The sequence below is a fragment of the Megalops cyprinoides genome, chromosome 16 (genome assembly GCF_013368585.1).
Source record: "Megalops cyprinoides isolate fMegCyp1 chromosome 16, fMegCyp1.pri, whole genome shotgun sequence".
Taxonomy (NCBI): Eukaryota; Metazoa; Chordata; class Actinopteri; order Elopiformes; family Megalopidae; genus Megalops; species Megalops cyprinoides.
In genome coordinates this window covers 6,557,665-6,617,607 of record NC_050598.1, presented here as the reverse complement: position 1 = coordinate 6,617,607, position 59,943 = coordinate 6,557,665, and the positions used below count along the sequence as shown (strand labels likewise).

Genomic DNA, 59,943 nt, shown 5'->3' with positions numbered 1-59,943 from the left:
AAGTTTCTCGACATCGTTTTTTTCCACAGCATTTCTGGAAAAAATCGATGTCGAGAAACTTGTTAAGGCGGAACCTTCAACAAGCTATTTAGGGGGTTTCGTAGAGAGACCGTGAGAGGTGCTCGGATCAACAGTGGCATCTGATGCCCGCGTGTGAGAAGGAAGTGGAGCATTTGAAGATGTTTTTGTGTGTTTCGGGCTCGTCCCTGCCCCCCATACACAGCGCACAGCAACAGATAAGGAACCCCATCTGAAAATGTGTCATTCAACAGTATGAAAGCAGGTGCGGGATGGGGGATGGGTAGGAAGTTTAGATTTTAGATTTAGAGTTCTTTGTAGGCACAGAAACTAGCTTTGCATCAAAGTTGCTCCTCCATAAAGTAAGTCTCACACAATTAAAACATACAAGAAGCTACACATTAAAATATATGGGAATACAAGCAGACATCATTATATGAAAATATGTTATATGTGAAATGTATGAAAAGAGATTTCCAGTGAACATTCAATTAAAATATTGCACATCACATAGCCAACAAAATCATGGCATATGCAGACATGGTTCTACACAACTCCCATGTGTTTTTTAAAGCGCATTACCATTAGTTGGGCGTGGTGGATGAGGGGGTGTGGTGTGGTGGGTGAGTGGGAGAGGGGCCTGCCTTACCGATCTCGCTTCCCAGCCCAGAATGCTTCAGTGACCCCGCTGACGACACGACGGCACAAGTCTTGAAAAGCCCCAGGTCAGTGGTAAGAGCTTGTGGAGGCAGCAGGAAGCCCCAGGGGAGCTCTGAGAAGGGCGCAAGGTCAGAGGTCAGGGTGCTGACCCTCACTCTCCCTTTGAGTCGGCACAGGAGCTCTGGGCCGCTCAGCTTACGGTGACCCGATCCTGCATCCCCGTTTCCCTGGAACTGCACCCCGTACTTGTTCATGGCCTGGTCACCGGGGGGGGAGGGGAGCAACAGAGATATGCAGAGATGCCAGGACAGAAGGAGGCAAAGGAGGACAGAGTGGAGAAGAAGGGAAGGAAAGAGAGACAGGCACAGTCTGATATGTGAAATATGAAAAAAGAATAGCCAACCCATGAGAAGCTCATGCGTTTCTTTAAAAGCCTCTCTGGACAGCTACACATATGGGACAAAGCCTCTCTACGCAGCTATGTGTATGTGAGTGGGTTTTGCTGTTCACAATTTTACAAATGTGGACTGTGTTCAAATGGTGAATAGCTGAGGATCCACTATTCTTTCCTTCCCTTCCTTTGGCTGTATTCCTTTATTCATTCATCTCTCTTTACCCAAATATCCATCAGTCAGTTATTGTCTACATCTCTCCCACATCCCCCTCGATAACCTCTTCCCCCATCGATAACATCTTCCTTCGTCTATCCCTCCCTGTCCCTGCATCTTTCTCTTTCTCCTGATCCTCCCCTATAAACAGACTGTCCTCTGTCAGCCATCTCTCCCTAAATTCCTCTCCTTCTCATATTCTCTCCTGATGCTCCCCTTTATAGTCCAGTCTCTTCTCAGCCACCTGTCTTTCCCCCTCTCCCTTTCCCACTGCCATCCCTCTCTTCCTCCTTTGCCCTTTTCCTCACCTGGTAGTTCTGAAAAACCTTCTTCAGTCTCTCTCCCAGCATGGACTTCGACATGTCCTCATTCCACACCTGCCCCTCCATGGAGCGCTGTCCAAAAACATTGTAGTTGGAGTCGCCTCTGCCTCTGTCCTGTCTTGGCTGTCCATGGAGCAGCTTCCCCACCATCTGACTGACAGGCCAGGGCACCAATCGGGAGAGAAGTCCCTCCCCCTTCTGCCTCCCGAGCCTGCTGCCCCTTTCCAATGTGGCATTGGGGGAGGAGTCAAGGGGGACATGGTGGTGCTGACCCGCTGGGGGGCTCTGGGGGTGCCTGGAGATGGGTGTCCCAGGAGTCCTTGTGATTGCACCACCTGGCAGTTGGGTCCTGGACCGCTGGCGGGTATGGGCCTGGACCCCCCAGAAAGAATGGGTGATGGGGACCCTCTTCTCGGCGTAGAGGGAGTACAGGAGCCCTGTGACCAAGCCAAAGAGCCCCATGCAGATCGCCCAGCGCAGAGCACAACGTCGCAGAAGGAACCGCCGGCCAACTGGGTCCATTGCTGCCCCTGTGTCCTGGGGGGGGTAACTAGAAAGCCAGACCAGAGAAGGTGGAATTAAGAGGGGAGGAGAGTGGGAAGGAGATGGGTAAGGCGCCAGAAAAAGCAGCGTCAGTCTGAACTGAAGAGCAAGACTGTGATATGGAACAGGGTGAACCCAAATGCAGAGATTATTTGAGACACAGAAGGTCTGGTTCAAAGAAAAGAAAGTTACAGCATGAGCATGGCAACTGAAGAGAGACATGAGCAGAGACATGAAAAGAGCTAGGCTTAAATAACAGGTGTAAACAGTAGAACATAGGTGTAAAAATGATTAATTAACACAGGTGAAAGACATCAACTAAATAAGACATAGAGGATTATCTGGCCATCTGGTGGCCAACCCGGGAAGCAGCAGGTACATTTCTGACAGAGACTTGAATGTGCCCTGAAACAAACCGTAAGAGGACAACAGTGAAAGCCAAAACCACAGGAAGTGGATGTAATTTGATGACATAACAGCTCATTTTGAGTCAAAGGGGGCTTGACATGATCTGTGTGATGACAAAGGGGTAAAATTTGTGTGACAGTGAGAGACAGTATGGTGGTAATCTTAAAAACCATTGGAACACTGAATGCCAAAAAAACAACTCACGGCTTTTAAAGGAGCAAAACATTCCAACTCCCATTAATCCTTCTGCTCATTTGGCAATGTAACAATTTAAGTTGTGTCAGTATTGTTTATGACTGAAATGTGTGGGCCGTCACAGTAAATCCTGCATTATTACAAAAAAAAAATAGGGCTTCTTTTTCTACCTCTTACCAATTGCTGCATGACAAACAGATACAGGTCATTCTGTTTCGCTTAGGCCTCTGAAAGCCACAAAGTTGTTTGACATAAAATTCTGTTCATTTCTAAAAGGGAGCATGCACAACCGAAGGGGATAACCGAAACTTCCTATTCCGGACTGGGGCTTTCTCCGACCGTGTGATTCTGCACCACTGCGAGGGCATTTTCAGGGTAAGCGAGCACGAGTTGCTTCACACGCTTCTCGCTTGTGCTTCATCTCAGCGTGTGGTCATCGCTCTCAGCGGGTTCGGCGGCCTCAGACACCTCATGTGCACCACGCAAACAGGAAACGCCTGCTCTGCATCTTAAACACGCAGTCTGTGCAGACCGAGCATGCACGATCCCCCGGAAAGCCACGGGACACCCCGGCAGACTGTGGGAAAAGGGTGTGGCCACTGGGTGGGACTGCGCTTAGCTTGATGACAGCACGATCAGCATTGTTCAGTTTCCGTACAACATCCTTTGGCTCCTGTTACTCTTGTACTTTCACATCCTGGTTGCTTTTTCTCTGCTTCCTTTTGGTAACTAGATACTGTCAGATTTGAATCTTCTGCAATGCTTCTGCCAGTATTCTTCCTGTTGTGGATACTCATTCTCTTACTTCCTATCTCCCAGAACAGTCTAACCCATGTGTGACGGAGTGCCGTCACTACGGTTGAGTAGGCGCTCTGACTGCCATACCAACGAGCCTGGCTCTTTGGCGTCACGGTCAAAGTTGCATGTTTGGTACCCCGTAGACCCGGGTTCAAGGCCGGGCGGGGCGACTGCTCTTGCCCTTTGCCACAAATGGTGTCAGAAGTGGGATGGCTGGCTGCGAGGCCATCGGAGGTGTGCCTGGTGTGTGAGCTGTACGAGGGACCCCCAGGTTAGGTTGACCCCGGTGTGAAGGACCCCAGAGATGGGTGAAGCACAGTGTGAGGGACCCCAGAGATGGGTGAAGCACTGGTGAGTGGGGCACCCTGGGATGGGAGAAGTATGGCAAAAGAATGCATAAGGGATGCCATGGTGCGTGAAGCGCATGGACGCGCTTCCCGAAGGGGAGGGCAGTGTGACGGAGTGCCGTCACTACGGTTGAGTAGGCGCTCTGACTGCCATACCAATGAGCCTGGCTCTTTGGCGTCGCGGTCAAAGTTGCATGTTTGGTACCCCATAGACCCGGGTTCAAGGCCGGGCGGGGTGACTGCTCTCGCCCTTCGCTACACCATGTCTGTATTTCTAATGTGTAAAACGTGTCATTTGGTTAGGTTAAAACTGATTTGCCAGCTACCTTCCTGTTTCTGAAGCTAGTAGAAATTACCAGTGGAAACACACCCTTTGCTTGTTTTATTGACATCAGTGACACTCATAACACAGCAGCTGTTGAGTGTGTCTGCAGCTGCAATGTGCTCCTTGCCTTAAAGCAACAGCCCCTCCCTAATTTTAATGCACTGAAGCCACTCCCCTCATTGTGCCTGATTGCTTTGACGTTCTTTTATGCCACAGTAAATGCTTCATTTCAAAGGAAGTGCTTCAGTTTCTTTCTTTGGAACCCCAACCACGCACTTGTGCCTTTGACATATTTTTTTTTTTCCAATTACAACATGTTCCTTCTGAAATGTCTTTCTTATATGGATACATTTTTTAAAAGTCTGTATTCCTTCAACTGTTTCTTCCATTATAAACTGTTTTTTTAAAGATGTGTTTATCTACAAGGAGCCCTTCTGCTCAATATACTTTCTGCTACTTAAGGCATGGTGTGTGCTGTATACTAAAATTAAAACATCATGTCTTATTCAAAGCTCATTTGTAACAGCAGTTCACAGTTCACAGTCACTCCCTTTTTTCCCTCTCATATTTTTAAAATGAGCCTATTTAAAATTAAAATCATACAGTCACGTGAAGTGGCTTTCACCTCCCAAAATACAATTTAAATATGAACACTGATCAAAATACTTTGTATCGTTTCTGCTTCAGCACAGACCTTTTTTGATGTGGTCATAGAAATAAGTATTAGGCCTGAAATGACTTTTTGACCTCCAACAATAAATCTCATCCCCTTTCCCCCTTTCATACAGGTGTCCAAACAAGGACTATCTCCAATCATTTAATCCTCCTCTGTCTCCCTTTTCCTACAGGAATCGGTTTCCCGAATGCCTCCAAACAATAATGTCATTGTGACATACGCATTGCGAGGGAAACGTATCAACTGTACGGTGGAACACTGAACTTGGCCTATGAACTGTGAAATCGAAAGACACTCTAGAATATCCGCCTGAGCTAGCTGCCAAATGTTCGGAAAAAAAACATGATAAAAACCAAACCGTAGTTTCTAATTTCACCTCTGAGAATCACAAAGAATGAGTCACATTTCACACTGCAAGGATCGACATAATAACTGCTGTTACAGTAATAATTAAATAAAATAATATTAGGCCTATTGCTTCTCAAAGAACAGAACAATGAACAGGAATGTCTATTGTTCCGTTCCTTGAGAAGTAACAGGTCTAATATGGAAAGTAGAGACTGATGTTATCCAACCCGTCCAAATGATCATTTTGGATATTTAATCTTATTTAGGGAGCCTGGCTCTCCCATAACTCAAACGATGGAAAACAATTGTAGGAAACAGCTGAAAGGAAATAAAATATGGCACAACAGGAGGAAAGGAAATTAAAGATGATCAACAACGAAATCTGACAACTCATCTCATGACTAGGCATGCTCGTGACTGGTCAGTTGGGTATCTACGTCCTTTGGAAACAGAATCAAGAATACAAACAGTGAAAAGATTATACACGTCTGATATATTTGTCTGTGTAAGCTTAATTTTGAGCTTACCGGTCTCGAGAATCAGAAGCATGCAGAAATCATTTGATTTTGCAGTGAATTAAACGTGTGAGTCGTGAAACTGTCTGCAGTCGGTGTTCATAAACTTAAATTACTCTACAAATATATTAATCTGCTCAGTAAAAACAAACATGCACTCTGTCGCTGCAATTTTACAAAAAATACAACAGATGTCGCACTTGTGACACAACAGCAATGATTACGTTTGGGTTAACCCAAGACTGGTACCTGCACAGGGAAACAGTTGAACACAGATGTCCCTGTATAGGCAAATAGCTATAGCCTGCCCAGAAACTCAGTATCAGCTCAGATCTCTCAGGGCAAAAGAAAAAACGGAACTGAAACTGGTATGATTGTGCTATGATTTACATGAAATCGTAACACAATCCAACTGCCATTTTAACAATGGGATTCACTAAGGGCTGTCTCCCTACACGTACAGTGAGATGTACAGTTTATTGACACAGTTGTTTTTTCTTCTTATTAAGAAGTGTGCTTATTCATGATCTGCTTTCTTTTCCGCACGTTGTCTGTTTGATCTAAATCTGTCTGTCTTTTTCGTTCACATGCATTACTCCCAATCCGATTCTAACCTGTGGCTAGAAATTAAAACGATTTAAACGCATAAATTCCTGCCATTTACATTTTAAAATATATGACAGATACGGCACAGTGCGCATGTTAAAATGCACAGATGCCAAGCAATGTGTTAAGCAGACACATTCCAGTTTGATATCCATGTAGACACACCACTAAAGGAGTGAAAGACACTGAAGCAATAATTTCTCACCCAGCACTGGGTGAGCAACATTGCCCTAAAATATGTTTATTTACTGCTGGGTTTATAGAGTTAAAATGCCACTTATCCAGCTGCTGTATGCGGAAGGACACACCATTTGCAAGACCAATGGTTTTAGCCTGGCCCAACATCTTCGACAAAATAAGGATTAAAAATAACAAACACGCCAATTTGTTAGACACATATGCATAACATATCGTGTAGATAATTATAGTTTTATCTGACAGATGCTATTAGCCATATCAACTTTGATTAAAATAAATCTGGTTTAGAAAGATTTATTGATATAAAGGACCCAGAAGTACAATAAAAACTTATAAAATCACAGTGAAAAAAGATTTCAGATGTATTTATTGTTCTTTTTTGTATTGGTTTTTTTTGTGAAATAAAAACCAAATATTGTTTTATATTTGAAATAGAAAACAGAACAGTAATGTGTGGCAATTATGTTCACAAACAAACAATACTTTCATCACCTTTAAGTTAAGCTAGAAGCTGACGAGGATCTGTTAGTACAACATCACTTTAAATTACAGGCCTTATATTATTTATACAGAGTTCACCCTGGAAGGGAGAGAGATTCTGCATGCTAGGCATGCGACAGGTCTAAATTAGGGCACAAATCTGAATTCTGAACTGGTGTGGTTTTTAATCTTCACTTGCAGCTGGTATTTTCACAGGAGCATCTGTTGCACACAGACACATAGCTCATTGGTTTTCACACCTGACTCACCCAAGCCATTTTGGCAGAGATAAGACAGTCACGTGGCTCCCTGACTTTCACACCTGACTTGACCAGTCAATGTTTGTAATGGACAAGACCTGTTTAACCATCCATATCTGCACATATAACTGATAAATTTGAATATGTGCCAAATCTGACCCCTATTTTGACAGTGAAAATCATGTTATGCCAAGCTAAAACATTAGTCCAACAGATGGTTTATGTCTGTTCTTACAACAGCCAGGAAATATTTGTCGCAAAGCCATTATTTAGTGGCTCACCATGTCATCTTTACTAATATAGCGAGTACTGGATTCAAATTAAAGGAGAAAGGGGGAGTGGTAGTGTCCACATAAATGCTGAGTAGTCAGCGGCTTACTTATCTAACTTATCGGTGGTGAAATCACAGACCGTGGCCTGTTTGATTTCCAAGTTCTCAAGAAAGGCTGTCACTTGAAGGTTAAAATGACAACCAATCATGCTAAATTCAGTGCACATTTACACAGACCTTCCACATATTCATGTATGAACACCAGTCAGTGGACCAAAACCATTTATCACTTTAAACAGCACAAAATATGCATGGATAAAATTAAATCTGGAGCACGAGGGCACACCCCTGCTAATACAGTGGTTGAGAAAAAAGTGGCCCCTGTTGCTGAAACCCATGTTTGGCTGTGATAAATTCAGTTTATATTTACACTGAGCAGGGATTAGCAGTGTGAAAGTCAGAGCACAGGTGTCACTGGTCTTTAAACCATTACACACTGCTTAAAATTAGAACATTTCTAGAACATTCTTTCACTTATTGTCTATTCTATTTCTATAAAAAACAATTACCCACACTCATGGAAAATAACATAGAATTCCAAAATGAACGGAGATGCAGACAAAAACACAAGTGGTAAATATGACGTGAGCCGGTGCCTGAAAATGAAACCGAATGAGATGCAGTCTAACGAGCCCAAGGCATGATAACTGACAGAGAATTGTTAAAGGACTGTTCACCTGCTCTACACAGTTTGCATACCTAGGTAGGTTACATCTATACAAATTTTTATCAAGGCTAAATGCATTTGAATCCTAAACTTGTGAATGTGACAAATTGAACACCCGTAAAGAGGCTTAAGGCCCTCAGCGTTTTTCGGTTAGTGTAATTTTGCTCACGTCTGGCATATGCTTGCTTTTATACTGTGTCAGGTTGTATAGCAGTACCTTGGGAGTGGGAAGTACAAGCCATGTAAATGTTTTTATTGGGGTCAGAAAGGTTTTTCTGACTGAAGTTAGGTAGCTGTGTTTCTGGGGAAAACATGAGGCAGCGCTGTCCAGAAATGTATTTTTTTCCCCAAAACTGCAGAAAAACAAGCATATATACCATATTTGAATTGACAGGAAAGGCTATGCAAACATTGGGTATCAGGCCCCCAAAATACTCTATCAGGGAAGGCCAACTTGCAGATTTTGAGATGACTTAATCATATTTGTTGTTTTAGATCAAAATCCTGAAAGTAACAATCCTGGCTTCATATCTACCATGGTGTTTTGAAGCAGTTTTGTTTCATACGTGATTTAACTCAATTTGCAGACTGTTTAGCAAACAGCTAATCAGCAGTCACAGTTAGCAAAGCGCTTCAAAAAAAGTGTTTTCAAGTAACTGAGTGAAACAGGCAGCTGTACAGACAAAAGAGGGAGATTTGTATGCAGGTTGGATGGGGCTGAGATGGGAGAGGCAGAAAAGGAACAGAGAGACACTCGCCCTGAATTTAAGTGGAACTGAGACCGAAGGAGCACTCCGGCAGGGAGGAACACTGACTCACCCAACAAGAGCCAGAGCACTCAAAGTCTCCAATAATAAGCAGAGAGGAGTAACCCAGAGATGATTTTTACTCTACACTGTTTAGTTCCTTTAGCTACGACCACAACCTGCTGCAATGACAAAATTACCCTTTTGGTCAAAGTGAAGAAGGGAGGAAGGAAGTACTAAAGAGGGAGATGGAGAGAAAGGCAAAATCAACTGCACATTGGTTAGATAGAGAAAGATACACTCAAGATGCACCAGATGCATGCTTGCATGGGTATGTTTGTGTATGAGTGACTGTGTGCATGCGTGTTTATGTGTATCTGCTCTTTGGCAGATCAAAGTAATAAAAAGGATGTCAGCTACGCAGACACTACGCAGATTGGTTGTTTTTTTTTTTTAACTGTGACAAACGGAACAACGACAAGAAACCTTCACATCCTTAATCTTTAAATATGAACTGCGTGCACAACGGATTTTGCTTTGCAAGCTTTTCAGATAATGTGCAGTATGCATCACATCCATAAACTTAAACACATTATATCAAAAAAAAACAACATGAACATCACAATTCCCATGAATTTCAGTACTCCAGTTCATGTAGCTGATAACTTTTCAAAATCAACAGGGTCTGGAAATATGAAAACTGTATTTTAGTTATTCATCTGAGCTGACATAAACTGTGAGTTTATTTTCGATTCTTGCAAAGACTCATGAGACTGTTGCTGGGATAAGGGCCCACCAGCCCAGCAACCTTTGTCTGTCACATAAATATACATACATATGTACATATGTAGCTTGCTCGTGCTTGGATGAGTAAAGGTTTTGTGCATTGGTGTAGTACTGAAGGTTGGACTCATGACTGTGCTCAGACAGGTTGTGAATTGTTCACGGTTGTTTGACGGATCTGGACAGCTGTAAAAGTGTCTCAGTATCACATGCAGCAAGTAACTCCATTGTACTGGCTTTATCCCGTACACAGAGCAGTCATGGTTCGTGACTGGGAGGCAGTGCGATTTTCCTGCTGAAACTGGACACTTCAGTTGTATTTATTTATCTATTTATTTTGTATCTTATGGAACATATGGCCTTGAGCTGGGCTGGCATTCAGTCCAGGAGGCATACTTGTATGATAAGCTTCTTCACGGCACAGAAGCAAGAAAATTGGGATAAGCTTTGACCCCATGACCACCAATAAGGCTTGGGCATGGATTCCATTACATTAAGGGCTGTTTAACAGTAGGAACACACAGAAAGACACATAGCCAATAACAGTAAGTAAAATAGTCACTCACAGTCAGCCAAAAAGCCACTTACAGTTAGCCAAGAAGCCACTTACAAACTACCTCTGAAACTACCAAAGAGCATGCAGGACAGGCACGTATACCAACAGCTATAGGAAAATATTTTCTGTTGTCAAAAATGGCCCTTTTTCATGTTCGCCCTTTACTGCCATATAATGCATCACCCCCAGCCTCTCAAAGAGCACTATAAATGTCACAGTCCTAATTTAAGTAAAGCATGACCACGGCAGATTTAATCACAGTCCAGGTTCATTTCGAGCAGAGAGATAAAACCATTAAACATTAGAATGAAATGTTGATGAAATGCATCTGATACATCAAAATCAATATACAATTCTAATGAATACATCGAATACATTTCTAATCAATAAGTACACGTAACGGTGCTGGTGAAGACCTCCGTACAAATGCATACAATTATCATTATATGGACACACAGTGTTAAAAAAACAAACCAAAACAAATAATAATAATAATAATAGAGCTGTAGCTGTGCTTCGGTTTTCCGGAATTATTCCTTCGTCGATCTATGACATGGTATATAGATGTCTTATTCGGTGTGTATAAAGTAGCCCCATGCCGTTCGGTTTCGATTGCCTTCTTTCTAATTTTAATTTTTCACATTTGGTCCAAGCGTGCTTGGAATACAACGGCGGTAAATGCAGCAAAGTGGAGGCGGATGTGCTTTCAACTTTAAAGCGGCAATGTACCCAACACAAATACCTTAGCCGATGTTATTTGTATTTCTGTTTGCACGACGCCCTTTCCCACGACAACTTTTCTAAAGACGTATTCAAAAATCCATCACCACAACCGAGGTACCGTAGCTTGAACGAGGGTACAACGGCAATACAGTAGCACGCTGTCACTACGCAAAATTTATTTCAGTTAAAGGAACCGGTACTCTTTCCGCGCAGAAATGTAGAGTAGCACACAGACTTACCTTGCCTTATATCCTTACGTGCGCTTTTTTTATCGGTATTATGTCTGCAGTGGTGCTACCGTTCATGCACAACATTTGCGACAGGATCCACGCTTTCGACTCTGTGGCTTTCTCATACAAGAAATAACTGTTGATTACCATATCCGCCGCATCTGTAGGTGAACGATTTAACGCACCACTGCTTCTATGCCAGCTGCGCGGCACTGCAGATAAACTGCACACGGAGCATAGCGGGAGAAGACCGTCGTTTCTGATGGACGCATCAAAATTTCTCACTGCAGCCATAAATACGACATACAGGATTAAGTTCATTGGCTGCCAAGTGCGACAAAATCACATCAATTTCAGCACGCGCTTTAATACAAGGCAAATGTCACCAATGATGCCGTATGTAACTACAACAACAAAAATATACCTGCAAAGCTGCAGTAACCGAGGAACAAGAACAAAATGGCTGCTAGCATTCGTGACAGGTGTCAGAAGTTTAATGAGCAAAACGTATTTCGCATTTGCCATGATTTAAACGCAGCTAATATAGTTCATTTCATCACTTAAAATATCTTAAGAGGAAAAATCCAACATCGCACCCTATGACCAATAATCCCCAAATTAAGAAATGTGCCACATCCCATACATCTGAAAACGTGTCATCAAATCTAACCATGATTTATTCATAATTCTACAATCAAATCAATTCTTCCACCCGATTTGCTGATTGACCGTGTTCTTATATGCATCAGCTTTTGCCTCACAGCTTAGTATAGATGGGATGCAGCATGCCACTTACTGTATATCTTTCAAAATGTAGAAATTTGTATTTTTTATTTATTTTGAAAGGTTTGCTCCCCGGTTGTGACCTCTTGGCATTCCATTGAGTGCTCTTCAACTGGCCAGGAAACGTATGAGAGGCACAATGGTTGTAGTGTAACCCCAGTTCCCTGAGTTCTCTCCACCCAGATAGTTATTCCATGTGTACCGAGTGGTTAGAACACTTGTGGCATATACAGTGCATGCTTTGCAAGTTGCAGAAAATCAACAACACATGCCAGAGGCACACTGCGTGCGTATGTTAGGACATGTTACTAACTGTATTTAAGCCAGCAACATACTCAAAGCTTACTCCATTTGGGAGGCTGCCAAAGTTAACACCCCCCCCCCCGGCTTCAATTTACCTGAGTCACACGAGACACACAGGTTATTGCAGGGTGGTGCATATATATATATATTGATATTGTCCTCATGTTCCTGCCAATGATGGGCTGTTCATAGCCCATGGGATACTGTTACCCAGTGTGTCTCAGGGCCCAGAACCAGGAGGTGATGCTGGACAGGGCGCACAGCTAGGAGACCCGGGGGGTCATATCACCTGCTCTGCCACCATCATGGGATTGTGGGTGTGCACGCACATCTGGCACTAAACCTCGAAGGTGAGTGGCGCAAGCAGGAAAAGCAGGTTTTTAGACCATAGCAGCTGGGGGTTCCCCAAGAGCTGCTCTTTCTAGCAAGATGTGGTTTGCAAGCTCTCAGTTCCAGGTAATAGGTTTTTAGAAAACTACTGTGAACTATAAAGCTTTTATTTACATCAATGTTGCCTTTCTTCTGCACAAACTCATGATACGTGGTCTTGACACTGGTTGCTTTATTATGAATATCAACAGCAACACCTCTAAAACAAGTAGACTAGGACATATGCTTTGTCCATTTTTGGCAACAACAAGCAAACTGTGGTAAATTCACAGGCTTTTTGATGACTGAATATAGAGATAGAAGTTTTAAGGGCTTCACATCTGAGTGCAATGCACACTACTGTGTAGTTCCAGTAGAATTGATTGATATCAATCCCCTAAGACCTTGCAGAAAAGTGAAAAGTGAAGGGTATTTTCAAGTGGTCATAAGTGTCAATTACAAACATTTATTCTGGCGAGACAGCTTCCAGGAGTGGATTGAGGTTTTAAGAGGTCCTAAGATACATTTTTGATTTGTTAGACATTCCATTTCATTAACTCACTGCTTGTGCAGCAAGTTATTCAACTGGCAGTTGAAAACAGTGAGGCAACTGGCATATGTATTTGGGTGGACAGAGAGGCTTAATATGGTAAAGATTTACAAATAGGTGAAATGTAACTAACGGTTAAAGTAATTCATGAACAAAAAACAAAGAATGTTTGTGATTATGTTGGAGATCACACAGATTGATGTGAAGGTCTTCATCTGTTCCCATCACATTGCATATTGTGTAAATGCCTGTGTGTGAATAAGGATCCTGTGTTAATTTTCCATTTATAGCTTTATCAATGTTTGAGCTCGGTCAAATAAGTTCATTGCATGTTTGCTCATAAGGGTCAAATTCTAATTGTGGTGACTGTTTGTCTGTTTGCGCACTTTCTCTCGCTGGTTTCTGTGGGTTTTTTTTTTGTTTGGGGGGGGGGGGGGGGGGGTTCTGCTTCATAAATTATTTTTTGTAAAATTTTGTCCCTTTGTTATGAGAGACGCATTGGTCAGCTTCTTCACAATTCAATTGAGCAATGAGATTATAAATGTGGAGAAACTACAAAATTTAATCAAAGAGTAGTTTTTACAGACTTTGACTATGTGCTTAAAATGTAATCCTGTAGCATTTTACTTGCCTATAGATGGCAGCAATAAGTTGAATTTGCCACATGTTAAATGTGTTTATGAAAAAGTGCACCCAGCCCAGGACATAAAGAAGAGGAGACAAGCCAACAAGCTGGTTTGGATGCATTTACCAATGAAATGTAACTGTTTGAGCTTCATTCTCAGCAGTGTTTCCAGGTATAACAATGTAATAAACCTTAAATTCAGAGGGAATTTTCAGGTCAGTTTTCACTGGGGTATTAAGGTATTAAGTTCCTGAGGCAGGAAATGGGGGTTCTCTTAAAAAGTGCAGATCTGGTGAATTAAATAGCTTCTGGTGCACCTTCCCACTGATGGAAGTTTAATAAATGAAGATCAGGAGGACAGGAAATTCCTATATCCATACCTACTCTGTCCAAACCAATCCAAAACAGCAAATGATATATATAAACCTTCTTCCCCTTCAGCTGCATCAGCTGTCTGCGTCTGCCACCTCCACCCCTGTCTCTGCCTTTTGCTCCACTCCTCCAACCTGCAGCTGCATCCCAGGCAGTGTTCTAGGGTCTTCTACCTGGCTTTGACCCTTCCTCTGGCTGGAACCAAGGATCTTCTGTCCTGCCTTTGGCCAGGATCAGCCCCTTCTGCTCAAGAAAGTCAGGGGGGGGGGGGGGGGGGGGGCGCTCAGCGCTGTCCTATGGCCATGCTGATGTGATTGCCTGTGTGGACTAGACTTCAAGTTGTGCCAAAGCAGACCTGCTTCCCATTCCCATTATGCTGTACCTTTTCACTAATAAACACCCCTAAATTCATTTCAGTCGCCTTGGAATTTCTTGCCCCAATGAAGTGAGATATAGAGAAGATGTGTGGATACATTCAGATGAAATAAAAAAACAGCCATAAAATGATAAGCTATCCAGGCGATACACTCCATTTTGCCAGCTGCTCAGTCCTATTTAATTTTAATAAAGCAATATGTCACATTTACAAATCATTGCAAAAGCATTCTTTTGGCTGTATTGTTAACTTTATTGTAACCATTCATTGCAAGAAAGCACTAATTTTTGTGCGTGGGAGGAGCGTGGGTTTTGTCAAAGGGCGCCCCCTGGAGGGACAGGAACATTTAAATGCCCCGGCTTTCTTCAGGTCTGGAGCCTACACACACTACTGCTCTCACAGTCATTCAACATGGGCCAAAGCCTGTGTGATGAGTTTTTACTCTTTTTAAAAGAGTTTTGGAATTTGACAGGGGAAGAGTTTAAGGGTCATGATGGGTTGAATATTTAGGTTGTGCTTGTTGTTAACCTAAGCTCCGTTTTTTTCATTTTCTTTTTACATGAATCCATTAATGTGTATATTAAGACTTCAGAGTGAGGGCATGAGGCACTGTATCTGTGAACATCATGATAGTATGAGGACCAGCAAACCATATATATTATGACAGATCAGATTTAATGACTATGATGGAGCCATTGGCTTTGTCCAGACAGGTGGGGACCACTGGAAATTTGTGGTAAGTTGTGATGGTTACTGTGTGGACATTTTAAGTTGGTATAAAATTTATGTAAAGAGACCTGGGCCAAGATTAGTATCTGACAATTAGAAATATTTGGGTGTAGGCAGAAATTGTGCCACAGCTGGTGATATCCATTTTCTCATGCTGAATTGTGTACATAATCTTACTTTGTATTGGTCTCATATACTTGTGCATCAAAAAATATAATATATAAAACAGAGTAAATAAAATATGCTGAAAATACTGGCCCCAAAAATGCATTTTTGCTCTCATAGAGCACCCCACTGCTGCAAACTGAAGTTTTGATTGGAAGTGGAGAAGTAAAAAATAAATGACCTGGCAATCTAGATAGCGAGGCAGCTGGAAAATAGCTTGATAGCAGGCATGTTTTCCGTGCTCGTACGGTGCGCCAAACATAGTTTACACTTATCTGATTACCTTACTGTACTTGGTTCCCGTCGTTTGTTAAGCAGACTGCGTGCGATAAGGTCGCAACAAAGACTGCTGCTCCTATTTCACTTGACAACTTGTGTTTAGTGTGGGATAACAAGACAAGCTACCTGTAGGCAGGTTACGTTACATAACGTTATTTCTGTAGGTAACTATACCATTCAAACATAATAACTGGAAAAAAAAACTCAAATTTTGTGCCATTTACTTGTTCATATTCGTTACTTGTTCGTATACGTTTTCTCTTGATATTCATCCGTTTGTCTCTACACAAAGATATTAACACTAGACACTAATACTAGTGTCTCTAGTCCGCGTGCGAGTCACATAGCCAGCCAGCTACTTCACACTTCGCGCGTTTTCTCCTTTAATTTTACAAAACAATAACTGCACTCGCTTGTAACACTAGCTCAACCTAACACACTAGCTCACCAATAACCGCTAACTAGGTTAATAAAGCGTCTCTATTGCACATGACTTTACATTTAGAGAAAGGTAGCTAGTCCGCTGAATAGCTAACTTGCAATACAAGTCACACAACTTTTTTGAAAATTGAATATTTTAAGTTTAATTAAAACGTCTGTAACTGATATAGCTCGTATCAGTTTAGCTGGCTCGTTATTATTACCTGCCATTACAGTCTGAGCCGCTTGTACTGACGTCGACGGAAGTGTCGACATCAAACAAATAACGGATCACGCTGGTAGATACAAGGCGTATGGAACTGACTTGATTATTTAAGAACAAACATATAAATAGCAGTCTATCGTAGATGCTACTGCTATAATAAAATGTTCCGTCCACCTTCACTCGTAGACCTCGTGGCGCAACGGTAGCGCGTCTGACTCCAGATCAGAAGGTTGCGTGTTCAAATCACGTCGGGGTCAGTTCAGTTTTGTGTTTTTAAAATTTTATTAAATGATGATTACTGTACATCATGTACAGAAGAAAACTTCCGAATAGTTCAGATATTGTACACGTATAATATCTACAAGTACACGTTAAAATGTAAATATTAAAACAAATGTTTAAAAGTTACACAACCTGAAAGCATAAAATGAATAAAGTAAATATACAAATACAGTTACAAATATATTTTACACCTGAAATACAAATATACAGAAGCATTTTCACCACTTTGGCAATATATTCTAGAAATAAACAATACTATGGACTCTTTGGTGAAAAATATAAAGCAAGACAACAACACCAAGGAAAATAGGGTAAAGTTCAAGCCTAGTATCTTACAAAATCATCTTTGCAATCGAGGAGACATAACAGCCAAACATAACATGTGTTCTCCCAAGCATCACAGTCAACAAATTAATGTAGTCTATTATACTGCAATACACATTAAACATTTGTTCAAGAGAGAACTGTATTTTATCATGAATTATAATCCAGTTGGTTCTATCATAACAGTCACTGGGCACCTTGCCAGAGGTGCCAAAATGTCTCATGTTTTTCCAGCTAAAACAATTATATCTATTTTTGTTTTATTACATACCGTATAGGTAAAGGGCTTATAGGGCAGTCCTAAAGTCAGTGGGCTGGAGATTTGATACTCTGCAGAACCACCCCTTTCTGTGTGTCATGCTCCGGCCGAGCGACCTCAGTGGTGCCTTTGCCTGCCTGACGCCTGTGGCCCAGCCCCAGGGGCAGTCCCCGCATGCGGCTCCTGCTGGTTCGCTGCCCCCAGCGGAAGCTCTCAGAGGCCAGGCAGTACACAACGGGGTCCAAGCAGGAGTTGAGGCTGCAGAGGGCCATGGCGACGCGGCGCGCTGGATAGGTGAAGCGGATCAGCGGGCACTCAGCGAACACGCCCATCCTGCCCAAGGTGTGCACCAGCTGGTTGAGGTGGTAGGGGGCGAAGCAGAGCAGGAAGACCCCCAGAACCAGCAGGACCATCCGCAGGGCCCTCTTCCGCAGCCTCCCCGAGCCGTGCTGCGCGGAGAGCGGCGCCCCCGTCCCGCCCCCGTCCTCCACGCCCCGCCCCTGCTCCAGCAGCTTGCAAGCAATGAGTGGGTAGCAGGTGGCGATGGCCAGCAACGGCATGAAGAAGCCGATCACCGCCGCCAGGAGGCTGACGGAGGAGATCCGTCCGCGCCATGACTTAGAGGAGAAGTTCTCCATGCAGGCGATGTGGCCCGTCTCCGGGAAAGGGCGAGTGAGGGGGCCTCTCAGGGTGAGGTACAGAATCACTGAGGCCAGGATTGCCCACACCTGCATCAAGGAAGGCAGCAGGGAAGGGTGCTCAGGGTACATGGCACACAAACGCAATGGTACGGCCTGACATTCTATTACAACATTCAGCTCCTGCATTCCTTCTGTCCTCCATGTAGGAGGTCTTGGTTGGTATCAGGAGGTTCCAGTGCTGTTTGCATTCCTGTTCCATGAATGTTCTGTCTTAGACTACGCCTCTCTGAGAACGTTCATAATGAACCAGCAAATCAGAACACTTGGAGCTTCAACGACGGAGAATGTTCAGCATGGAATGCACCGAGCCAACTATCTGGTCCATATAACACCTGCGGCACAGCTCCGCAACCATCTCACTTATTCACCATAAACTGTTCATTTAATCACCCCTCAGTGACATCACAGTGGGTGGCATCAGAGGAGCTTGCTTGCATGTTATTTGAACCTATAACTGATCGAGATCCTCTGGTCCAGCACCAGAACAAGTATAGGTGACTGCATGCATGCCACAATCTCCCTTAGACTATTATTATATAATAATAAATAAATTAATAATTTACTGTTAATAGTGTAGATAGAATCTATGTAATAAGGGGGAACTGTGAAGCCAGATTAATGTGTGCCTGCTAATAAGATTATTACAGTAAGGAATATGGGATATAGGAGTGGGGAGTCTTACCATGCAGGACAGCAGGATGCGGTACTTGGGGCTGCGTAGTCGCAGAGCCCGCAGCGGATGCGACACGGCCAGGTAGCGGTCCAGCGAGATGAGCATGAGGAAGAGGGAGCTGCCGTACAGGTTGCCGAAGAAGAGGGCGCCGTTGACCTTGCACATGGCCTCTCCGAAGGGCCAGTCATTGTGGCGGGCGTGGTAGGCCACGTTGAAGGGTAAGGTGAGGGCGAAGAGGAGGTCGATGATGCACAGGTTGACCAGGAAGATGTGTGAGGGCTGCGTGACCGTCCGGGTGCGCAGGAAGTGCACCAGCGCAGTCAGATTCCCTGCCATCGCCAGCACAAAGACCAGGCTGTACACTATCGGCAAAAGCAGGTACTGGAAGTCTGCGCTCACCCCCTCGCACCCCTCTGTCACATTCGCATGTCCACCATCGGTCATGTTAAATGGATGAGTGCTGTTCTCATCACCTCCATCAGACATGATGGCAGACTGTCCCTTCAGCTGAGGCTATGGACCAGAAGGCTTGACGAGAATCAACTTCCCAATCTCCAGTATCTAAGGACTACAAGGAAGCAATGAGATTGGTTGGAAGGGTGTTGCACAAAATTTAAAGATAGATCTGTCACAGACCTTCATATTAAGCAAACACTGAAGCAGTTAATGTTGTTTATGGTGACACACATGCTTCACTTGTTGATTATATATGATATGATACTATGCTGGCCTGACTAATACAATTTCCTCAATCTGATCATTTCCCCAATAATTCTTCCAATAATCCATTGATGTAGTTTACTGCAAAACTGAAAATATAAAATAAGTTTGGGACATATGCATGTACATGAATTCCCTTTCAAGAAACAGAAGGAAACCATTAACAGATCAATCTTAAATAAATAATAATAAATGCATGCTGTAGATAATAGGAAAAAACACAACCGCATTGTGGTCATTACCTTGTACATTTTCTCGGCCTTTTCTTAATCAACTAATTTTCGAGATTTTACCAAACTATTTCGTTAAAAAGAATAATATTACAAAGGAAGGCTTAATATTGTTATTATCCACCTGCTAACAAATACCACTCAAAACGAAGACAAATTAATTATTAATTCATGTAGTAATCTGACATTCAGATTCTCTCAATTTTAAACTGTACAAAATGTATTTTTGCCTGTACAAACCTACACGGATCCTCAAACATTACTAAAAATAACGAAGAGCACAACATTTACCTGCCGGCAACGCTGTTAAACACCCTTGATTATCGCTCACCACTCTCTCGGACGTTTGCGAGAAATGTGTAGCCCGCCCTTTTGCTAAACATTGCTTCAGAGACTCACGTGTTGCAAAACAGGAAGCAGCAGGAAATAATGTTACAGTAAATTAAGAGGTGAGGGAGTTAAGAGGGAATTTCCTTACCCAAAGGACTCCAAGGATATTTAGCTGGTTTTGACAAATTTTACTTTTAAACGTATTGTTTCGAATACCTATAAAGAAGTTGGCGTACCCATCTATCGCACGTCATTTTTTTTCAAAGACACAAGGCTATATGTTAATACTACTACTAATAACAATTGTAACAGTCGCCTCTATTTTTATACCATCTATCGTTCATTTTTGCGATTCAGTGTACCGCATTAACCAATGTGAATTACTAAAAGCAAGCTAATAACACGACATACATGTTGTGGTTGAAAAATTCACAACGTAAAATTCACGTGGCAACGTAACGTTACAACGTAAAACAAATGTATGGCTGACAGATAGAATTTATTCGATAAATTTAGAAAACCAATATAACTACAAGACTGAGACACTGCAACTAAAAACAAACCAAGGATAACACAATGAAGTCTCAAGACTTATTTCCGTCGTGGTCCTGAGGTAGTTAGGTAGGCAGGCAGAACACATGTATGCATGAAAGAAATTGCATATATAAAAGAAAAACAGAAATATATAGAAATTGTGAAATTTATCTAACCCTGCATTACTGTTCATTAAACATTTCTTTATTTTAACCTCGAAACTGCCTAGGGTGGTTATGGATTTAATTTGATTAGGCAATATGTTTTATTCCTCTTGGCCAGTATGAATGGAATGTGCCGTTAACTGCCATGTTTCTACAGTGAAGCATTTTAATACCTATCTGCTCATCTTAGCTGATAAAGCTAAGATAAGCAGATAGGTACCTCAGGACTAGATTGTGCACAACTTTAAAAACAATTACGAGCTTTATTTACACCACTCTTAAGTCAATTGGAAGCAAGTACAGTTCTCAGAATTGACTGAAGCCAATATGTGTTCTGTTGTGAGAGTTAAGAATTATTCTTATGATAGTTTGTAGTGCTGCTGTACCATGGGGTCCAGGCGTCGACATAAAGACTCTGTGTTAGAGCTGTTGCCAGCATCCCCATGGTCTCTCCATGCATATGTTTGGCTGTTCTCGCTAAAAATGTAATCTGTGAATTTTGAACCTTTAAAGCCATGTATTTCAAGTACCATGAGCTCGTCTAGCTCACAACCCACGTAAGTAATGCAATGTTTATCCTTCACAGTTATTCTGTTAAACCTGACAGAGAAATTAGTAGAGTTATTCACCTTAGGTAGAAATGCCTCTTTACATTAACCTTAAAGTGTGACCATAACTGGATACATCTACAGCAAAAAGGAATTTGTATCAGGTAACCTTATTATAAATAAATTTAAATTATCTCAGCTCAAAAACCACCATACATAATACAATTCGATTGCAAGGGACATCTGTGTAAATTTTCTAGAAAAAGTCTTGAAAAGACTTTGTAACTTACTGTGAGAAACTGAATAGTCAGTTGGAATTCTGTCAGTTTATGAGGAATGACCTTTAGTTGGGTTTTTCCAGCACAAGCAGGTCATTTTTACCTGTACTATTGCACAACTATTCTTGTAGCTTTATTTTTATTTTTCTCAGTCATAGAAACTAACCCTTGTTGTGTTACTGGTTTGTCAGCTGATGGTCCTTCTTGCAATTTCACACTAAAAAAAATATAATGAAAACAAAATTAAATCACACAAAGGATTCACAAACAGAAACAAATCAATCAAATTAACCCCTACCAAAAGTAGTGTATTTTACAGTTGCACTGTAGCTCTTCCTGCGTCAGTGTGTCTTTATTTCACTAGCAGTATGTTCTATATCCTAGGATTCTGTGACTTTTCCATATATTATTTTGCTGATTTTGAAAATTTAAAACCATTCATCCATGTAATTGATCAATATGCAAGAAACAAGTTTTACACTAGTAAAGCACAATGTAGGCCTAATATTGCATATAGAAATACTCTTCCAAGAAGCATATAACACTTGTGTTACAGTAAATCAACAGCTGAAATATTTATAATTTTTCATACATATAATTTAGCACCCAAACCACCGGTTTTCTGACTTAAAAGCATACATTGAAAGCCCTCTTTAATATTATTTTTGGTCTACAGAAACACTTGCATGTATTTTTAATTCAACTGGCTTCTCATTCACTTGCCCTGAATAAAAAAGAAGTTTCACTTACTGAAAGCTGAATGTGTCGCCTCAGTCTGTCACATCGTTGTTGCTTTCCAGCAAAGATTTAAAGAACTCATTGAGCCCCTCACGCAATTATGGAAATGCTGGACATGCAATGGACTGAAAAAACATAGTTCTCTTTTTCTGTGGTATTGTGTAAGTTGGGAAATTCAAAGAAAGGTCATTTCTACTGCTTTTTTTTCTCGTTGAAGTCATGTTAAGCTGTAAAGAATGAAGATTAATGTCAACTATGAGGAAGAGAAATCCGGCAGAAATGTGCATTTTTATCTGTAACGTTTGGGAGCAGAAAATCTGTGACAAAGAATACTGGTGTAGTTGAGAATACACTCATAGTTAAATTGACTTCACAATGAAGCCAGCACTAACAATATCGTTTTTTATTTTTGTCATTAACAAATACACCTCAACGTGTGAGCTCAAATGTGTTTGCTTATACCACCGACTGCTTGATGTGTGTTCGGAACAAAAGGGCGCATCTATTCGACAAAAATAAGAACTGGTTAATAAATAAATAAATAATACAATAAGGCCGACATATTATATTTTCTCTCATTAGAACCACGACGGAGACCCCCTTCTCCATTTTTGTCTACACACATAAGAGAAGAGACAAAACAACACAGATATGTTTAAAGATAATGTACATGTGAAGCATGAGGGTAGAAGCCCAAAGAGGGCTTGTAAGTGGAGCCTTACTCTACTGCATCCGGAACAGTATGAAAGATCACCCTTGAGGCTTGATAGCAACAGAAGTTGTTGGTCCCTCCACGCACCAGCCCCCTGACAGACCCAGTCCCCAGGGTTTGACTTGACATTGTGGAAGGGTGTAACTGTCTGTGTTCACCAATACAAGAAAATCACAGGGGTCGACAGTCAAAAGGATTTATCCTTGATTTGTTGTTCTGCCTGTTTTTCAGGATGCTTTGTAAATGACAAAAATAGTTTGGGTTGCACATATGGTAGCACATTAAGTAGGCCAATGGTAGATAAAGGACACTGTAGATCCCCTTTTGGTTTCTGATACAGGATAAAGCCTCTGAGACAAGAATGAATAGGCAAGAACTGAATATTGTTACATTGTTTTGTTAAAAAGTACAGTAACCCATATGTAGATATGAAACAGTCTGTTGTGTAGATGTTTTGATATTAATATCAAGGAGACACGGAAATAAAACTTAAGGTGTCACAGAATCACTGCCGCTCCCTGTACAGACCGTTTCCACCTGTGTGATCAAGAACACACACACAGACAAAACTTAATCTGCCATTTGTGGTATTTTTCCAGCAAATAGTTGATGCTGTTTGTGTTTTTGTGAACTTAATTCCCTGGTCATAGCTGAACCGTGTATGAACAGTGTATTCCACTGAAGCCTTAGCATTAACTAAAGTCACTTTCTAGCTGTGGCTTAGCTAATGTCTTGAAGTAGTGATCAAATCATTTTAACTATTATCATCCACACTTCGTAACAGCTTAGCTATGATGGCTCAGTTCCAGGGGTCTGTAAGCATAAATGAAAATTGAAAGGTTTCACTTCCGTTTCTTGTCTGAGGCTTGGCCCTTGGAGTCAAGTAGCAACGCTTCCTGCAAAAAACAGACAGCATATGGGTCCAGCTCCTCTGATTCCTGGAACAATCATAGCTAGCTGGATGTCAACAGCAGAGTAAACTCTAACAAGGTTCTGACATTGGCTACACTGACAAGGCAGACTGTATGTGTTACCTTGATTTGTATGAGATGCCCTTTCATACAAGTACAGCACTCCATAATGGAGGACCAGCAAGGCCTATGGTACTGGAACTGAGGGGGCAGTTTCACCCGTGAACTAGGTTCAGGAGAAGGTTGCTGTTGCAGTGGTGTGAAACTCAGAACACGGGAGGCAGTTTTCCAGTTGGTATGGAAGGTATGCGTGGTTGGCAGTGTGTGTGAGTGTGTGTGTGTGGGAGAGAGCACCAGAGCACTGGTAAACAGCAGGTCAGCAAGGGAAAATTCGGGTCACCTCATTTCTTTACAGCTTAATTAGATTAATACAATAATTTAGTTACAATGGTTATCAAAAAGCATAACTGAAAAGATTTTCCAACACAGCAATTGACGTTTTTAGTCAAAGTAAATATATGATAAAAAGTACAAAGAAGTAATACAAGTGCTTGTTATAAGGTGTCTCAGTGAACTGAGCAATCTCGAACAAATACAAGAAAAATAGGGGAAAAAAATCAGGTCTCAACTCAGTTAGCAATGCAGTGCAGCATGGTTAGCTGGCAACGCCAAAACACTTCCAATCTCACGCTTGCTCATGTTTTCCAGCTATGACATTTTGAGAAGAACAAAATGAAGTGATGTGGAATAAACAAATTTGTCCTCAGGGTTTCCCTCAGCACCAAAGTAAAGGAAGAAAGGAAGAAATACGCCAGGTTTACATTACGTTGCATTACATCATTTAGCAGACACTGTTACCTAGAGTGACTTCCAAGTAAGTGCATCACTATGCTCGGAGGAGCTATCAAGAAGTATTACAAGAGGTCAGTAAGATATTGAGTTAAGTGCTACACTAGTGAAGTGCTTTTTTTTAATCAGGCACATCTATTTTCCTCACCACACAAACCCTGGCATATGACAGTTTGAGGTGACACTGTGACTTGAATAAGCGGATTGTGGGAGGAATAAAATCTTCAATATCATGGTCATGATGTCATTGAGTAGAACTACCTTAAATAGGGGGTGTCAACATGCAGTGTTGCCATGCAGCCAAAAGGGGGCGACAGTGATCACACAGACACAGTTTTTGAAGTAAAGGATGTATTGACGATTGTCCTATCAACAAAAACTGAGGGTGGGTTAATAAGAAAACAAAATAAACCAAGACTAAATCCAAACTGAAAAAAGCACAATGGACACTACAAATACAAATAATAGCTCACAGGAGCAATACAATGGTCTGAACAGAAATTGCAACACTGTAACAACACCCACAACTAAGACATCATCATCATTATCATCATCATCATCATCATGTTGTTGCTCCCAAACAGGTAAGTTCATATATAAAACTAAGGAAAATTGGATGCTGTCCCTTTAACAGGCTTTGCTGTTAAGAAATATGACTCTTAAACAAACAAACAAAACAGGATTAAGTCAAGATAACATATACCTTGTCATAGCCAAAAGACTGACTAGTCATTAGATTTTGTGGTCAGAAACAGGAACAGTGGTATGCCACCAACGGTTTCTGACCAGCTGTTGGGTGTGTGTGCCGGGGGCCCGAAGCATTGCCAGGGGATTCCCCTGTGCTCACACAACGTTTGTGCAAGTCCCTGGTGAAGACATGTGCGTGTCAGGGACCTACCCCTTTGCACACATAATCCAATAAGATATAGATCGCTAGGTTTGTTTCAAACAAAATAATGTGGATCACCACAAACAGTAGAAAAAAATTATTAGTGTTCTCAAAACTGAGATGTTAACCTCTTAATTTTTTCCTAAACATAAAAATTGCTGTTTTCAAAAAAATAGCTAAATTGCTCTTCAAAATAGATGCAAGTACTCATGTATTTTAAGTCCCAATAATGGATGATGGTTCCAAAAAAAAAAAAAAAACTTCCATATTGATATTGACAATCAGCAGAATGTATGTTTTACACATTTCCTGTTATGCAATTATAGATTGTTTCTGTCACTGCACTTAAAAATGGTTTTAAAAGATAACAGATTTAAACAACAACTTCATGATTTTTTACACAAAGGTCCTCTGTTTAAGTGAATGTTACAGCCCCAAAGATCTAACGATATTAATACCCTGAGAAATACTCATACTGACATTGCATGTAGCATGCATGTAACTCCAAATTCCTACATATAAACTATACAGGAGTTACAGAGGCTTATTGGTTGGAAAGTATTTATACTGTATGAGATTCAATATATTCTAGACTTGAGTACCTGTAGTTTTCTGATGACCAAAACCATGGACAGGCCATTAAGCAAGGAGTAATGCTGAAATGTAGACACAAACAAGTAATGGACCATCTTGCTGTATTGTAGACATTATCTGTGTGCTTTTCTTCAGAGAACACCCAGTAAAAGCCTAAAGGAAAAAACATTTGTTATGGAAGGGAGGCATGACCTTTACAAGTCTTATCCTGTGCTTACAGGATGCCATTGAAGAAACAGACTCTCCTGTAACCCACAAGCCTGTGCCATGAAAAGCCTCACCCCTCTCCTTACCTGAGTATATCTGGCACTGTGGGTGGATTAAATGAGTAAAGACTAAAGAAATAAAGTAGGGATAAAAGATATTTTTTAAAGAGATGACTCAATGACAAAACCAAAATCAAACTCAATTTTACTGACAAGATGGTAATGTTTGCTTTTATTCCACCCTCGCTGTGGGTGACTGAATCCTGTTGACAGAAGGGAATACTCTCTATCTATTGGTAAGGCTTTGCATTGTGAGATTGCAGGATGTAAATCACTATGTAAAGCATTTTCATCTCATTTTTGTCAATGACAACTCACATAAAAAGGCCATCTGTACTCTTGTGACTCACCGAGACATAACCAGCCAACCAGGAACACGTATGTCCCTACCACCACCATCCACATGAGGGAGTCACTATTATGCTTTCTGTTGTAGCACAGCAGCAGTAAGAAACCCAGTGCTGCTGATCCCACTGTTCCCGACACGGTCAGGTAGATGCTGACCTTAAAATGGACCTGACTTTGGATGAGGTCACTTGCACCTGTTGCACAACAGAGGTGAAGGAACACAACATTTGGAGACACACTATGAATGTAACTGAAATTATTATTATTAGTATTATTGTCATGATAAAGCAATATCACACCAGAGCCTGCGGTATATCATGAATACTGGCATGGATAAGGTATTTTTAGGCACAATGTGAGGCAGAGTGCCAGCAAACCCCTAGCTGTGCTAATATTCGTGATATACCAAGCTTGAGTGCCATATCGCATTTATAAAACAGATAAATGCAATATAACTGGCTGAACTTAAGGTTAGCTATGTAACATTAGTAGTGAGACAGAATTTAATAAAAAGTTTTATTGATTCCACAAAACGTCATTCAGCCAAAGAAAGCAGGTGGTTAGCTTCCAGGCAGTAGCTTGTTGCAATACCGTTGCACTCCCCCCCAATGAACAAGGCAGCTGTTTATTTCATTTTCACATTACAGTGTTAAATTGCTGGCTAATGACAAGAACTTAAGTTCAGCCAAGCCGCTAAGTTGTTGTTGTTGTTAACCTATTTAAATTCCTGGGTTAAAACTGAAGCAATGTGGAACATGACATGGTTATTCCTTATTGGACGCTGCAGCAATAGCTGAATGCTGGGCTTTGCACAAACGTTAGAGGGGTGGGGCACAAATATAAAAAAGGGGAGTGCTTAGTAATATACTGGAGAAACAAAAGGATGGGGCAACGTTGTGTAAACGGCTGTGTTTTATCAGTAATTCCTCAGAATTTGAAAGGAAAGTGGTACACCTCAGAATCATTGTGTGAAAGATGCAGGGCTTGCAGTCACATATAAACGCACATCACTTACCCACAAAGAACTGGAAGGCAAACACCAAACTGAGAGGATACACTGTGGAGTAGAAATGAAGCATGAGGTCAGGCTGTCATCGGATTCTTTGGAGAGTCAAGGGTTAACCTCATTCCACTTTCAGTACACACACAAAAGCATACTCACAATCTTGTTGTTTTAGAAAACCGACTACTTCTCAACAATGATACAGCACCATAGGAACTTAATATGTAAGCTGGATCATTATATCTACATCATAATGTCAATTAATTAAACTACATTTGCAAAATTATAATGGGGCTTTTAATTAGAGCAGTAAGAAGTCTGGCTTTAACTTTCAAAAACAAAAATATTAAGTAAAAAACAGTAGTTTTGTCAAAAGTCAACAGTATTTTCAGGCGTGTTTCAAAATGCAATGAAAAGAACAGCTGTCTGCGAAGAAGAGAAGTGATCCATGCCTGGTGTGACTCCCGAACTGGCTCAGTAAATATCCAGCTGTATAAATGAATAACGTAATGTCGTGAGCAATGCAAGTAACCCTTGGTAAGAGTGTCTGCTAATCAACTGCAATGTAATGGCATAACAGTAACGTAATGAAAGTTAAGTGCTGATGGAGTTGTAATTTTAGTGAATCCCAGTCTTCAACGGGGGGTAGAGTGTAGGCGTAGCTGAGCTGTGTTTTACCTAGCCCGCAGAAACTGGTGTTTCCGGTGATTTTAGGTATTCTTCGTGTTTTCAGAAGAGGACCGTCTCCGAGCATGATGACGTCTGAAATAAACGAAGGGAAGTTTCTGACTGGCGAACACATACACCTGTGGTCCTGTGGTCCAGAAGGTCTATCCCCAATTTCCCATCACGGGGACTGAACCGTGGAGGACTTGTAAGGTATGAAATAGCTTAGAGACGTAGCCCACACAACTGACAGAACAAGGAAATCACATTACGCTCCAGTCCAAGGAGTTTAATCCCGGAAATAGGCAGAGGCATCGCGGAGGCATCCGCGTGGTGTGCTTTAGACACCGGACTTTATCACGGGAACAAATGTGAAAGCATGCAGAGAAACAACTCTCCTGTCCTCTCTTGCTCTTCAGTGTCGCTATGCTCACCAAGAGCGGTCTTTCAACGCGTTTTTGTTTATTAGGGATATCACATTACTTTATTGCTGTTGTTGAAAAAAGTTGCCATTCCATATACATCTACCGTACCACATACCTTTCAGTTTCTCTGTGTTGTGAGAACGCTTGCAGGGGTATCGCAGTTGCTAACCGTCTGTCACTTTAAGGTCAGTCCGTAAAAAAAAAAAAAAAAAAAAAAACATAATTGTCAGAAGGTCCGTAAATCTAACTGGTGTTTTTCAGTTGTATACACAAGGAATTGAAATTCAGATAACACAAATTACTGGGAGTTCAGAAGGCCAACCTTTATATCTAGGTGTTTTTTTATTTAATTGAGCCAGTTCTTGAAGCAGTTACACATGTCCAAGCCATGACACCCTCTCCTCCATGCTTTACTGATGAAGTGGCATGCTTATGGTCATTGGATGTCCCTGGTGTTTCCCACACTTTTGCCTTTCCATGACTTTAATTTCTTGTTCTAGTCACATCTGTCCATAAAACCATGTTCCAGAACTCCTGTGGCTCACCTTGGTATCTCATTACAAATTTTAGTCTGCCCTATCTGTTCTTGGTACTGACGAGGGGCTTACACATTGCAGTGTTGCGTCTGTGTTTTTCCTGGTGAAGTCTTCAGTCGATTGTGGTACTTGACATTTGCACCCCATGCTCTGGATCTTATTATTGATTTTTCTGATAGTAATTTGGGAGGTTTTCTTCACACTTCAAACTTTATTCAACTTTTTTCTGTCTCCCACTATACTATACTGTTTTCAGTTTGGTGACTCCTCTAACAGTTTCCAATGCCAAAATTCTTATCAATTTCTCTGATGGTAAGTTTCTTTGATCTCATCTTCAAAATGAGTCTTTCTGTGAAAGACAGTTTTCTGGTTTTCATTTTGGTTTTTGATGACCGATTCAAGTAGAAGAATCCAAAAGTAGTTTCCGAAGGCTACAATCAAGTCTTGACGGTCACAGCTCTTTTATACACTTCTGTGGGGAGCTCTAGGACTCTAGGACCTCACTGCTTTCAAGTTCAGCATTGACTTAGCTGTCACAAACAAGTAAAGGAATGTGGAAAGGCCTTAGACATGGAAAGCATGTCTAAGTAACATACAAGTGCTCCCTCATATGTTTGTATGATTACTGCAAATAAACACAATTAAGAGAGTAAATAATTTTAAAACAGACCATCGGTTTCTTCTGTAGCATCCGAAATGGGAGGTTTTACCAAACTCACCTAGCTTGGGGATTCAGGCAGAGATCTTTTTTGTGGGCCAAAACCCCCTTGTAAGAGACAGGAATGAAGTCACACAGGTGCAGAAACAGGAAACAGGAAAACAAATCAAGGCAAACTGGTTTTAACATATGGCCTGCTTTATTTCTGAGCACACACCCAAGCTTTACATATATCTTACCGACTTAACATATACTATTAAAAAGGGCCTCATTCCTTTGTCTTTGTTTGTGCACATCACCCCCATCTCTCACAGACCCTTTCTTTATGAATCAGTTGAAACCTGCGCAAACCTGCAAAAACGTTGGTAAAATGAACTTTTATGTTTTGATTTTCATTTATTTAATCAAGAAATATCCTCAGGTAAATTCTAAAAAAACAGAAGAAAACATTTTTTAATGTACAGTGTTTTATACAGTCCTTTATTAAATAAAATAAAAAATAACCACTACATGAGTAATATTTTTAACAATTATTAGTCATAATAGTGAGTCAGTCAGTGATATTTGTGAACAGTGCATTCTATTATAAATATGTTCCCATCAAAAACATAAATCCAACAGCAATGGTGGTAATATTTGATATTACTTTTTCCCATTACAATGAAGAGCACATCAGCATAATACCATGCACATATAATTTCAAAGGCATACTGCTTCTGTTGTACAACAATGGTTGTACTGTTTGATATTACTTTTTCCCTCTGCAATCAAGAGCATGTCAGCATAATTCCATGCACACACACTTTCAAAGGCATGCTGCTTCTGCCATAGAAGAAATATCAGTACATATCAGTATAATATAACATATCAGTTTCCATGTGATGTTTTATAGCAAGTGAATTAAACAACGGAAGTGCACCACAGTGCCCCCATCAGGCAATTGGTATTAAATATACACTCCTGTATGAAAAAAGTTGCATGCACTTCTGTCTTAGGCCACAGGCTTTGTGTTGCTGACATTGGAGTGATCTTGGTTCTCTGCTCAGACCACAGCAGCTGAGGTTATGCTGACTGCTGTAAAAGGAATAACAGATGTGGTTTACAGCTTCACAATGTGTACATGCTTCATGCAGTGAACTGTGTGTACCCGCTGTTTGTTTTTCACACATGATTGTCCACTACAGAATATTTCACAGTGTGTTTGTAGCTAGCAGTTGCTGCATGACGACCACAGGCAACAGTATGCTCTGAGAATGGGAGGGGATTTGTAGAAGAAGAGAATCCTTTACAGTTACGTTCGCCTCAGCTTCACTCTGCAGGAGGGGATCTGAGGGGATCTGAGGACGTCTATACCCAGTGTAAGACTGAAAGGCTATTACACACTGGAAACCATTGTGCACCTCAGTCAGTATTGTGTCAGGGTGGTACTGCTGTGCTCCCTCCTTTCATGGGCATGGTTAGACCATGCAGGTCATGTGCAGACGGGTGACATGCAGGCGGGCCGGCGGCGGCAGCTTACCCCCTTGCTGTTGCAGGTACCGCAGATGCAGCCGAACAGCCCATTGACCATCTGGAAGCTGCAGAGCAGGAGCTCCAGGCCACTGGCCACCAGCAGGATGGAGAACAGGATGACGTTGAACTCCACCACGTTCTTGGGCACCAGGCAGCGGTTCCAGGAGTCTGGGTCAGCCAGGTAGCTCCCATTGCTGCAGGCAGACACATCAGTGAGCTCACAAACAGCATGTGCACCACGGCGGCTCATCACAGTCATCTGTCCTTTTCCTCATTCAACACTGGTTAAATTGTTTATTCTGTCTCTTATTTGATATCATATATAATACGATATGTATGAATTCATGTGCACAGGAATTTATATATATGATATAGATGAACTGATATGATATAGGACAGGTGTCTCTTACTTGTTTGCAAACGGTGTCCCCCACAGCGGGATCAAAAGCTCTTCAGATCTGTACAAGCAGGTGGGCCCATTGACCAGACCAAGAATGGACACGATGAAGCTGTAGAGGGCGCCCACAACCCCCATGGCGGAAAACCCAATGGACAAGAACATCTACAAAAACATCAGAGACGACAGCGGCAGGAGAGGTAGACAGACAGACAAGCCGCATGACAGGAAGACAAAGAGAAATATCCTTAATTTGTGTGTTGATCACTTAAAACATTCAAAGATTAGGTCTAATTTCATCACAAGAGGCATTTTCTGTATCTTTGCGTAATGTGCTCTGCTCCCCTCATAAAAACTGTCATATACTTGGGTTTTAAGCCTAACAATTTTTATAAGTGTATAATACCACTTTGTCATTGATGGAACCCTGCAGAGCCACCCAGAATGTGAATGTAATGAGTCAGCCTGGCTCCAGCACCATAGGGCTAAATCTAAATATCAAGACAACAGGCCTTTTCTACAATACACCTGTCTCACCATCTGGGGGCAGGAAAATTTACATGTAAGTGCAGCCACAACAGGTGTGACAACCACGTTCCATGACAGAGGAAGGGAGTGTACTCCGTAGCCAATGCTGACATGAGCAACTTATTTGCAGTTGATTCTACACAGTGGTATGGCCCCAGTCCCACCCCCATGCCCCATGGTGTAGTGGACTCACCCCACAGCGGTTGGCACAGCAGCCCTGCTTGCCGGTAAGGTGGATGTGGATGGCAGGGACCAACACCTACAGCACAAGCACGACACAGAAAAAAGGGGAGACAGAGAGAGAGAAAGGGAAAGACTAGAATCACTGACAGTTTTCCCTGGTTCACGTCATCAACTGTTAATCTCGCCCGAGAAGCAGCACAACATTCCACTTCCCATAGTTATTTCAGTATACTGTGTTATGTTTATGTGATATTCCTTAGATCATTTACTCACAGAGAGAAGGGTAACAGTCAAGGTATAGGTGGCAATACTCTTATTTTGAAATGCCTTAATGCACAAGGGCAGCAAAGTCAATAACAACCCCTGAATTCACTGAATGACTTTCGTGGAAACATGAGGAAGTGAGAATTAAACATTAAACAGGTCAATGGTGATAAAATGTACTTGAGTACTCATCCCTCTTCTCTGTAACAGCATCAGTTTGTAACTCATTTTTTCACAAGTGCATATAATTGGAGCTTAAAAGCCTAAAGTCTCAGCATTCATAGGATATCCTCAAATACATCTACTGGTTCCTCAGATTTCCCCTTGAAACTACTATGGTGCTCAACAGGGTGTGGCACATTATGTTATGACTTGTACTATCAGATTGTGACTCTTAAGATTTGGTATCTATAGTCTCTGCTCATACCCTAACCTTGACTTTTTGTAAGTTGCTCTGAAAAAAATTGTCTGTTAAATGACTATGGCTAAATTACTAAATCTAAATGATTTTGTGCTCTCTGGATGTCAACAGTAAGTATTTGATGATGAATGAATGAAATAAAAAATGAGTGAATGAAAATTACAAGTGTTTGGCAGGAAGCACAAAACTCACACTGAGCCAGTGGCCCTCGCAGACCTTGTTTGTAGAAGTCCAGAAATAAATATTTGCCACGGCCTGCCAAAACACTTCCCTTAGGCTTGGCCTAAGGCACCTCACACCATGGTGGTGGAGCTGAACTTACCATGATGCCCCCTCCAACGACCCCTCCCATGTACTTGACCTCCTTCGTGATCCGGTCTTCTTCCCCCTTCATGTCCTGCTCTGCAAATCCGGTTTTCCAGTCGGGGAAGAAGAGCAGAATGTTGCACACGATACAGGCAAGTGCCAGAGGGTACAGCATCACCCCAATGCACTTTGCGCACTTCCCTGTACACATGGTGTCAGCACTTTCGGTGGTCTCACACACAGCTTTCGGAGGTCGGTGTCAGCCTGGAGTGGGGGGGAGTCCTGAAAAAAGACAGATTTCTCTCCTCTTTGTTTTATTTTTTAATCCTCCGTACGGAGAGCTTGGTGTTCTTCTGCACTCCACAAGAAAAAAGTATCTGAGGTAAAGCAACCTGACTCTTCACCCTGCTGTGTCGCTCTGCCTGTCTGGTACGGTGCTGAAAACAGAACGGGGTGAGAGCTTAAATATCCAGAAGTCTGTGCGTCAGACAGAAGTGGGTGGGCTCAAAGTCGTGGCGAGACCAGCCCAAATTGCCCCTCATCACTAGGCCCTGATAGCGGATTGTCACGCACGTTATCAGGGCAGGCTGTAAAGGAGATTGTTAAGTCTTTGGCTGAAAGAACAGGGGTTTGTGGGGATGCAGGGGAAAGCACAAACAGCAGGTGTCATCACCAGGAGACACGGGCGCACAGAGTGGGGATGAACACGACCAACGAGACAGTTCCTAAAGCCTATCTGGTCATAATCTTTTTTCACTTCAACTCACATCAAGTAGTAACAGCTACAAGTTATGCTGGGCCACAAGGATCTAGATCAAAATTCAAGAAAAATGCTATTAAGCCTGGGAGGCTCTGGGAAATCTGAAAAAGCACAGAGACCTCCCACTGTGGAAACTGTATAAATCCTCAAAGTACTTCATCCTGCTTTTTAACTGTGTATGGATGTGTGTGTATGTGTTGTTATTTAGAACATAAGAACATATTATAACGAGAACAGGCCATTCGGCCCAACTAAGCTTGCCATTTCAATTAAAGAGTATCCAAAACTGCATCAAGTCTGGACATGACTTGGCAACCTATTCCATGCATTGATAACTCTTTGTGTAAAATAATATTTCCTCATATCAGTGTGGAACTTACTCTTAACTAGTTTCCATTTATGTCCGCTTGTTCTACAGACTGAACTCACCCTAAAAATGTATTGTAGTTACCCTTATTGAGTCCTTTTATAAATTTAAAAACCTCAATTACCTCTAAGCCTCCTCTTGCTAAGTCTAAATAGGTTAAGTAACTTGAGTCTTTCTTCGTAGCTTTTATATTTAATGCCAGGAACTAATTTAGTTACCCTTCTTTGAACTTTTTCAAGAACCTCAATATCTTTCTTATAGTGCAGTGCCCAGAACTGCATACAGTATTCCATGTCAGGCCTGACTAAAGCATTGTATAATTTCAATATATAGATTGAATATAGATTTAATAGATTTAATATAGATTTAAACTCAATACTTTAGGCTATATATCCCAGCATCCTGCTGGCCTTTTTCTACTGCTACAGCACACTGCCTAGGTCCTGTTAAGCTTGGGTCAACTATTACTCCCAAGTCTTTTTCAAATTGAGCACATTCTAGTTTTTTTTCCCCTATGAAGTAGTCTTGTCTAAGGTTCTTATTTCCCACATGCAAGACTTTAGATTTATCTAAATTGAATGTCATCTGACAGGTATCTGCCCACTTTTGGATTAGGTTTAGGTCTTCCTGTATTATCTTAGTTGATTCTATACTGTTGGCTAGACCCCCTAGTTTTGTATCATCTGCAAATTTTACTATTTTACTACTAACCTCTGCATCAAGATCATTTATGTATAAAAAGAATAGCAAAGGCCCCAACACCGATCCCTGCGGGACTCCACCTCGTACAGGACCCTGCTCTGATACAATTCCTCCCACAGTTACAGTCTGCTTTCTACTAGACAACCAACTTCGAACCCACTCAGTGATAGCTTCTGTAATGCCTGCAGTTTTCATTTTCAAAATGAGCTTCTCATGCGGTACTTTGTCAAATGCATTTTGAAAGTCCAAATAGATAATATCATAAGCTTGGTTTGAGTCCAAACATGCTGTAGCTTCCTCAAAGAAGTCCAGGAGGTTTGTTAAGCATGACCTCCCTCTGTGAAAACCATGTTGGCTATCATTTAAGATACCATTTTGCTCCAGGAATAATTCCAACTATCTCTAATGATGGATTCCAGTAATTTACATGTGATACAAGTTAAGCTGACAGGCTTATAATTTCCAGAATCAGTCGGGTCTCCTTTTCTGTAGATGGGTACTACACCGCCATGTTTCCAGTCATCTAGTATTTCTCCAGTTTTAAGGGATTATTTAAAAATAACTGTCAGAGGCTTATAAACCACTTCTGCTAGTTCCCTGTGAACTCTTGGATATATTCCATCAGGGCCTGCTGGCTTATTTGTTTTAAGTTTTTGAAGTTTATCTAGTACTTCTGCATCATTTAAATCAATTTCCTCCATAAGTCTCTGAGAACTGACTGCACCTGAAGGCATATGTGAAAGCACTTGACTAGTGAAACTCTCCACAAAGTAACTGTTTAGTGTATCAGCAATAGCTTTGTTATCATAAACCATAACTCCATCCTTATTTTTTATACCTCTTATTTCATCCTTAACTATCCTTTTTCGACTGTATTGAAAAAAGCGTTTAGAGTTGTTCTTTGCATCTAGTGCAATCTGTCTTTCAAAACACCTTTTAGCTTCCCTTATTTTTTTCTTAACTTGAGCTCGCATATTACTGTATTCAATCTTATTACTCTCTGAGCTCTCCAACTTGTATTTTCTAAATAATTTTCTTTTTTGTTTCAAACTGTGCGGTAAGGACTTATTTATCCACTGTGGAGGCTTCTTTTTCAGCTTCCCTTTTTTCACTTGTGGAATGAATTTACGCTGTACATCCAGAATAATCGTTTTAAATATGCACCACATTTCTTTCACAGTTTTACCATCTAGAAGAGGTACCAAGTTTATATTCCTTGTATAATCACGCATCTGAATAAAGTCAGCTCGTCTAAAGTTGAAAACTCTAGCACTCTAGCCCCCCCCCCCCCACACACACACACATAATCATTGCACATGGGACAATAACTGTTCTCTAGCCATCTGGTCAGGATTTGCACTATACAGTTATCATTGTTTTGCATATTGTACAACAATAACTGTTTTCTACTGCACTTCATACTGTATAATAGCAATAACCTTACCCTTATTTATTCTTGCTTCATAATTCATTTTATACTATGTATATTATCATGGCACATGCACGATAACTTGCACGATAACTCAAATAATTGCACAAACTTCTTTCTATTTGTTGTATTTTATACCTCTTATTTATTTTATTCAATTTATTCTTTGTTGTTTTGATGTGTGCCGGATGGTGCAGTTGTGACCCTCCAATTTCCTTCGGGATTAATAAAGTATTTTTTATTCTTCTTATTCTTATTTTGAGTAAGGGGATGGTTTCCTCCTTTGTCATCCAACTTCTTGATAATTGTTAATTCTACTACTACAATTGACATTATCTGAGCAACTCACAGGTACCAGATCAGTTGTAGGGGGCCATGAGAGAGGCGTGAAGAGGGAACCATGACGGGCCTACCAACCCCTATCCCTGGTGAAACTAAGCCAACATGATCAACCTCTCTCAGCTCCCAGTCATTGTTACCAAGTGACTCTCAACCCTGAGAACAGCCCCTTTCCAACTGAGCAACCTGTGACCTTTTAATTTAATGATTTATTGACAAGTATTATGTAATTACTACAAATTTAGGTCTGTAATACTGTATGTCTAAATTATGAGAGATGAATTGAAACATGCTCCATGCAGATGTAGCACACTTAACCATAAGATAGGTGTTCCACCACCCATTTAAACCCTGGCTAATACAACTAACCATTGTATTAGCTCAATGACATGGGGTGATGTTCCTGAGTAGAGGTATGGTGTCTCGGTGCAAATCAATAAAGCAAGGTATTTTGGGCCCTGTTACCTAGAATACTAAAGCAGGCACTGATAAGCACTGAACTGACTGCGGGCTCAAAGGTCAAGTGTGTTTCTATGTGCATTGCTTCTCCGGCATCACCTGGTGGGTCCTCTGATACTCTTTTCAATGCTGTATGTAGGAAGGGAGCAATAATTCACACAGACATTGATAACAACCACAGGGACCATAAACAGCCATCGAGGTCCATGCTTTGAAGCTTGGGACACAGTATCAGTGGGCAAACCCCTGTAGTAAAATTCTAATTTTCTTTCCATGAGGCCACTTTACTGGATTTATGGGTCCCTTCGTAGAGAACAAAGGGATGTGCCAAGAACTGAAATGGCGGTAAAACTGTTGGAAGAGGGTTCCACTTACATTTTGATGAAAACGTTTGCTTTTGGCTTAACTGAAAGTCATTCATATGTGCATGTCTGTGTTTGATAAATTTACACTGGCAAATATCTAACATGATGTAGACTGTAATCTTATCTACAAAAGCCTCTCTGTTCAACCTCATTGTAGCGCACTGTGTGACTCTGCCCATGAGAATAACGATTTTTGTAAAAGAACGAGATACCTATACACTATAGATTTCTCTCATGGGCCTCACACCATAATGTACTTAGACACTTGACCTGTCTCATCTTACCCTTCTCATTTGACTGTTACCTAATCTTAAAAACTTTTCACCAACACATCCAGAATGATAGTGTAAGTGCAGAATGCAGCTGGATATTCAGCAAAGCTTTTCCTGTGCCAGATCTTAAATTAAGGCATGGTTTTGGGGTGGTACACAGCCGATGAAAGGCACAAGCAGTGGTGTCTGATTTTTATTCGCCTTGAACACTGTTGAAAAAAACACATGCTCTCACTTAAAACAGGGGGACACAGGCAGAAAAAAGAGAGGAATCAGAGATCAGAGGAGTTTGGGGGAAATTACGACAAGGTGAAATGACACAGCTGCCAAGAAGGAACATGCTGAGAGAGGAGTCGGGATGTCCACACAAAGCAAGGCGCAGCCCTCATCGTCATCGTGTTTTTATAGCCCCTTACATCAGTGTCACCTACAATTTGTTTTTTCCAACGCTGTACCTGCCACCGCCGTTCCCACGCACTCACCTATGACACGATCTGTCTCTGGCACAGCTTGTGACGTAGCAGTTGACCCTCGATTTTTATTTTGATGAAGCACCGCGCCTATTTCCGGTCTCTTGCGCAGTCAGCAAAAATGACACCACCCAGACTGCTGCAATGTTTAATTCATGATGTTAATTATTTTAATGAGAGCCTTCAATTTTGGAAAACAAAAGAGGTAATTTGTACAAAAAATCTGATCTCCATTCCTGGCCACACAAAAAATAAAAAATATCCTGCATGAGTTTTCACATTGTCCCTTAATAAATTATGCCTTCTTTTGAACAACAATAAACAGTCCTGATATCTGCCTCAATGACTAAAACACTGCTGTGTAAGCCTGATAAATCTATTTTTAGTAGCCAGGCAACAGCAGCTACACAGGACAAAGGACATATCTTTCCCTCCTCTCAATATGTACGTTATTGTACTATACACATGTATTCATTTCATAGTAACTGCAGAACAAAATTATTATTCTTCTGGATCACCTACAGTATCTTTACCTAAGTCTTCACCAGTATTCCAGTCATTGCCTAGTTACTTCCCATCTTCAGGATGTACATGAGTCAATACGCCTTTGTAGGTACAGTATAGTGAGGCTTAGTACCCCACCTCCACTATGCAAGGTGTGGTCACTACATATGGCAACTGTAAAATATCAAACATCAGGTGAAATTAATAACCCTGAAATCAGCCCTGTCCATAAAATAACATTAAAGGGACTGGTTCAGAGATAAAATTGTGTCGAAATCAAAGCAAAGTTCACAGCACTCCTTTAGATTCAGCACTCCACAGGTCCTTCAGGACTAGATGGACTTCAGAGTGCTCCCCAGAAGACCTGGGTTTGCATGATCTGTCAATCATTTAGCTACATTGTCATTGTGTCAAAAGTGATTCCTGTGACTGAACAGGGTGACTTGTGCTCCCAAGTCCCAGTCCCATTAGGCCAGTCGCAGGAATGGAGGACATACAGCATAGCTGTCCACAGCGCTGTTTTCCTTGTTTCCACGGCGTTGTGTTCGCTTCTCACAAATGTGGCTTTGCCAAGTATAATGTGAATGGGACACTGCAGAGAGTGAGCAGAGGGAGGGTAAAGCCAGCTTTTTGACAGGGGCAAATTGCCAGCATATTGGATTTCACACACAGTATGAAAAGGGCTAATGGTATCAGACTGATGTGAGTGACTGAGGTTGAGCTCATTCAGAAACAGGAAGTGAGCCCACAGCCTGTCTACCTGCTCCTTCACTGTAGCCCCTGGTTCAGTGCCTTCTGTCAGTTCTCAGACCCCCAGATCCCTGCACACCCTGAACGGCGCTCCGTGTCCCGGGATGATGACATCAGCGATCCGCAGCGCTTCTTGCCGGCTGACCTCCTGCACCACCGGGTTCTCACTGAGCTCCCGCCAGGTGTCTTCATCAGCGCAGCGCTCAAACAGGTCCCCTGCCACCAGCATCGTGCCCACTGGGGTTCCTTTTACCAACACGCTTACGTCTCGTCCTGTGTGGCCTGGAGTGGGAATTATTGACACCTGGTGGAGAAAAAAGAACACTGCATTTAAGAAAGCCAAAAAGCAGAAATTGGATACTGGCTGTCAAAAATATTAACATATACCAATGATATAGCAAGTATGATACACAGAAAATGTATCTAGATGATATTTACTGTTCTTTTTACTTATCATCACATATTGTGTTTTTCTATTTATGATAAGGTCTTGTCATGCCTCAAAATCAATCTCCGTTGTGCAGTAAAACAACCTGCAAACAACAGCGTTTCCCCGAAGGATTAACACAAGCTCACATGGTCATCAATGGGGTATGGTCGTCCCTCAGCAAGCTGGTTGGGAAGGTATCGGTCCCCCTGGCTCACGTCGCACCCCACGACCAACATCGCTCCAGGAAAGAGCCCCAGATTCCCAACATGATCTGAGTGCCCGTGGGTGCCCACCACTATGCTGATGTCATCTGGTTCAAGCCCTTTCTCCCGCAACCGACCCAGAAGAAAGTCTCGATCCCACGGACCCCCAGTGTCCACCAGAATTGTCTTTGGTCCCTGCAGCAGCGAGATAGTGCCGTCTGCCCGTGTCGAACCATCCGGCTGGGCCAGGCAGTAACCTTCTTTTAGTATAGAGACACTGTATGGCTGACCCGCGATTTCTGGTCCAGTGGCCAATGGCTCAGTTCTGAAGGCACAGCATGAATTCCTTTTCTCTGTAGGGTCCATTTCAAGCGGAGGAAGGCTTGACATAGCTAACTTGATAACCAGGAGTGTAACTTATTAGGTTGTTCATAGGTAGGGAAAACAACGTTCTGTCATCTCACTTAAGGTGATTCAGCAAACTAGCGAAGTTTTTCCAGTTTAATTAAATCAACAATGCCTAACCGGGGGTTGCAAGATACACCTCAACACTTGCTGTATATTCAATGTTCAAGAGCAACCTAATTTTCTCTGGTTTCATGCGCTCTAATGTAGACAATTTTTTCTTGAATCCACATTGCGACGGGTCGGGAAGAGGGACAGACTTCCTTCCCAAACGCGTTTATTTCTTTTGCTTATATTGCCCTCCAATGGTGATGATGGGAATTGTAACACAGATGAATTGAAAAATGTAAATTAATTCAATTCAACCAGTATATATTGTCTTTTAACACATATTTTAACACATATTTATAGGTTAATATTTTTGGAATTCAGAAAATAATTCAGAATTAATTCTGCCACTCTTCATCATAATAAAAATGTTTAGGAGAAAGAGATAAGAACTGAGCTACCTATTAAAACATTCCTATTGATTTCTAGAAACAACAATGGTTTGTATCTCATTTGTACACACATGTGCACATACAACACTTTATTTTGTGTTTTGTCCTTGTCCATTATTAAAATCTTTGGGTTTTTTTATTTACTGATTTTGTAGTCACGACACAGTCTTACAACCATTGTTTTCCTCCTTTCACTGGATAACATCTATATGTGTGTTTTCTCCCTTTTTTAAAATGAACATCTGAGACCTTAAAGTTAAAACTTAAAGAGAAAACCTTGCTCTTTGATCACTATGACAACATTTCTACCAAAATCTAATCAGATTGGAATTCTAAAGCCCTGACATACTTAGGGTAAATGATGTGTTTTTTAGAAATGCTAAAAGATGTAATACTATTTTATTTAAGAAGGAAATTCAGCTGAGAGCAATTCACGTGTGCTGGTGAATTAATATGGACAGGGACTCCAAAGGATTGCATTGCGACTCAGCTGCAGAGAGGTATATAGAGCAAGTTTGGGAAGTTGACCCTGGACACTAGGCTTATCACCCCTAACCTTTCAATAAGTGCCACAGGATGCCCACAGTGACCTAAGTGGTGGGTTCATCATCTCTACCAAAGAATGGCATCTCCTACAGTGCAGCACCCCTTCAAGGGCATTTGATTTAACTTTTCCAGTGGAAAGAGTACCCTCTGCTGGTTTACCAAGGCCATTTCCAGCAGCAACCTTTTTTTCCATGAAGTGTCCCACCCAAGCGCTACCCAAAGCCATCCCTGTGCAGCTTCAGCTAATGGATACATAAGGCTACATTAGGATGGCATGTCTATTTCAGTACTATGGGTGAAGTACTGAAACTATGATAATCAACAGTAGAAAAGAGTTTCTTGATTTAAAGCAAGACTCAGATCACATGCTTCAGGTCCTAACATGTCTGAGGCAAATCTTGACGCAATTGATCTTTACCCCATGTAACTGATGTTGTAAAAAGTCCAAAAGTCCGCACAGACTTCACCTATTGAAAGTACACGTTCAACAATACGGGTGTGTGGAGCTGACCTATGCAGGTATGTGAAACTAAACTTTGAAAAGCATTTTCAGTAGAAACCAAATGTTTTAATCGGAAACGATGGTGACTTTCTTCAGCAAGGAGAGCAGTAATATTCTAGTCTCAGGCAGGAAAAACAGAATGACCTCATGATAAAAGTTACATTAACTAATGACATATTTCAAAGTTTGGAGGTCACCTGTCAGCCTTATTATTGGCAAACTGTTTTGTAAACCCTATCCTTATGTGTTTTTCTTGTTGTAAAGTGATCTCTTTTTGATGTGACATAACAATAACCTTGAGAAATACTTCAAACTTATATGCAATACAGTCAGTTCTAATTACAGCACTTAATCACATTAATTTCTTGCATTTTTGTAATGAAACTGGTCAATTTTGCTCAAAGAATTTGTATAATTTGTATTATTCCTGGAAATATAAATTGTTGTTAGGAAACTACCAGAAATTTTTCAGCAACGACAATAAGGAAGACAGAATTCACCTTTGTACTGTTGCAACACCCTTTGTATTCTTTGTTGCTTATGCTTTTCTTTTATGATCTAGGTCAGCATTGTCCATAGATCCAAGCTAATGCCGTTGTGGTTTTGCTCATAATACCTTTTCTGTAGAATTTGAGGTTACCAGCCATGAGGAAATGAACATTTCTCCAGTTTGTGCGACTCTTGACCAGACAAAATATCCATTTTCATTCTCTTTATTTGCTAGCCACTGTGCCTTTGTACATTTGCCTGTACAGTCTTCCTTCCTCTTTTCTCTCTGATCCCACATAAATTCTTTTCCCCTTTCTTTCTCTTCTGTCTCACCCTCCTCTTTACTCCCTTGTTCCCTTCTTTCTGTTCCTTCACTCTCTCCTGCCCTCTCAAACTCTTTTCCCTCTCACCTACCCTCAGTCCCAGACACAATGCAGCCAGTTCAACACCACAGCTGGCCTCTCCAGATGAGGGACCCAGAGGCCATAGATGCAAGCCACTCAGAGCCCTGGAACAAGCCCAAGCTCAATGACCAGAAGGTAAGCAACACTCATTGAACCACGGCAGAGAGTGAGGAAGATCAGGAGGAGACATGAAGACTTTGCGGCAGAAAACAGTGCTAACCCCTGTTGCTTGTGTTTTCCCACCGCTACAGCCCAGCCTGAAGCCGATCCGCTCCCTGGACGAATGCATTCAGCTCATCAAAGCACTGGAAAAGGAAGTAGAGGCAATCAATAAGGTACCCTGAGATGGAGATGGAGAGAGAATCAAGCTGAACATCAGCATTGTACCCTCCATTATTTTTTCTTAATTCTAATTACAGCACTCAGTGGCTGAATTGTCCTTTGAGCGTACTTCACTTCCATAATGGTTCATAATCTACCAATGTGTTATCTGAGACCACCCCAATGCAGCTCAGTGTTACGGTTTGAGTGTTAAGGTATAAGGTGAGGGGTTCTCATTAATGTTATTCCTGTGCTGTAGCATGGCAGAAAGAGAGGTCGGATGGGACGGAAAAGAGGGGCACAGGGGGGCCCCAAAACTCAGCACAGCCTGGAGAGCAGCCGGCAACTCATCCTGTGCTGGGCGGAGGAGCTGGACAACCTGCCCCAGGTGAGGAGATCAATGCACACCCACACACACTCACACACACACCCATCCACAACTACACACCCATACCCACATACACACACACACACACACACACAGATACCCACACACGAACAGATACACAGACATGCATGCACACTGTCTGCAAAAAAGGTGAACAATCCTGACTGTCACATCATGCTGCAAAACATCATACATTTCACCATCTCTTACAAACACCTCAGGTGTCCTGCATGTTCATGATCAAAGCAGATGATCTCACAGTTCATAAGTAGCTCCCTGTTGACTGGCATGTGCCATTACAAACGGACATGTGATCAAAATTTGTCAAGTTTGTCTGCAGTTGATTTAGATGTCACTTTTCTCAGGTCTCAAAGCACAGCAGACAGACAGAGGTCCGGCAGACAGAGCCACAGACAGAGCCAAAGGTGAAGGAGACGGCTGGGCCTGTGGAGAAGAACAGTGAGAGGATCCTGGAGTGGGCAAGGGAGCTGCAGAACGTTTCAGAGGTCAGGGGATTTCAGGTGGCACCGCAGGCAGGAGCAGAGGTCACTTCACTTCACACAGTTCTTCATCTTCTGCTAGTGAAGACTTTGTGTCAAAACTGGCAAGAAGATGATTAGATTTCATGGAGTTGGCCCACAGTTCAATGAACCATGGAGCCTTTACAGTTCATTTTCTGCTTAATTTGCTGATCAATTATTACAGTGAGCCTTGTCAACCATCTAAGACGAAAATGTGACCCAAAACTGAAAAAAATGAATTATGGAAAAGGAAGTAGTAAAAATGAGAAAGAAATAAAGCTAATGAAGCTTAGGCTAGAATCATATGGAATTTTGGGTCATGTGGTGGATGGTGGAACAGACCTGTGTCATTGTGGTGTGTGTGTGTGTGTGTGTGTGTGTGTGTATGCATGGATATCATACAGAGCTACGGTTTGTCAGATGCTGAGTTGAAGCAGATTTTGGCTCCTGGGAGTATTGGGAAGGAGAAGCTGGCCGGTGTCCTGCCCCTGCTGGAGTTTGTCGCCTGGTCTCTTCTTACACGTGACACAGAGGTGAGATCACAAAGTGGCCACCCCTTTCCTGCACACCAGGCATCATTGTTTGGGTCACAATCAGGAAGAATTTTGTACATACAGCATATCCATATCCAGCATATCCAGACATGGCAACAACGACAGGAATGAGGACTTGAAGTTCCGTGATTTGATTTCCAAAATGTGCAACCTGAGCTTAAGTGCTCTGCTGTAGCTAGAGTCCTCTTCCTTTTAGTTTTTCTAATCATGGAATTGTAGACTTATGTGATAAAATGGGGGACGATTTTTGTATAGTTACAAGAAGAGCTCATTGTTAATGGCAGCCACACAACACAGTTAAGTTGATTTTGAATTCAATGGTTGGTGGGTGACAGATTACTATTTTTGTTTTCCATTTCTACAGGAGGATATTTCAAAAGTGTGGCTGTCTACAAAACAGAGGGCGTGGAAGGCTGGTGAGTGGCAGAAAATGTCTACATGTCTTCCTGTAGGCCACAGTGATGTACTGCATGTAGCTCAAATGATTTATATGAATGCATCTGATATTCATTGAAAGTACTTTATTCCTTCATCTATTTGTCCTTTTTAAAACAGGAACTCCAAGATACATCCCTAATTCAGGTAAGAGGCAGACATGTATTATAGAAGAGAGACCAGCATTTATTCTTTTAACATTTTCATTCAGTTTTGTTGGTTGATTGGACTTCTGGGTAAAACTTTTTTCTATTCTCTTTCAGTTTGGCAGTGGATACAAAGTGCTTCAGGTAAACAGGAACAGCAACAGAAATGTAATTGGACATTCAAAATGCTGCAATTATGCTATACTTCTTACTCATATGCTTAAACATTGAAGACCACCTGTACTGAAAAAAAAATATTCTGCAGAATACTGCCCTTGAACTGTTTTTTCTTGGTTCTTTTTTATAGTAAAACATAGCATTCACAGAAACAGAAACTTGTGACAACCAGTATGTTTTGGTTCTTACGTATTTCACCTGCTCATTATAAAGCTCCTGTGCCTGCTTACTTGTCTCTTGCCCGCACCAGTCAAAGTAGAGTTGGATCCCAACACCAGCCACCCTTGGCTCACCCTCACAGAGGGGAACCAGCAGCTGCAGGAGGCAAGCCAACAGGGCAACCCCCCAGACCACCCTCAAAGGTTCGACACCTGGGCCTGCGTGCTGGGCTGGGAGGGCTTTGCCACGGGGAGGCATTACTGGGAGGTGGAGGTGTCTGCCGTGGGGGGATGGAGGCTGGGCGTGACAGCAGCATCAGCCACCAGGAAAGGGCGCTTCCGTATGAGCCCAGCGCAGGGATACTGGGTCCTGTGGCGGGGCAGCCGGAACATCTGGGCCTGCACAGACCCTGACACCAGGCTCCAGGACGCCCTCCAGCCCCGCGTGGTAGGCATCTACCTGGACTGCGAGGAGGGCCAGGTGTCCTTCTACAACGCCCAGGACAAGTCCCACATTTACACCTTCTCTGACACTTTCCAGGAGAAGGTCTACCCAGTACTCGCCAGTCTGGATGGTGTCACCACGCTCAGAGTCAAGACACCAGATAAATTGCCAGTCATGGCCAATGTGAGACCTGAAATTACAGCCTGCTGAAAAATTCATGTCTACGGCACATGATGTGTGTTAGTGGTGATTTGGAAGGTGAATGTTATCTGGGAGGTGCCAGTTGAGGGTACATCAGTAGATTATTGAAAGTACCAGGTGAGGGCACATCTATAGATTGTATGAACTATGTCTTAAACTGAGTCAGTAGAAGATGGCTTCTCTATTACTGAGTGACAATACATACTTAAGGTCTGATATGTTCTGTCATCCCCGGCACTTTATTAAATGCACTTTTTATTAAATGCGCTTTTTTTTTTTTTTTTTTGTAAATCTCTTTGAAAAAGACCATCTCCTACATGAGAAAATGTAAATGTAAAATTTGAGACCTGGAAAAACTTATATGATATTGAAGGAAATCAATTCATACAGTTTAATCAAGGAAAGATTTATACAGCATAAATCTTGCATTTCTCCTGTTGCATGGAACAGAAGATTTCCATTAATATATATTGATAATCATTTCAAGTACTGAAGTATTTTTTCTGTCACATATCCATATTTTTATGTGTTTCTCTCTGTAAAGGACTGTTTTCAGGTGTCTTTACAAAACAATCATTGATCAATAAAAAAAGCTTAATGTGAACATTCAAAGTGTTGCCTATTTGCTTATAGATGTACAGTAACACAGTAAATAAACGCGTCAACACAGACTAATGAAATAAAATATAAACCAATTAGCCAAAAGTAGGCATTCTTTAATACGAATATACTGTACATGTTCCAGTTATTATGGATAATGCATTATGCAAGCATTTCCGGAACTATCGCAACTCCTCCTAGTTTCCAGTAAGAGGGAAGACAATTCCTGTAGCACACCATACGGCCACGTCACACTGAAAAATGGCGACGTCCGTGATGGATCCGTTGAAAGGGATTTTATTAGCGTATTTCATGCCCGAGAAATGTTACGACGAGTTTTTCCTCAACTTCAATTTCCTGGATGGTAAGGCTTGCCTTTTACGCAAATACTCATATGATCGACAAAGAACAATGAACATGTTTAACAGGTTAATTACACTGTACAGCCGTAATGTTTAAATCTAGCTACATGTACTAGCTGTGTGAACTACCTGTCATATTCCGGCAACGGTAGCTAGACTTCCAAGCTACGTCTCTTGGGCATGACACGGTGTGCATGTAGATGGCTAATGTTAGCTAGATATTATAGAGGTCGACCCTTGTCTCCCTGCTACGTGCGCATGACTTACTGGGCATAAAGACATCACCAGCTAGTTAGTACACATTATGTCCAGCAGATACTAGTTTGCATGAGTTAAAGGGCGTAAATGCATGTAAACAGGTAGCTAGCTAGGTGGCATACATTATATCGAGCAAATACATTCTAGGTAATGTGGCATGTCACTAAACATCATTATTTTATGTAGGTAGTTAGATACAGGACTACCCATCTAGTTTGGTAGAAGTTCGCCAGCCATTTTTGCATCCATTATCTCCCAGTTAAACAGGAAACACAGTTCAGTTTGCATAATCACTTACTGATACCAAATGATTTCGCAAGCGGACACTACTGATTTACTTCGGCCGGCAAAGGCACGAAATTGTTGCGTTTGCCAAACCTCTCCTGGAGGACCCCTTGTCCTACATGGTTTAGATCTCTCCCTGCTCCAACGCAGCTGATTTAAATGATCAGTTTGTTATTAAACAGCTTCAGGAGTTTATAACGAGTTGATCATTTGAATCAGCTGTGTTGGAGCAGGGAGCGGTCTAAAACATGCAGGACAAGGGGTCTTCCAGGAGAGGTTTGGGAAAAGCTGATTTAGAGTGTTCCTAGAGGCGGGGCCCACCACACAGGGCACCACTTTATTGGTTCCAAAGTTTCACCTCCCTGTTTGTAATTGGCCAGCCGACACTTACACGCGTGATCAAAAACCCTTGCTTGCTTACTTGGATTGTCTAATAAGGGAGCTTTGCAGCTTAGCACATATGATAGGCTAAATGAGTGGGTCTGAGTTTCACTCTTGTGATCCTACATATCAGTAGTGACAGTATGGAGTGATATGTCAGTAAGGACTTGTTGTCTCTTTTTAACTTGGGTCTCTGCTTCTCCACAGTGCCATGTCTGAAGATTGTCTTGAGCAAAGCTCTGGGCATTGGGATCATACTGGGCTCTGTCATGGGTGAGGAAAGGTTGCCTGTGTGTCTACAATCCACCTTCCCCCCCATTCTGTGTCCCTGCATCCCTGTATATTGTCACCGTTCCACAGAAAAAAATTCCCTGACTCTTAACATTTTCCATGCCTTTCCCTGTGTGTTTGGCGGCCTCACTGCTGCTCTGCTCTCTGACTCCCTCCTCAGTGAAGCTGCCTCAGGTCTTTAAGTTGATTGGTGCGAAGAGTGCCGAGGGCTTGAGCTTCAACTCCGTCCTGTTGGAGCTGTTCGCCATCACCGGCACCATGGCCTACTCTATCGCCCACAGCTTCCCCTTCAGGTACCAAACCTCCACCCCAAATGTAGCTGGGGGATCACGATGGTCACCATAAGCTATAGCCAGAGTTGCTTTGGAGAATGTACCACTCGTTATGTAGCAGGTGAACCTTTCTGCTGTAGAGAATGTAGAAATCAGCATTATTTTGATGACTGGGTCATGATTGTGTGTGTGTCTCTCTTTCTTTGTTGCTCTCGCATGGTTGTATGTGTTGTATAGTGCCTGGGGTGAAGCCCTCTTCCTCATGCTGCAGACAGTGGCCATTGGGTTCCTTATCCAGCACTACGGGGGAAACACGATCAGAGGTAGGACCTCAGTGCCATCACTGAGGAACACCTGAAACAGACCCCAGCTGCTCCCTCAACCCTGTCAGCAAGGTCAGATGGCAGATGCTCTATATATGGAGCAAGCATTCAGATCATTGTGTTTCACAATGAAAGTCCTCTCTCTGTCATTGCTGAATCTTTGTGTTCTGATCTGCTGGCTCGTCATGAACATTCTTGAAGGGGCGTGGTCCAAGCTGAGTATCCATACTTAGCATGGCATTGTAGACAGCACTGGAACATCCCTTTCCCAACCAAAATCATCTACACAAGGAAATCAGGAGGAAAGGAATGCAAGACCTGAATGTTTGGCCATAATGTAAAATGTCTGTGGTCGGGGCTTCTAAATACTGGCCATTATGCTGCTCTGTTGATGTTACGGGAGTGGCAGCCTTCATAACACTTACCTTGCACAAACTCAGTATTTGGCTTTCTTACTTCCTTCACAGATTATGCATGTACATTTTTTGTACATGTTCATTTTTTTTCTTTGCTCTGGTTAGAAAAGTAACTTAATTTTGTTAAAAAAATGCATGTGAGTGCACTGTGAAAAGTCAAGGCAAGGATATAACAGCCAAGCTCTACCCAGGATCTGGAACCAATGCCTAGTCACCCAGATCTTATATGTAACTAATCTCGGCTAACTTGGTTTTGGTTCCACATCTCAGTTAGCACACTGCCGTTTAGGCAGGCAGTACATGTGTTAAAATGTGTCAAAGCCATGTAACGAGAGAATGACTCCAGGATAACACTGCCAGGCAAAATACTAACATTAAATAACATGATGGATGATAAAAGGATAAAGGACATAAAGGATGATTCAGTAATGGCTGTCTGTTTTTTGGCCCTTTCCTGTAGGACTGGTGTTCCTCGTGCTCTACTTCTCCCTGGTGACTCTCCTCATGTCTCCCCTCACCCCGCTGTCGGTAGTCACGATGATGCAGGCCTCCAACATGCCCGCTATCATCGTGGGCCGGGTACGTGAGAGTCAGAGCCAGGCATTGCGATGCCCCATGATGCAAAGGGCTCACTCGTGCTGCACCGAAACACGCTTTGTGGCCATGTCTTGGTGCTCGTAGGGCTTTGAATCAGTTGTGACAGCCACAGTAGGTGGTCTCCCCTGAAAAGGGTAGCAGCGAGTGGCTGTTCACTGCACTGAGGCTCATGAATGATTACGGTCATGTGAGTAGGGTAATTCCTGACTGTTATTCTCAACTGCATTTTCACCTTCCTCCCATGCAGTACCGGTCAAGATCACTTCTTGTATCCCAAACCAATTAGCATCCCAAATGAAGATGGCTGCTTTTGATTACAGCAGTGCAGTTATTTTACTATATTATCAAATACATTTGAAAGTCCTTGTGTGATGTTGCTGATTGGCAACAGTCTATCACTCTTTACTTAGCTGACTCAGCATGCATGGGGATAAATTATATGACAGGTATTGACTGTGGGTACTTTTCCACACAGTCAGTCAGTGTTTGACATTTTCAAGGTTCAAGAACTTTATTGTCATTGTGCAAGCACAACAAACTTGCAAGTGTGTCAGCCTCCAACAGTGCATTTATATTCCACTCTCCAGGTCTCTGCATGCTGTTTACGAAGCAAGGTATAACTGGTTAAGATAATTTGCCTGTTTATTGATCTCCTAACTAATCAGCTAGATAAATAAGATAAATTCTTAATTAGTTCTTGATAATTTTGCTGGGGTTGGCTACAGAGACACCTGCTGGACAATTATCAGAATGCATGTTGAGAAATAAGGCCTAGAAAATATTACAGCTCTGTTAATGAGTTGTGCTTGATGCCTAGAGGCATGATATGATAGACCTAGCTTGCTAGGTTGCAAACAGCCAAAGGTTTTGTTTTATTTGGGGGCGAAAACCCAACCTGTTTTGTAAAAAAACTTTAAGCAACAAAAAAAAGAGCAGCAGTCTTTCAGGTTTAGCAATGACAGCTAATTTAACATTAAAATTGAGCAACAAAAGTCAAGGGGTGGATCAAAAAAAGAACATTTAGGAAAAAGGCATCATCTCCAATTGGTTAGTTAATGACTGCATGCATCATCGATGACAGTAAAACTAGCTGGCCTGCACAGTTTTTGCCGTATAACAACTTTGAACCTGCACCAGTAGAGCTCCCATGCTTGTCTGAACCGCGAGCGAGTTCTGTCCTTTGGACGCAGGCACAGAGCGCCTCCTCTCTCCCCGAGTGCACGTTCATGTGAACGACTGCACAGCAGCATCCAGGGCTGTTCATTATAAGTGTTGCCAAGACCGAAGAGGTGCGAGAGGTGGGAACAACCCCAAACCAAGCAGTCGGGTTAGGACCCGTGGCATCAGTGCTGTTTGGAGAGAAGTAATCGTGTTGGGCTCTCAACAGAGTTAATTTGCATGATAATATAGTGGTATTGCTGCAGTGAATGAGTGACTTCATTCATGTTACATCAAGCAGGCAGTCTGTATAAAGCTATAATGGTAGCATTGCTAGTAGTAGTAGGACTAACAGCAACAGCAACTATATTAATTGTCATTAAGTAACATGGAAGCTCCTTTGGAGCAGAGGACCGTGATAATTTCACACTCCACACAATTCACTGAGTTCCCTGCTGTCGCCGCAGCTCATCCAGGCTGGGACCAACTACAGGAATGGCCACACGGGCCAGCTGTCGGCCATCTCCGTCTTCCTGCTGTTCGCCGGCTCTCTGGCTCGCATCTTCACCTCTGTGCAGGTACGTGGTCCGCAGGGGTGAAGGGTGCGAAACTGGGTCGGAGTCTGAGCTCCGCTGTGTCTGCGGGTCTCACTGACGCTGTCTGTCCTCCTCCCCCCGCTGCAGGAGACAGGGGACTCGCTGATGGCCCTGACGTACGTCATCTCCTCCTGCTGTAACGGCCTCATCGCCGCCCAGGTGCTCTACTACTGGAACTGTAGCCCCGCCCTCAAGAAGAAGGAGGAGTAGAGATGTCCGACACGCACGCACACGCGTGCGCACACTCACATATAAACACATGCAAACACTCACTCCCACACGTGTCCACACACTTGCAGGATGCATACATGCAAGAACAATCACAAACATATTCATATAAATACACTCACATGCACATGCAGACAGAGACAGTCAAACTCAGGCAAGAATGCATATACACACACACACACATACACATACACGCACAGATACAAACAAACACAAATTGCAGTGTCCCAAACCCAAACCCAGGCCCAGGACCAAACTCTCACCCAAACCCCGGACCTTCTCCTCTCCTGTTGACTTGATGCGTTCCTCCTGCAAGGGCATTAACCTTGGACCCACTTCTCCTGTCTCTGCCTCCATGCTTTGGCTCCTTTGCACAGAGTACAACACAAATGCAGATGCATCATATACAGGTGCAATCAGGACGCTGTATTCAGGCATAGCTGCGCAACACATCTAATCACATCCAATCTATCAATTTGGCAACTATAGCTGTACATCCGTGTGCTGATTGCTAAAACTGTGGCCTGGATCAAGTCAGGATTTATCCTTAACTTTGACCCCCTGAACCAGCTGAATGTTTTTCTTTTTTTCCTTTTGTTTTTTTGGGTCTGAGGTGGTTACCCTGCCATTTGATTTTGAGTCAGGGAGAAATGTGATGGGTAGATGCAGACTGAATCCAGGCCCAGGTTTCCTCCTTTCTTGCACCCTCCCATACTCACTCATCCTGGACCTTCCATTTGCTTTTTCCAGTGGGATCTCTGGAAGTGTCCATGAGCACCTGTATGCCGTTTTCTCTGTGCTTTTCCTGTCAAAGCCCGTTACTAGCCCATTAAAATTTTCAAAGTGGGGGAGGGGTGGTTAAGGAAGTAAAGCTCAATTTTAGGAGAAATACTTTGCACACAAGTAATCCAGAGTCTTTGTTTGATCAGTGAATCAGTTGTAAGGGGTGAACTTCACTATACCAGACTGTAAGGAAAAAATGGTTTGCAGTTCCAAAATGCGTCAAATTGCACTTTCTTTGGTGTATGTGTTTGTGTCCAGCAGAAGATACTGTTATTTTACTATTTTACTTGAGTCCAAGAAATGAATGGAAATGAGCCCACTGCATTGTTGTTAGTGCTTTAAAAAAATAATAATAGTCCTAGCAGTCCTGTACAGCAGTAAGAGTGGTGTTGGGGAAACTTGTGAATAACATTGGTAACGTTATTGAAACATTTGGAAAATGTTTCAGATGTGCTGATCTAGCCATTTTTAGCATGGGAGTGCTGAAGAGTGGCTACTGTAAACCTTGAAGTCCCACTCAATCAGTAGGGTTGTAGGGGCTCATGAATTTTGTATTGTACCGATGGAATAAAATGGGTTTGTTTTACCTTGAAGGGGGTGTGAGGCTGTCTTTGTCACAGATAATTGAAGGTGGGATGGAGGGGGTTCTGATGGTAAGCACTAGAGAAACTGTGAAAGCTGAAACAGGTGTGATTTACATTTGTGCCACTAGATAGAGGCAAAGGTCCATTCTTTTATGATTTTTTTTTTTTTACTTGAAGGTAAAAGCTCTCTGGATGTCTGAAGCTGCCTCTTTAGATTGTAACCGAGGTCTTCTCCTCAGAGGGAAGTTCCAGTGTAACCTATAAATCGATTTCTCGTTTCTCTGAGTGATACCCACCCGCCCCTACCCCCCCGCTTTCCCCCGCGACTCCACTTTGCCGCCATCCATTTTGTCCTCCTCTCCCATTCCTGCATGATTCCAGCCATAACCCTTTTTTCCCTTTTTCATTCCTCTTTTCTGTCATTCTCTCTTTCACTATTTGTCTGTCCAGTTTTCTGTCAACTCACCCACCCCCTCTCTGTCTCCTTCCTTTCACGCCCCTGTCTCTCTCTCCCTTTGAAAGAGTTTGTGCCAACCCCCCTTCCTCTCAGTTTCTTGACAAGTGGGACACGCCCTCAACCCCCTCCACCACCCCTTCGGACAGCCCTTGTGCCCCCCCCCCCCCCCCCATCCCTGTTACCCATGGCAACCACAGTGCCAAAATTCCAAGACATGGATATTTCCCAGAGGGGGAAGAAACAAATAATGTTTTCTCTCTCTTGTGTGTTTCCACAGTCTGCCCATCTGTGCTTCTCTTGCAGTATATTCCTCTTCCTCTTGTTCTGTCTCTCTCCCCTCTCCACCGCCCCCATATACACACATACCTACCTGAAAAAGAAGAGAGGAGGAGTGGGGGGCTCAGGTAAGGTAAAGAAATGAAGGAAGAGAGGAGGTGAGGGAGAGTGATGGACGAGAGCGGCCAAGAAAGGGTGGGGGAAAAAAAGGTTTGCGTTCTGCATCATCTGAAAGCAATGGGGGGGTTACATTAGGGAGGGAATGACGACATCCTCCCTGCCCTATCACCTGGGCGCTTCGTCTTGGGAGGTCTGCGCTTGCAGCGGGGTTTGGTTCAAGAGCGTTGGCGTTTGGCCGCGACACTCAAGGCATACCTCTGAATCTCTTTAATGTGTGGCCTAGTCCTTATCTTCTTAGCCGAGCCTGCATTTCCTCCCCGTATCGCTCCCATCGGAGGAACATGCCACCGCCCCTGTGGGGGAGTCGCGTGATCATGTCACCTGCTGATAGCAGCAACCTTTTCATGTGCCAGTTGGTTTTCTCCAAGCCAAAGGTCAGGTGTGGAGATGGTGTCTGTATTTTTAGAGCTGGTGTGGTGTGTTGCCACCCATCGCAGCTATTTTTTTGAAGTCTGAAGTGTGTGTTTTTTCCCTTTATTGAGGGCATTGTTATTTAGTTAGACCGGAGCACCTCCATACCTCTGACAGTGTGTGTGTGTGTCTGTGCTTTGTGGTGGGTCCAACAAAGACTAAACACTCATCACATGGGGCATTACCAGACACGCACAGTTGTTTTTGAATGTTTGAATGAAGGTAACATTTCTGACAGAGTTGGTGTCCCACACCACTGATAGGAATATATCTGTTAAAAGCGTCTGCTCATCTCTCTCTCTCTCTCTCTCTCTCTCTCTCTCTCCCTCTCCCTCTCCCTCCCGTTCTACAGGACCAGTCTAGTTCAGGGTGTGTCCTGCTCATTAGTGTTACCTGTCCCTCAGTGGTTGGCAAGCAGCTGTAGAATTACATGCATTACTCTGCTCTAATGTGTCTCATCCGTCTATCAAGTTGTAAATGGCTGAGGGCACCTGGTTTAGAGAAGGCTGTAAATCTCCTCCTGCATTCTATGCAGATTCTGTAACAACGTAGGCTACCTCTACATGTCTATATATATATTTCTTCACCTCTGTCTCAGACCAACAGGGAAGTATATGGATGTTTAATTTTTCCTTGGTGAAAAAATTCATTCGCTATTCTCTACAGGCTGAACAAAACCATCAGCTGTGACATTTAGGGTCCACAGACTAGAATGTCCTCTCTTCGTGTGTGCCACGTATTACGCAATGAAACAAAGCCTGAGCGCTCCCCAATCGCAGAGACGTGCTCTTATCCTCAGCAGAGATCTCGCAGTAGAGGGTGACTGCTTTGACAGCTGCTGTTGAGAGATTGGGGAACACCCACCTGCTGCGATAACACGTATTTTTCATTTTTCTTAATTTTTTCTTGAATTGCCGTCAGTACCTAGAGTCGCGCTAACTTCACCACCGATTCAGTAGTTCGCGTCTCAACTGCGCCGGAGCGCTATGAAGCGTTACCTTAACCGTTGCAGCCATGGTACTAATCACAGGGACATGGCAGCAGTTGACTACTAAACTATGAATAAAAATATAAATGATGTCACTGGCTTAAACCGTCCTTTTCCGAGTGTCTCTCCCCATCAAGGGCCAAGGGCCTTCACCCACCACACCCCCACCCCGGTCCTGATTGGAAGTGTGATTGAACATTTGAGTCAAATTGAGACGCAGTAGTTTCTGTAAAAGTTCATGGTTGTCGTTTTAAAATAAAAGGCGACTGCCTTTTAGCTTTATGAAACCGAACTTAAACCTGATCTCAGAAGGCACAGGGTGGACTAGATAGACCGGTTGGGCGGGGAAGTGGGGGGTCTCCTTGGAAGGTTGTGGGGGGTAAAGTTTCTGTAGCCAAACACCATAACGCTGCGACGTTTCCGCCACGTTAGGGACCGCTAAATGTGCAATTATATTTTATCAACAGAAAATAGTCATTGTGAAGGATTCAAAATCTCTTACGGTACGTGAGCCCCCGTGCCGGTATGGGAGATGTGACTTGCACACTGTTGCGTCTGGCATAGTTGGCAAAACAATTTTGATTATAGTAGTCGCATTTGACACCAAATGTACTGCTTTACATCCATCTACATACAAATATAGCAGGTTGGAAAAACTTACGAGAAGGCAATGTATCGAGGTTCGTTTCAAACACTGAAACGCTGCATTGGAAATCATGCTATTCTACTCTCCGTTTGGGTAACGGTCCGAAATCCAACCCGAATGGTAGCTGTCACCTTTGTCACATTTGCTTTCACACTGCTAAAAGAATGTGGCCATATGCGGCCTATACCACCTCCGAATGTGGACTGAAAGATCGGATCTCAGATCGGATCTTGGAGCGTTCACACCTGTAGGATACTTAGCGCTGTCCACTTGTGATCGGATCACCCAAGACACATGTTAATACCAGGTGTGAACATGGCCAAAGTCACAGATCAGATCAGCTTTCGCATTGGTACCTTGGCGGTATATAAACTGAAAATATTGGGTATATAAAATGAAAATATTAATTCTTGCGAACTGCGAATTGATAGTCTCAGTTGTATTATTCTGTTATTTGAGAAATAAACCTATTTCATTGTTAAACTTTAATACACGCACAATTTATATGAGCATTTTGGACCATGCAGTCAGTCAACCTGTGTGACCATAGAGTTTCTCATCTGATAAAATACAAAATGGTATTCGAACGATTCTGACACTTTTTACTAAGCAAGGTACCATGTTTGAAATCCATCTGGCAGAGGGTGTCAAATTAGAGCCAATAGAAGGAATTCTATAGAGGTCCCGCGTAGCATACAGAACAGCGCAGTGCTGAAGGCTCTGTGCTACCCTACCAAACACTCGCGAACGGTGAAAGACATTCAGATGACTTGTATTTCTAATTGTGTTTTTTCAACTCTGTCCGCTCGCGGTTCTTGGGCCACATGAAACAACTCGGTGTGCTGTTACATATTTTAGCCTCCCGGGTCTAGCACAAACACGCGTTCATTTCCAAATCGTAAGAGAACATATGTTCTTATCACCACAATCAACGTTTTTTTTTTTTTCACTCAACCGCGGTCGCTTAAAACAGAGAGCTTCCCCGTTCTTGCGTGACAGGGCGCGAGCAGCTGTGCCGTGAGTGTGCGTCAAATATGCGGCAAAATCCTGAGCAGTGTGGCTTTGCATCCATGCGTGGCGAGCATTCTCCAAAACCAGCCACCCACTCGCGCTCTCACCTGCGAGCAAACAACACCACTAGCAGACAGGCCTGTCTATGCAAAGTGGGAGTGGGAAGAGCTGGGGCAGAGGGTCAGATACGCAACAAGCGATCCGTGCGTGCGAACTCATTGGAGGGGGTGATCGCCGATTACGGGGATGCACATGATCACCTAACACAGGTTCAGCTGTACTTCAACTTTGAAAGGGAGCAGGATTTCTCACATTTGTAATACATTAAAATTTTTTGACCATTTTCGAAAACAGGTAGGCCTATAGTTTACGTCGAGCATGAGAAAGTGAACCAGACTGAGAAGGTATATAGATCATCTCCACCCATCTGTTGCAGCAATACGTCTGTAAACCAAAGATAACAAGAAATTACTTTACATTATTGGGGGAGGGCGCCTCTGGGTCGGAATTATGAGTGCGTATATGAAGTGACAGAATCCGGTTCCACTTCCTGAACATGAAAGCTACGGCTAATGTAGTCTAGAACCTGATTTAACTCTTCTTCGGTTATGCTTGAGCGTATGTAAGTAGGCGGATGGAATGACACTGCACAGTCCGTGTTTGCCTTTCGTGCAGAAAAGGAGTGGTTCCCCCAGCTTTCCCAGGAATTCAGGTAAATACACACGCGTCTCCATAGCGACGTCTGATGTGGAGTTGACGAAAGTTTTTTTTTTTTTTTTTTTTACACAATGGGAATCTCTCAACAGGTGGTTCTACTGCGCACATGTTAACCTATGTAAAACGTACCGCACTGTTCAATAGGATTTATACCTGTTTTGCGTGTGATGACGCAATGTATAATTATTTAGCCTACGTTGACTTAATCGCGTGACCCCAATTTCTTGTCAGAGGAGTGCCATGCTCTCTCCCACGCAGCCAAGTCACGACCGCGCTACTTCGTTTTCCCAGCTCAAGGAAGCTATGGTAACCACTTGTCCAAGCCTCACTGCTCGTTGCTAAGAGATTCTATGTATTCTACCATAAAATCCGACACCCCCCCCCCCCACCCCCCGCCCGTCCATCCACCCATGACCAGCATAACCTCACAGCATATCCGTACACACCGTCTAATCGATACTTTTAACACATCAAATCATGAACACAAAAAGTTGCCCGCTATTAAGTGAAATATATAGCCGATATCGTTTTCCGTATTAGTTGTCCAATTACTGTCACCCTTGCTCCCAATTCTTTCAAGATGAACAAAGTATTTGATTTGTCAAGTCACCTTGCCAAATGTATACGAGGGCATTAGTAGCTCATTGAGGTTGTTGCGTAAATGATTGTGTAATGTTTTAAGAACAAATACCAACATGTCATCCTCTAAGTTGTTTTACCGTCTGTGTGGTCGATGTGAGAAATGTCAAATTGGTCAAGCTTCAATGTTGCAGATTATGAAATCAGACACATTCGACAACAAATTGGTTTTTGGTTGTGGTTTTATTGTGTTGATTTTAACTAAAAGGGGGTAGGAACTGTGTTGGAACTGTAGAAACCCTTTTTATGGTGTGTCCTACAGCTGGGGTTGCCCGGGGAAACGGGTGAAGGGGGTAGGGGGTGAATGTCGGATGGGTGCGTGTGTTTACAACCGCCTCCTCCCCTTCCCCCTAAAACTCTCATCCTCTTCCCTGCTCCCATCCCCTCCCCTTGGCCTCCGATTAGCCGATGCTAGCTCTCCAATTTCCATGAGAATAGCGACGAGCAGTGAA

The 59,943-nt window shown here is 42.5% G+C and overlaps 5 protein-coding genes, 1 long non-coding RNA gene and 1 other non-coding gene across 9 annotated transcripts in view; 2 read left to right on the top strand and 5 right to left on the bottom strand.

Annotated features, from left to right (window-relative positions):
• Positions 1–1,804, bottom strand: part of LOC118791048 (beta-galactoside alpha-2,6-sialyltransferase 1-like) — a 5,789-nt gene extending 3,985 nt beyond the window's left edge. For all 3 annotated transcript variants that reach the window (XM_036548273.1, XM_036548274.1, XM_036548276.1), the window contains exons 1-2: positions 1,595–1,804; positions 668–935 (exon numbers count right to left, since the gene is read on the bottom strand). In XM_036548273.1, coding sequence (XP_036404166.1) covers positions 668–935; positions 1,595–1,759 — 433 coding nt within the window. In that variant the 5' untranslated portion in view covers positions 1,760–1,804. The remainder of the gene's footprint in view (positions 1–667; positions 936–1,594) is intronic.
• A 14,922-nt stretch (positions 1,805–16,726) lies between these two features.
• trnaw-cca lies at positions 16,727–16,798 on the top strand. Its single transcript has one exon. It is a non-coding gene; the product is annotated as a tRNA-Trp (tRNA).
• A 655-nt stretch (positions 16,799–17,453) lies between these two features.
• Positions 17,454–19,266, bottom strand: LOC118791179 (lysophosphatidic acid receptor 6-like). The gene is made up of 2 exons (XM_036548461.1): positions 18,790–19,266; positions 17,454–18,134 (listed from the first exon to the last, which is right to left on the bottom strand). The coding sequence occupies exons 1-2, from the start codon at positions 19,264–19,266 to the stop codon at positions 17,454–17,456; spliced, it is 1,158 nt and encodes a 385-aa protein (XP_036404354.1).
• A 7,049-nt stretch (positions 19,267–26,315) lies between these two features.
• LOC118791405 lies at positions 26,316–27,937 on the bottom strand. Its single transcript, XR_005005540.1, has 3 exons — positions 27,907–27,937; positions 26,894–27,085; positions 26,316–26,430 (listed from the first exon to the last, which is right to left on the bottom strand). It is a non-coding gene; the product is annotated as an uncharacterized LOC118791405 (long non-coding RNA).
• A 3,260-nt stretch (positions 27,938–31,197) lies between these two features.
• Positions 31,198–34,021, bottom strand: zgc:172079 (uncharacterized protein LOC563398 homolog). Its single transcript, XM_036548754.1, has 5 exons — positions 33,807–34,021; positions 32,810–32,875; positions 32,102–32,253; positions 31,699–31,885; positions 31,198–31,253 (listed from the first exon to the last, which is right to left on the bottom strand). The coding sequence occupies exons 1-5, from the start codon at positions 33,999–34,001 to the stop codon at positions 31,242–31,244; spliced, it is 612 nt and encodes a 203-aa protein (XP_036404647.1). The 5' UTR covers positions 34,002–34,021; the 3' UTR covers positions 31,198–31,241.
• Positions 34,022–39,976: 5,955 nt separating this feature from the next.
• mblac1 (metallo-beta-lactamase domain containing 1) lies at positions 39,977–41,449 on the bottom strand. Its single transcript, XM_036548982.1, has 2 exons — positions 40,784–41,449; positions 39,977–40,511 (listed from the first exon to the last, which is right to left on the bottom strand). The coding sequence occupies exons 1-2, from the start codon at positions 41,228–41,230 to the stop codon at positions 40,263–40,265; spliced, it is 696 nt and encodes a 231-aa protein (XP_036404875.1). The 5' UTR covers positions 41,231–41,449; the 3' UTR covers positions 39,977–40,262.
• A 6,443-nt stretch (positions 41,450–47,892) lies between these two features.
• Positions 47,893–52,976, top strand: mpdu1b (mannose-P-dolichol utilization defect 1b). The gene is made up of 7 exons (XM_036548508.1): positions 47,893–47,996; positions 49,126–49,191; positions 49,370–49,502; positions 49,719–49,804; positions 50,681–50,799; positions 52,443–52,553; positions 52,659–52,976. The coding sequence occupies exons 1-7, from the start codon at positions 47,894–47,896 to the stop codon at positions 52,779–52,781; spliced, it is 741 nt and encodes a 246-aa protein (XP_036404401.1). The 5' UTR covers position 47,893; the 3' UTR covers positions 52,782–52,976.
• The last annotated feature ends 6,967 nt before the right edge of the window (positions 52,977–59,943 follow it).

Bases quoted from the DNA above. Each gene is read 5' to 3' on its own strand.
- LOC118791179 (XM_036548461.1), bottom strand. From the start codon at position 19,266: ATGTCTGATGGAGGTGATGAGAACAGCACTCATCCATTTAACATGACC. The intron at 18,135-18,789 runs GTAAGACTCCCC...TCCTTGATGCAG, and splicing joins GCATCCTGCTGTCCTGCATG to GTGTGGGCAATCCTGGCCTC.
- zgc:172079 (XM_036548754.1), bottom strand. From the start codon at position 34,001: ATGTGTACAGGGAAGTGCGCAAAGTGCATTGGGGTGATGCTGTACCCT. The intron at 32,876-33,806 runs GTAAGTTCAGCT...CTTGTGCTGTAG, and splicing joins TCGTTGGAGGGGGCATCATG to GTGTTGGTCCCTGCCATCCA. The intron at 32,254-32,809 runs GTGAGTCCACTA...ATGTTTTTGTAG, and splicing joins GCTGTGCCAACCGCTGTGGG to ATGTTCTTGTCCATTGGGTT.
- mblac1 (XM_036548982.1), bottom strand. From the start codon at position 41,230: ATGTCAAGCCTTCCTCCGCTTGAAATGGACCCTACAGAGAAAAGGAAT. The intron at 40,512-40,783 runs GTGAGCTTGTGT...TTTCTCCACCAG, and splicing joins CATACCCCATTGATGACCAT to GTGTCAATAATTCCCACTCC.
- mpdu1b (XM_036548508.1), top strand. From the start codon at position 47,894: ATGGCGACGTCCGTGATGGATCCGTTGAAAGGGATTTTATTAGCGTAT. The intron at 49,503-49,718 runs GTACCAAACCTC...TGTGTTGTATAG, and splicing joins GCCCACAGCTTCCCCTTCAG to TGCCTGGGGTGAAGCCCTCT. The intron at 52,554-52,658 runs GTACGTGGTCCG...CCCCCGCTGCAG, and splicing joins GCATCTTCACCTCTGTGCAG to GAGACAGGGGACTCGCTGAT.